This window comes from Mauremys reevesii, linkage group 3 (assembly GCF_016161935.1).
Source record: "Mauremys reevesii isolate NIE-2019 linkage group 3, ASM1616193v1, whole genome shotgun sequence".
Lineage (NCBI taxonomy): Eukaryota > Metazoa > Chordata > Testudines > Geoemydidae > Mauremys > Mauremys reevesii.
Window position 1 is genome coordinate 184,237,015 of NC_052625.1, and position 63,588 is coordinate 184,300,602.

At 42.2% G+C, this 63,588-nt stretch overlaps 1 long non-coding RNA gene across 2 annotated transcripts; it reads left to right on the plus strand.

Moving 5' to 3' along the window:
- Window positions 1-11,358: 11,358 nt before the first annotated feature.
- LOC120399996 lies at window positions 11,359-39,876 on the plus strand. Of its 2 annotated transcripts, none has more exons than XR_005595450.1 (3): window positions 11,359-11,641; window positions 11,969-12,020; window positions 39,640-39,876. It is a non-coding gene; the product is annotated as an uncharacterized LOC120399996 (long non-coding RNA). The 2 variants fall into 2 exon arrangements; XR_005595451.1 differs by lacking the exon at window positions 11,359-11,641 and adding an exon at window positions 11,700-11,870.
- The last annotated feature ends 23,712 nt before the right edge of the window (window positions 39,877-63,588 follow it).

A 63,588-nucleotide genomic window follows, 5' to 3' on the forward strand; every position in this document is an offset into this window, starting at 1 on the left:
GGGAGTCCCAGTGGTGCTCACCTGGGGCGGCTCCCGTCCCAGGAAGCATCCAGCAGGCTGGTCCCTCTGGCTCCTAGGGTTGCGGGACAGGTCAGGGCGGGTTGGGTCAGGTCGGGTCGTCGGGAGGCGGAGGGATCTCTGCCCACTCCCAGCGCCTGCAAGCCCCACCCCTGCAGCATGCACCGCTCCAGGAGCTGCCCCGGATGGGCAGACGGTCCCAACCGATGTAAGGAGATGTAAGGGGATATCGGGACATCTGGTCACCCTAACTCCAGTTCTTTAATTAGATCAGTACAGTACCAATAACAGATCACTCTGGTAAATGTGCCAATATTAACAAGGGGTAAGCAAGATGTTGATAATTGGAGAGGGTTCAGAGAAGACCCACAAGAATGATTAAAGGTTTAGAAAACATACTTTATAGTGACTCAAGGAACTCAATCTATGTAGCTTAACAAAGACAAGGTTAAGGAGTGACTTGATTACAGTCTATAAGTACCTACATGATGAACAAATATTTGATAATGGACTCATCTCTCTAGCAGAGAAAGGTATGACATGATCCAATAGCTGGAAGTTGAAGCTAGACAAGTTTAGATGGGAAATAAGGCATACATTTTTAACAGTGAGGGTAATTTACCTTTGGAAGAATTTACCAAGGGTTGAGGTGCATTCTCCATAACTGGCAATGTTTAAATCAAGACCGGATGTTTTTCTAAAAGATCTGCTCTAGGACTGATTTTGAGGACGTTCTATGGCCTGTGTTATACAGGAGTACATACTAGATGATCACAATGGTCCCTTATGGATGTGGACTCCATGAATATGAATCTGTGAATATGAGTAAATAACAGAGAAACACCTTGGAGATCAGATTAAGCTCAGACATTGAGATCTAAAATGGGCCAGATGGTATCCATCCAAGACATGGCTTTTTAGTTTTACCATGATGTCAACCTCAGGCCCACTTAGTGTAATCCCCCTTTTGGCGCTGGCTTAGTACCAGTATGATGTGCAAACAGAAGAGTGGTACCTCACAATCTTTGGACAGTTTCTGTTGCCTGGGCTCATTTTGCAATGCTGCTGGTAGGTGCCCGACTCATTGTGTGCTAAAAAATAAAGCTATTCGGCAGTGCATCCAGTGAGACCAGGGGTTAACCAAACTAAGGCAGTGACTACCTACTTGAATGCACAAATAATTCAAACTCAGACAACAAACAAATTAAAAACAGTAACTGAAAATGTTATGTAAGGATTTGATTAAAGAGAAATATACAATCAATAAAATGTTAGGTGATTACAGTTATTAGAAATATTAATAATGCTTTTTAATTATGAAAGGCTATGCTAGAAGGCATACTAGGTTATATGACCACATACTTCCCCAATGTTCCTAAACAAAAGTGTCTCCCCCCTAAGTTCTGTCTGTCCCCCACATCTCAGGTACCCAGGTGATGCATGTGGAGACATGCTGTATCACCTGGCTACCTGAGATGTTGGAGACAGACAGAACTGAGGGGGGAGATGTAAGGAGATGCTCTTAGAAACATACTTTGTTATACTGGGAATTGGCAGCGCAGGTCATAGAATCATAGAATATCAGGGTTGGAAGGGACCTCAGGAAGTCATCTTGTCCAACCCCGTGTCAAAGCAGGACCAATCCCCAACTAAATTATCCCAGCCTTTGTCAAGCCTGACCTTAAAAACCTCTAAGGAAGGAGATTCCACCACCTCCCTAGGTAACCCATTCCAGTGCTTCACCACCCTCCTAGTGAAAAAGCTTTTCCTAATATCCAACCTAAACCTCCCCCTCTGCAACTTGAGACCATTACTCCTTGTTGTCGTCTGCTACCACTGAGAACAGTCTAGATCCATCCTCTTTGGAACCTCCTTTCAGGTAGTTGAAAGCAGCTATCAAATCCCCCCTTATTCTTCTCTTCTGCAGACTAAACAATCCCAGTTCCCTCAGCCTCATAAGTCATGTGCTCCAACCTCCTAATAATTTTTGTTGCCCTCTCCTGGACTCTTTCCAATTTTTCCACCTCATTCTGTAGTGTGGGGACCAAAACTGGACACAGTGCTCCAGATGAGGCCTCACCAGTGCTGAATAGAGGGGAATGAGCATATCCCTCGATCTGCTGGCAATGCCTCTACTTATACAGCCCAAAATTCCATTAGCCTTCTTGGCAACAAGGGCACATTGTCAACTCATATCCAGCTTCTCATCCACTGTAACCCCTAGGTCCTTTTCTGCAGAACTGTTTCCTAGCCATTTGGTCCCTAGTCTATAGCAGTGCATGGGATTCTTCCGTCCTAAGTGCAGGTCTTGATGATCCAGGTAGATGAAAGCCCATTCACAGATGCAATATGACTTAATGGTGCAAGATTAAGCCCTAACTTCCTATCTAACTATAATACAGGGAACTCACTCTAGTTACTTCTCTGACTGAGCGGTTGGGAGACTGATGCAGGCAAGCAGGTGTCAGGGGGTAGGCGTGTTAGTCTGGATCTGTAAAAGCAGCAAAGAGTCCTGTGGCACCTTATAGACTAACAGACGTATTGGAGCATGAGGATGCATCCGACGAAGTGGGTATTCACCCACGAAAGCTCATGCGCCAATACGTCTGTTAGTCTATAAGGTGCCACAGGACTCTTTGCTGCTTTTGCAGGCAAGCAGGTCCTCCTGGGGATTGATGGAGAGAGACTAACTGCCTGATCCCTTCTGGAACAGTGCTGACAATCTTTAAAGTGTGGAAGCCACAGGCACAAGTGTAAGCAGATCAGATATCTGGCTCCAACATCCTTGATCTGGTGTTGGCAGCCCACACTGCAAGCAGGCTGCAGGTGGTGGCTGGAGAGACAACCTGTCTCCTCCTGTTGATGGCAGGCTGGGGGCAGGAGAAGCAGATTGTCCCCTCCTGAGGCTTTTCTGCAGGCTGAAGTTAGCCTGGAAGTGCTGTGCTGGCTGGCGGCTGTCTGTCTGTGCTTCGCTCTCAAGCTGGGCTCTGACACATGGAAGGAAAGCAGGGCTATTCATAGACTCCCTCATGCTTTCCCTGGCATCTGGAGCTCTTCACAGGGTCAGAAACTGCTTGCAGTATTCCTGACTGTCTTCTGCTCTCTAACTCGCTGCTAGGGACTGTTGTCTTCCCCCTCCCATTGGTTGAGGGAGTAGGGTTGCCAGGTGTGTGAGGGAGGGTAGCATCCCCCAGTGTCTTCTTCCCTCTTGCTGTTGGGGGAGTCAACAGGGAAGGACTATGTTGTGGATCCCACAAGAGCCTAAAAAGTATGTCTCTTCTCTTGGAGTAAAGCCCCCTTTACATGAGTAAACTCCAATTTAAGAAATACACTCAGCAGTTAGGATACTCCAACTAATACAGAATGCTGCAGCATGTTGCCTCAGCAACACAGGCTACTGTGAGCACATCATGCCTGTTCTCTGCTCCCTACAGTGGCTTCCCATTGAATTTTGAATCAAGTTCAAGGTCTCAGTGCCACCTAAATCTCTGGATGAAGAGCATGGTCTACAACTACGCTCCTCTGTCACACGGAACTCTCTAAAATAAGAGTAAAGCTCATCTGTGCTGTCAACAAACTTTCTCAGGACTGGTCCAAGACTGGAATGAACTCCCTCAAGAATAGTGGACCATCACAAACCTCACTACTTTCTGCTCCAAGTGCAAGATGCATGTCTTTGACCTACATTCTCTTACACACATACATAGCAACATGTATGCATGAAAAACAAACAAAAAAAACCACCCCAAGAAATTAAAAAATCTTACCAAAACAAGACATTCCACTACACTATATGCACTTCTCCACCCCCACCCCTTTTGTGCCCTCCAGTGAAAGAATTAGAAAACAAACACATGACAGATGTTAGTCACATTATTTAATACCCTACTTGAGGGAACTTGTATACTGTAGAGATGAAAGCAGTATGAGAACCTGTGAACAGAGTAGAATAGGTAGGCAGGAGTATAGGATTGTCCTGGCCTAATTTATCTTGTGGTTAAATAAAAGTGCTTTATCTTTATTTTTTTTTATCTTGGGATACCTCATATACAATTACCCTAAGGTAAAAAATACTACTTTTTTCAGCAGTGAAGAAAAGGCCCAAGAAACTTGGGCTCTCTTGGATCAAGTGAGGGAGTGAAATATTGAATCATAGGCCCATCCACAGGTAGAACTTTCCTCCAGTTCTCAACTATCCAAATATAGAAACTGTGAGCAAAAAGTGACCCAGATGAGTACATTTGTCACAGTGGCAATACTGAAAGTGTGGTGTCCTGTCCTTTCAAATGTTTGAGCATTTCCCCATCCCCAGTAAAAAGCCTTACTTGTGTGTTGTTTCAGGTTTGCTGCAAGCACAATATAGGTTCCCATGGAAGCTAGCTGTGCTTAAATGAGCTCCTCTGTGTCCACCTCCTTCTCTGCTGGGTCTATATATATTTGGCGGTGAAGGATTTCTATCCCACAAGTGGCCAGTGCTGCCTCTGCCTGAAGAAGAAGTAGAAAAAGTAAGCAAATACCATAAAGAGATGGGAGTTCACCTGGAGGCACAAGGTGACAGACTGCTGCTTTTGCTGCTGGGACAGTGGGAGCCAGCCAGCTAGAGAGGGGAAGTAGGCAAATAAAAACAGAACAAAGGAATAGGCTGGCGCCTGAAGCTACTGCAAACAAACTACCATAGAGGAGGTTCCTGCTGTTGCTGTCTAGCTGCTACAGAAACAAAGCAGTGAGTGGGGAGTAAGCAGCCATATTTGCTGAACACTTGCAAGCAGGCAGGCAGGCTTAGTCCACACTCAGAGTTTATAGCCAGCAGAGGGAGCCCAAGTAGAGCCAAAGGAAGAATTCCGCAGTCTGCGGTGTTGGCGCACAGCCAGAAGTGGCAGATCAAGTGCAGACAGCACTCTAACAAACAACAACAACAACAAAAGCAGTTCCCCTGTGGCAGAAAACACACCCAGGAGGCGTAAAGTCCAATAGGAGAGTGGACAAAATGGCAAATTTTGTGTGCACTGTTGGTGAATTCGATGACAATCACGAACTACACCTTGAATATTTGAAGCAATTTGTAACCTTCCAGACCTTGTCACAACTTCCTCTGGAAGAAATCTCCATGATTCTGAAGATGTATACTGGAGAAAAGTTGGCCCATGATTGAAAGAAAGTATACACTATTATCTGGAAGATCTTGAGAAGCTCAAGGTGAATTGGACTATGATCAAGACAATCACAAAAGCACTTTGAAATCTTCTCCTAAGGTTTTGAAAACAAGCTTGGATGCATGAGCAATGTGTCAATGAAGCTCACTGTTAAGTCTGACAGGCAGCCAAAATATTGCAAGGCCAGAGTTGTGCTTTATGCTTTAAAGTGTCTGGTAGAAGGTGATTTGGACGGTTTAGTGAACATCAGTTTAGTGTCACCAGATTCACACAGTGAGTTAGCTATACCCATCATACCAGTGGTCAAAAAGGATAGCTCAGTCCGAATTTGTGGAGATTTCAAAGGGACACTAAATCCAGTTTTAGTTGCAGACCAGTATCCACTACCTTGTGTTGAAGGTTTGTTTGCTACTTATAGTGGAGAATAGCATTTCAGTAAATTGGATTTGTTCAATGCATACCGGTAAATGGAGATTGATCCAACATCTCACAAATATCTCACAATCAACTCTCAAGAAGGCTTATGTTGTTACAACATATTGTATTTTGGTATCACATTGGCACCTGCTCTGATCCAGAAAGCCATGTATGCAGGCTGAACAGTGCTTTTTGGATTACATCCTTGTTACAGGAAAGGATCAAGAGGATCCTCTTCAAAATTCAGACCCCGTCTTGCAATGTTTGGAAGGCCCTGGACAGAGAGTACATCAAAACAAATGTGAGCTTTTCAAACCTTTAGTTGAATACCTTGGATATGGAATTGATGCCACAGTCTTAAGGAAATCATCAGAGAAAGAGAAGGCAAGTCTTGAAGTACCATTGCCAGAGAACATGTCGCAATTATGCTCATTTTTAGGACTGCTTAATTATTAGAGTAAATTTCTGTCTAATCTGGCATTGGAATCTTTACATGCACTCTTACAGGCAAAGAGTAAATGGAAATGGACTAAAGAGTGTGAGTGTGCATTTAAGGAAGCAAAGAAACTGTTGACATCAGCTGTTGACATCTTACGCACTTTGATACTTTGCTGCTGTTGCAATTGGCTTGCAATGCTTTACCATATAGAGTGAGTACACTTCTTTCCCACATTTTTCCTGATGGCATCAAGAAATCAATTGCTTTTGCATTGCAAACACTCACCACTCCTGAGAAGAACTATGCACAAATAGAGCAAGAAGCTCTCAGCATCGTCTTCGGAATTTGGAAGTTCTATACCTATCCGTATGGTAGACATTTTACCTTACTGATGGATCATTGCCTGTTAATTTCAATTTTGGGGCCAAAACCTGGAATTCCATCATTAGCTGCTGTCCGTATGCAACAATGGTCATTTCTATTTTTAGCTCATTTTTATACTATTCAATTCTATTAAGTGACTCAGCATGGAATGCTGAGGGGCTATCGCGCCTGCCATGCCCAAGTTCTCATCAACCTAAAAAAACTTCACACGAAGTGTTCTAGCTCAATGTGTTGGGTGGGTTGCCCATCACTAGCATAGACATCAACAAAGAAACAGTTAAGGATGATGTGCTTTCTCTTGTGATGGGAATGGTACTATAAGGTACAGTGCTGGATCAAAAGAATCCCCAATTTACACAACTTGTGTCACATCAACATGAATTTTCTGTGAATCATGGTAGCATCTTATGGGGAATGTGAGTGACCATTCTAAAATCGCTTCAATCTCAGGTTTTGGAAGCTTGTCACTATGGTCATTTTGACATTGTATGGATGAAGGCCAGAGCCCGGAGTCATGTCTGGTGGCCAGGGATTGACAAAGAGGAAGGCAAAGTGCTGTACTATACGTCAACAAATTCATCATGATCCTGACCCAGCTCACCTACACCTTTGGTCGTGGCCTCTGACCGGTTGCACACATATTCATGTGGGCTTTGCCAGATCTTTAAAAAGTTATCAGAGTTTGGTTGTAGTTGACACCCATTCAAAATGGCCAGAAGTTTTCAGAATGACTTCTACTACAGCTACAACAATCATTGGACATCTTCATACCTTGTTTAGTCAATTTGGCTTCCCATTATAGTTGGTGAGAGACAATAATTTTAATTGTCTTCTGAAGAATTTAAAGTTTCCTAGCCTCAAATAGAATTCAGAATATACGTTCTGCTCCATATCATCCTGATACAAATGTACCATCAGGATCCTTTGTGCAAACACATAAGTTTACCTTATGAGCTAACAAGTCTATTTTGAGTCATTAGCACAATTGGACAATTTCTTGCTTGTCTACAGGAGCACACCATATGTTACTACCCAGGAGTCACCTGAAACCCATTTCTTGAAGCAAACTTTGCATACCTATTGGGACTTGCTGCATCCTGTAGCCAAATCCCAAGCTATGCAAATTGATTAATAATATTCTTTTCAAGTAGGAGATTTACTGGGGACTTGTAATTATGCCTGTAGAGTGAAATGGGTATCTGGAAAACTTTAAAATGTGTTGGACTTGTTTCATTTGTGGTAAAACTATTCGATGGTATTTTATGGAAATAACATATGAACCATTTGCAGCCTCAACAAGTACCACAGTCCAGGGATGTACCAGTAAGACTTTCTGTTCTTTCAACTGAACTTTCTTCCATTGCAACTTCTAATTTTGATGACTTAGTGGAAGAAACTTTAGTAACAGAACCAACTAATTCCATACCAGATCCAGTTGATTCCTTACCACCAAATGTTCCTATTGTTCAGGACACAGATGCACCACCACCACGTTATCCCAAGAGAATGCAAAAACCAGTTGTGCACTTGAAATTATAAATTGTTTAGTTTGTGAGTTACTGTTCCAGGGCAAAATAATCCCTTGCAACTTTTAGTTAGGTTATATGGTGTTTTCTGTTAGCCATGTCAACGATAATGGGCATATATTTGAAAGTTTTTAAAAGTAGGATGGAGGAATGTGATGATAACCTGTCCCTTTAAATATTTGAACCTCCCCTTCCCCTCCAGTGAAAAGCCACATTTTTGTGTTGTTTTAGTTTTGTTGCAAGAATAATAAAGGTTTTCATGGCATCTAGCGGTGCTTAAATGAGTTCCTCTGTGTTTATCTTCTTCTCTGCTGTTACAAAAATGTAACTGAAAAAGAGAGGGACAAATTCTAATTTCACTTCCCCCAAGGTAAATGCGGAGTAACTTTACTGAAACCCACAGATTAACACCCTTGTAAAAACAAGTGTGATATGAGAATAATTTACCATAGTCTTGTAGGTAGGTGAGCTGTAACTCATACTGGTTTTATATTTCAGAGTAGTATTTGCTGGAATATAATTTTCTTATATATGATTTTTTTTAAAATTTGAAACTGTGTTTGCACATTATTATTTAGGAGGCTCTGGAACTAGTTCTCTAGTAGTCAAAACAAGGTTCATCTGTGACTGGGAGTTAAAGAGTCTGAAAAAAAAATTCTTTCTGCAAAATTGGCAGCTTGTCAGCTGTAAAGAATTATAGGCATTTTCAAGGATTTCTGCAGAAAAGGAACACACTAATAACATGATTAACAGATTTTTTTTCCCTTTAATTTGTTTAACACTCAGCACCTTTACTTACCTTTCACTTAATTTCATTAGTTCATTTATTTTTATAAAGATACCTTGGTATTTAAAAAAATGGCTAGTTTATAGCAAGACCTAGCTGGGAATATTTGCCTACACTGATATAAATGACTGATATAAAACAAAATAATGTTTGTTACCTATAGTATATGAGGCCCAAATTTTGCCCAGCTGAAAGTTATATTGTCCCTTCCCTCCACTGAGGGGGCGGGCCTTTGGTTTTGGGTGGGTTTAGGCCACCCTTTCCCAGGATTCAAATAGGCTTGAGGCCCATCTTGGCAAATTGCCAGGAGCCTGAGGCCTGTGGCCTGCATTTAATTTTCATCAAACAGAACAGCTTGCAAAATGGAACGTTACGTGCTGAGTGCTGTGAAGCCAAGTTTAGGGCTGCTTCCTGTTGCCAGAGCCACCTCCTTCATTTTCAATTGATTTGGGGGACTGCTCCACAAACAAGTTTGTCAGATTTATGATTGCCTCCAATTTCAGATAGTTAGCTACTGAGAGCCATACATTTTGTTTGGGTTTTTTGTACCAAGCTGAGGGCACAAATGGTTATAATGCATGCTAGAGCTTGTAGAATTTTTTTTTTAATTTTAACAAAAAAAATGCACACATTTTCCTCATTTTTTAATTAACTCTATTATTCAGAAGTGTTAGCCAGTGAGTTCTATCTTAGAACCAGGATTGAAATATTTTGCTTTGTCTAATGTGGTACTCACAGTATATGTCCTCATCATAGGGTGAACAGATGTCCCGATTTTATAGGGACAGTCCTGATATTTTGGGCTTTTTCTTATATAGGTACCTATTGCCCCTCACTCCCTGCTCCTATTTTTCACACTTGCTATCTGGTCACCTTACCTCATCACCATATTATATGAGCACTTATCAATATGATATGGAGATTTTTCAACTCAGAGCCATTTAAAATTCTGATTGTCTCTTTTATTAAACATTTTGAAAGAAAGATGAACAGTTTTCATTTTGTTTCAGATTTTTAAGGTTGTTTTTTAAACCCTTTTTCTGATTTTTTTTATACCTGTGAAACAAAAAGAGGAAAATAATGAAGAAAAGGATTAAAAAAACCCTCTTTCACTTTTTAACCTGTTTCCACTGGAAAAAGTGTGTGTTAATTTTTTTTTTAAAGTGAGGAGCAGTGTTACTTTTAAATGTGAGCTTGTGTATTTCCTTATTTTTTACATTTTTCCAGAGGAACAAAGGAAATGAATGGCAGAGTGTTTTCTCACTTTCATTAACCCCCTTTTTCCCCTTTTCCTCCTTTTTTAAAAAAAATGGGGAAAAAAATTAGAAATTTTTTCTTACTGTTTCAGTCCAAATGAAGAATTTCAAAAATTTTTGATTCCCCACCCAAAAAAAATTCATTCAGATTTTTCAAGAATATGGGGTTTAGTTGAATTTTTAAGTTTTTTTTTTTAATTTTAGAAAAATCAGTGCAATTTCATTTGCTTCTTCTGATGGTAGTTGCGGAACCCTCCCCTTCCCCCCCGCAAAGTTTCAGTCCACAGTATCATAATAATGTGCAATGAGATCAGGAAGGGCATTGATCTCCTTTCCCATATGAAACCATCCCAGACACCTCTTTGAGATCCCTATACACCTCTGTGCATCCCACTGAAGAAGTCAGTGCTGAGAAAGCACCTTTAAGGGATATCATTCCACGCATCTACTAGATGAAATCAGGGTAAAGGCCAAAATCCCTATTGATTTCAGAGGGTGCAGAATCAGATAATAAATGAAGGAAAAGTCAGATACCAGACAGAGCATGTCTTACATCGGTAATAGTTGAGAATTCCTTTGCAGTCTTCCTCACGTCCACTCCTACACAGACAAGTTTCATCAATTTTTTTTTGCTAAGGTTTGAAAATCTCTTGAATGAGCCATGGTCCAGTTTTGAATTACCTGGGACAATGTATATTTTTTTTCACTAAAACCATGTAAAACGTTGTTTTATATGATTTCCCTGTGGATTCAGCTTTAACCAGTATTTTTTTTATTGTTTGGGATCCATTTGCATGAGATACGCAGGAAGTGAGAATCTCATGCAAATGGAAACCAAAGAGGCTAACAAAAAGTGAAACTGCTAAAGTTAGCGCCAGACCCACAAAGGTATTTAGGTATCTACCTGCTTCTTTAGGCAATTAAGTTCACCAGTTAGACTCCACTGACCCACAAAACCTCTGCTCAGCAGCCTCATAAACCCACAGACACCAAAGCCTCTACCGATCAGCATTTGCAAAGCCACTGAAGCACTGATGCTGCCTTACAGCCAACAAACTACTCAGAACCCTAATTCAAGCCAAAGGCCCTGGAGGTCCTGAAGAGGGATTCTCAGATAGAACAGGGGAACACTGACTTTGTTAATGGGGCCTGATCATGTTGGCATGTTCCAAACATATTTAAGACCTGATACCTGTCACAATAGACAGCTGGGGGCAAGCACGTTGGGAATTTTCAATGTGTGTGTTCATCCAGGCAGTTAGGGTAGTTAACTGGGATGTTGGAAACCTGAGTTCAAATTCTTGCTCCAAAATAGTCAGAGGGGGGTTTTGATGTTGGATCACCTACATCCCATGTAACCATCAGGGATATAGGTAACCCAACCACCCTTGCTATTGGCCATTCTAGGGTTTTGATCTCTCTTGTTTTTCATTAGAAAGGTCTGGGTTTCAGCTAGTAGGGCATGGGATGTCTAAACAGCTAACCTGGCTTAGGCACCTAATGCCAGAATCCTGAATGGAAGGAGGCACTTAAAATCCAGATCAATGGGAGTTAGACCCCTAAATATCTTTAAGGATCTAGACTGAATTCCCTTTCCTCTGCACATCACTCCTGGCTAGCTTAGGGGACTGCTTGCTGGCTTCTGAGGATCCCTTATTTAGGTGAGTAACTCTCCCTATGCATTGTATGGGGAGCCTGAGTGCATAACGCAGGGCTCAGCATTCCCCTTAGCTGGTAGGGCACTTAGGGTATGCTACACAGCTCATCAGAGCAAGCTTCCCAGACCAGGCTGACAGACTTGGGTAAGTGGGGCTCACACCAGCATTCTAAAAATAGCGGCGCAGATAGCACTTTGAAGTTGAGGCATGGGCTCTGAAGCCGAGGGAGAAGGTAAGTTTCAGAGCCAGAGTTACAAGTTCAAAGTAAAAACAAAATCTTTGGGGTGATTTGGGCAGGGAATCTGAACTGAACCACTATATCTTTTTCAGGGTCATCTATGAAGGTTTTTAAGGATCAGAGATAAGCCTAAAGAGGTCACAGGTTGGTTGGTCTGTTTATCTATTATACCATCTGAATGTTCTTTGAGCCAAGCAGTGTAATTTTTTTTCATCTCTATTTTTCTGCTACTCTGTGAAAAAATTACTTCTTATTGTGTTTGTAATTATGATTTCAATACTTACTGAGTGATGGAAACAGCTGTACTGCTCCATAAAGGCAGTAGCCAAAATATTAAATTATATTTTATTGGGTTTTACTGCTATTATAAAGAGTGAGAAAGAATAAAAGCCTCACTAATTTACTAGCATTTGTTCTAAAAAGGACAATTTTTTAAACATTTAAAAAGAGATTTCTGAGTGGGAAACAAGTTCCTTGATTTTATGCATTCATTCCACTGTATGGTGATATTATTGCCTAGAGGCAAAGTGATATAACAGAGTTATTACCAAAGAAAACACATGCAGTGTATTATTAACATAGGCCTCGATTCAGCAAGGTACTTAAAGTATATGCCCACTATGTGAGTATCCCATTGATTTCAATGGGACTATTAAGGTGATTAAAGTTAGGCTGCTTCTTAAGTACCTTATTGATTTGTGGCCAGACTTAAAGGCATGTCAACAGTGACATAATCATAACTTGAGGATGTACATGTAATGAGATTTCAAAATGCTTTAGTGTGATTGTTGCACTGGTGAAGCTAAGGCATTTTGGGCTAGAGCCGCAAAGGGATTTAGGCACCTGAATCCAAAATTTAGATCTTAAATATCCCTGATCAGCTGCTTCCTAACTCTGCCCAAAATTCCACTGGTAAAGTTCCTACTAATATGCCTGTGAGCATGCGCACAGCCACCTCAGTCTAGGCACCCAAATACCTAAGTCCCAGTCAGATCTTCTAGCTAGATATTGGCCTGTGTGGCAGGGCACTGCTAGGAAAGCCCTTAATCAGCTCCTGCCGCCCCAGCCCCAATCAGGAGGAATGGATTGGGGCTGGGTAAATAGCCAGTGCTTGCCTGGGAACTGCCTGCACCTGCCAGCCTCATTAGCCGTAGCTAAAAGGCTGGGAGGAAGTGGAAGAAGGGGAGTGGAGCCTGCCTGTTGCTCTTCAGGCCTGTGTGAGGTTAAGCTGTGTAAATAGTGGGAAACTGGTGGTGGAAATGGACACAAAATAAAGAGCATGGGTGTTGCACCAGCTTGGGGTATCCCATAATCTTTAAGGAGTGGGGCCAAGGGGCCGAATCCAACAGGGTGTGGCATGCACCATTACAGCCTGCCTGTCTTGTATGCGGGGATAGTGTTCTTGGATGCTATGTACCAGTCGAGCCCCACGCAAAACAGTGCTGGAGAAGGTGCCCCCTTCTGACTTTTAGCCGTGTAGTTAGAGCACTCACCCAGAATGTAGGATCCCAAGGTTCAATCTCCCTCTGTCTGAAAGGAGCAGGGATTTGAATTTGTGTCAAACTTAATATTGCCCATACCACTGGTTGTATAAATAATTAAATATGGTTTGGGCTACAGACACTGACTCTATACCTAGTGGTTAGGACACTCCCCTACAATGTGGGAGACCCAAGTTCTAAGTCCCTGCACTCCAATGCATAGCTATTTATACATAGTAGAACAGCTTCAGGAGGAAGACTCAGAGAACCCTGGCCCAGAATACCACACAGCCCTGTGATTAGGACACTCTTCTAAGAGAGAGGAGAGCCCACTTCAAGTATGTGTTCCATGTCAGACAAAGGGGTGATTAAACCCAGGTCTTCTACACCTGAGTGAGTGTCTGAATCCCTAGGCTAAAGGTTACTAGGGAGAGGAAAACTCCTCCTCCATTTCTTATCAGAAAAGGCTAGATGCCTAACTCCAGGAGAGGATTCATAGCTGTGAATCCCAAACAGAGAGAGGGAGGCATCTCCCTCTGACCTGGACTGATTCACCTCACTCCCTTTGAGGGGTGGGACTTAGCTTAGGCTCCTCATTCAGCTTGCTGGCTTTTGTGGAGCCCAATTCTTAGGCACTTAACTCTCCCAGTGTATAGCGTAGGGAGCCTGGGCACCGAACTCAGGGCTGTGGGATCCATTAGGAATTAGGGGACCTAAACATTAGCCATTTCAACACAGACTCTAAGTCCCCTTTGTAGATCTAGCCCTTTGTTTATTTCTTTTGCTTCGTTATTGTATGTTGTTTACTCTTGTTGATTTATAATCTAATACGCAGTGAGCACCTGACTGTGATAAACAACATCCACCAGAGATAGGGTAAAACTTCCTCCTCCATCAAGTAACCAAGATCATCTGAATTCTGCTGACAAGGGTGGATGGATAAACAGGTGTGTGGTACAGAAGCACTAATGAGCCACTGCAACAGACACCTGATTCCCTAAGGGGTGGGTGATATAAACCAGCAGAGAAGGGACCGTAGGAAATAGAAGGCATGATTCAGAGTGGAGAGCTGAGTTTGGAGTGCCTTCATCTTGCTTTCTCTGGGACTAATTGGGTGTAGAAAAATGCTTGCTGTCCATTGATTGCCAAAGTAATCCTTGTGTTAATAATACTGATTATATTCAGATCACAAACCGTTTAGGACCTGATTCAAGGCTCATTGAAGGCAATGGAAAGACTTCCATGGGCTTTGGATCAGGCTAAGTTTGTGTACCGTAATAGCCATTGAGCACTTACAATTATCCATTCTTTACTGAGTTCTAATATCTGTAAGAGTGTCTTAAAGAAGTTAAAGCAGCAAAGAATCCTGTGGCACCTTATAGACTAAGGGCTTGGCTACACTTGCAAGTTGCAGCGCTGGTAGAGGCTTTCCAGCATTGCAATTAGTAACCGTCCACACCTGCAAGGTGCCACAGGATTCTTTGCTGCTTTTACAGATCCAGACTAACATGGCTACCCCTCTGATACTTAAAAAAGTTAGAAAATTAGAGTCTCCTGGAAGACGAAGATGTTACCACGTATCAGGATTAAGTTAAAAGATTAACCGAAATTTGCCTTGATTCCGATGAGCACATTTCTGTCTCTTGCTCTGTTTCTCAAGCCAATAAACCTCAGAGGATAATAATTAGAGCTGTGTACAGCTCTGCAATTTTAGTTCTGTTGGATTTGGCATATTTGGGGCTCTTCTGATTTCATTCCATGTTGGTTTGCACCTCCTGAATTTTTGCTTTGAATTATGGCTTTGATTGAAGCCAAAAAGTAACAGAAAGTAAAACTTAGTTAGGAGCACTAGATTTTGCCTGGTTTCAAATAAAAACAAATTACAACTGTTGAATTTTGCATGGTTTCCATACTAACGCAGAGAAACACCCCAAAGACTTAATGAATGAGCCCCCCTAAAACTTGGCCCAGACTTGCAAACCCTGGCAAACTTTTCTGGAAACTAGTCCCGTGTTCAGCTACCATGCTGAAGGGTATGGTATTCAAATCTAAATAAAATAATATGGGCTTCTAATGAAACCAAAAACCCACAGAGTTGCTCTTGGTTTTAGGTTGTGAAAGTTTCAAACATTTCTAAGACAAAAGGCTGCAGCTTTGAAACTAGATTTGGGTGCAAGCTGCAAAATGTAGATTCACATTTCAAACATCCTAAAGTTTGGAGGTAGTTAGATGTGGACTTTTGTCTCAGTTCATTAGAAAGCCCCATCATCATAGGAGCCATCACAAAGTTTGGATTTGGATTTGGGTTTGGATTTCAGCTCCTTACCTCGTGGTTAGCTTGAATTTAGCAGCTTAGGATAGGTCCATCTTTAGTAGAAATCTTCCTTAGCCAATCAGATTCTTTCACCCGTTTCATAACATGATGCTAAAGATACACAAAGAAATGATCAGATTGGTGAATAAGCAAAGAGGAAGCATGATAGAGGACAAGCTCATTAGAGTAGGATTTGGTTTTGTACAGTACTACAGTCAGCTTTTTATTTTCAAGACCGTCGAAAATCTCTCTTTGGAGAGTTACAAAATGTAGCCAAACAGTTTTTAATATAATATGACTTGTTTTTTAAATAGCTGAAAAATACAAGGTTAGCTATTGTGTGCTTTTTGAAAGAATTATGAACTGTGGTTTTCCTCATCTAAGTGAAAGGATGTCTTCCTCTATTTAGATTTCCCTGGCCTGTCCAACAAACAATGATTCATGAGTACCTTTTTTGAAATTCTCCTTCACATAAAGCCTTTTCTATTGCTCTGGGTCCAGGGAGTGAATTGACCACAGGCTTGTCCCTGCAGAAGTGGTTTCCCCATCACATAACTCTTCTATCAGAGGACAATGGCTTTTTTCATCCTGGTAAGAGTTTAACCAGAGAGGAAAATGTGTCCAAAAATGATAAAAACTTTTAAAAGGATCAAGAAATAACCATGCGAATAACAAAGATTACAGTTTAAGGAGAACAGTTGTGTGTATACTTTCCATCTTCCTGTTACGGGTCAGATCTTTGGTGTAATTCAGGTTATTTCTGTAGATGTCAACTGAGCTACACTGCTTCATGCCAGGAAAAAATCTTGCCCATGTGCTTTAAAAGTTATGTCTACTTTCTAATTAGATAAACTATGTATTAGAAATATTAATCTGCTATAAAAATGGACAAAACTGACTCATCCTATGATTTATCCCCTTTTCTACCTTGATAAATCTTGCATACTCGACATGGTTATGGGAAATTTACATATATATATCCACTTATGTCTATTTTGTATAATAATTTGGGTCCAAGTTAGGGCATTCTTGACCCCATTTTCCTGTTGAAGAGACTAGTACTGATGCTTTGTTCATACCATAAATAGCTGCCTCTTGTCCTACTCCATCAGGATTTTCCATCAAAGCCACCCATCTTAATAACTCACCAGAACTTTTACATTGCAGCAATGGAATATCTGTCTACCCTTTACAACAAGGATCTGGAGTCTACTACTATATAATAATGCAACTATTCTGAAACTCTGTCACCTCACTTTTGTGGACCCCTGAAGTGCTGAATAAAATGCTTATCAAAGACTGAAGACAAAAATATATATGGAACAAACAGTGACAATGCAAATTTTCTCAGCAATGCTCTATCAAAGTGCCTGAATCTTATCCTGGAGACAAAGCCCTGGCTGGGATGATTTAGTTGAGGATTGGTCCTGCTTTGAGCAAGGGGTTGGACTAGATGACCTCCTGAGGTCCCTTCCAACCATGATATTCTATGGTGCTGACTACGTCTAGAGAGGAGATGGTGGGTCTTCATTCATTCCATAACACTTCTTCAGAGACCATCTAAAAAAACCTCTCATTTACTACAATTTGTGGTGGTGATTTTTGGAGGTGAACTTTTGTCCAGTGGACTGAGGCCAGAAACAAAATGAATTCTAACGAAACTTTTCTGTACCTCAAAAATGGGTTCAGGTTTGTTGGGAGCATGTGAGAGAGGTTTGGATTTGTGCTTATTTTATCTCAACTAGTTTGCCCATTACAAGTCTCTTCCCATGCTGTATTGGAACAACTCTTGCTAACATTCGGGAATTGTGTGTACATCAAAATGGGAGTAGAGTCCTTATGACCAAATTTTGCCTTCAGATGAATCCACTAATCCACTTGAAAATAAAGAGATCTGAGGGCAAAAATTTGACATTTAATTTCTATTATTTCCATGTCTCTCTTCCCCAGCAATTTGAATATACTCCCAAAGAGAGTTCATCAGCATGAAATAATACCACCTGCTGTGCATGCTAATGTTTTTGCTCCATGTAATTTGTTTACTATCTGCTTGCTGTTTCTCCGTTAGAGTTTTTATGCAGTTTATCCAGCAAATTCCTAAATTCAGAAATTATTGTAACATTACAAAGCAACAGAAAACAAAATTTAAATAGTACAGGGTACAAGGCTGTTTTTTTTTAGATACACAGTCTATTGTAGTAAAATATGCATGTGTCAATTCATGGAAACCAATGCTAAGCCATGCAACATATTTACAAAATCTTTTTAGTAGGTCTGGTGCCCACTAGACCTCTACCCACGTATCAAAAACTACACCCACAAATGACACTAACTGGTACTCTCAGAAGAGGGGCTAAGGACTGAATAATGTTCTCACCCCTATAAAAGGGCAGCCATAAGTGCTCTGTGTAACTCTGTGCGAAGAAAAATGTATATCCCCTTTCTTCCCCATGTATACCTCCTTCTTTCAACTCACATAGCTATGGCCCCTGAAGTTACTCCATCAGTTCGGGGCAACTCCCACCTTCGCCTGTCTGTTAGGTGCCTTTGCATCTGAAGACCTCTCTGGGGGTACGTCTACACTACGGGATTATACCGATTTTACATAAACCGGTTTAGTAAAACAGATTGTATAAAATCGAGTGCACGCGGCCACACTAAGCACATTAATTCGGTGGTGTGCGTCCATGGTCCGAGGCCAGCATCGACTTCTGGAGCATTGCACTGTGGGTAGCTATTCCGTAGCTATCCCATAGTTCCCGCAGCCTCCCCCGCCCCTTGGAATTTCCGGGTTGAGATCCCAGTGCCTGAGGGGGCAAAAATCATTGTCACGGGTGGTTCTGGGTAAATGTTGTCACTCATTCCTTCCTCCAGGAAAGCAACGGCAGACAATCATTTTGCGCCCTTTTTCCCTGGATTGCCCTGGCAGACGCCATAGCAAGGCAACCATGGAGCCTGTTTTGCCTCTTGTCACTGTCACCGTATGTGTAATAGATGCCGCTGACAGAGATGATTCAGCAGCGCTACACAGCAGCATTCATTTGCTTTTGCATGATAGCAGAGATGGTTATCAGCTGTTCTGTACCATCTACCATACCCTTGTAAATTGGCTATGAGATGACGGTTACCAGTCCTTTTGTGCTGTATCCTCTGCTGCTATCATGGGTGCCCCTGGCTGAGATTGGCCGGGGGCGCAAAAGACAAGCAGAGACGGTTACCAGTCATATTACACCATCTGCTGCTATCATGGGTGCCCCTGGCTGAGATCGGCCGGGGGCGCAAAAGACAAAAATGGGAATGACTTCCTGAGTCAATCCCTCCTTTATGGTATCTAAAAATAGAATCAGTCCTGCCTAGAATATGGGGCAAGTGTACTAGAGAAGCAGTGTATCAGCGAGCACAGCCCCTCCATGTCAGATCCCGCCGAAATGATGAGCTGCATGCCATTCACAGGGGGTGCCCCTGCAACAACCCCACCTGTTGATTCCCTCCTCCCCCAGCCTTCCTGGGCTACCATTGCAGTGTCCCCCCATTTGTGTGATGAAGTAATAAAGAATGCAGGAATAAGAAACAGTGACTTGTTAGTGAGATAAAATGAGGGGAAGGCAGCCTCCAGCTGCTATGATAGTCCAGACAGGACATTAAGCAGTGTGGGGGAGAGGAGCCCAGCATCCCGCTGCTATGATAGTCCAGGCAGTACAGAATCTTTTCTTTACACAATAGCTCAGCCCCCTATTGCTACGATGAAGATGGTTACCAGCCGTTCTGTACCATCTACTGGGAATGACCAGGAGTTTTTTACCCAGGCGCCCCCGGCCGACCTCACCTGAGGCCAGCCAGGAGCACTCACGGGCTGATGATGAGGACAGGTACCAGTCCTATTGTGCAGCACCATCTGCCACAAGGCTGATGATGAGGACGGTTACCAGTCATATTGCACCATCTACCACCAGTGAGGGGGAAAGAGGATACTGCAATTGAGTGCCGCAGCATCGCGTGTACCAGCAGCATTCAGTAGACATAGGGTGACATTTAGAAGAGTCAAGAGACAATTTTTTTCCCTTTTACTTCTGGGGGTGGGTGGAGGCTGTAAATTGACGAGCTATGCCCTGAACCACCGCGGACAATGTGTTTGACCCTACAGGCATTTGGCGCTCAGCCAAGAATGCAAATGCTTTTCGGAGACTGCAGGAACTGTGGGATAGCTTGAGTCCTCAGTCCCCCCTCCCTCCATGAGCGTCCATTTGATTCTTTGGCTTTCCGTTACGCTTGTCACGCAGCAGTGCGCTGAGTCCCTGCTATGGCGTCTGTCTGGAGATTTTTTAAAAATGCTTTGGAATTTTGTCTTCTGTAACAGAGCTCTGATAGAACAGATTTGCCTGCCCATACAGCGATCACATCCATACGGTCCATGCTGGAGCTCTTTTTGGATTTTGATTTCAGACTGCATCACCACCCGGGCTGATCGGAGCTCCACGCTGGGCAAACAGGAAATGATTTTCAAAAGTTCGCGGGGCTTTTCCTGTCTACCTGGCCACTGCATCCGAGTTCAGATTGCTGTCCAGAGCGGTCAGTGATGCACTGTGGGATACCACCCGGAGGCCAATACTGTCAAATTGCGGCCACACTAACCCTAAACCGATATGGTAATACCGATATTAGCGCTACTCCTCTCGTTAGGGAGGAGTACAGAAACCGGTTTAAAGAGCCCTTTATATCGATATAAAGGGCCTCTTAGTGTGGACGGGTGTGGCGTTAAATCGGTTTAATGCTCCTAAAACCGGTTTAAACGCGTAGTGTAGACCAGGCCTACGTGAAGTAGAAATTCAAGAATGACAGAGGGCACTTAAGGAAATCAAAATCTGTTGGGGCCTACTCATGCTGGAACCAGACAGGACCATGGACTGGGGAACCAAGGGTGGAATGCTGACCTGTGTATATATAGAGTGGTGCTTTATGAGGTCCATGAGCCTAAAGCTGCGAGCTTCTACTCCAGAAGTGGTCTCTCTAGGACAAGCACATTGTCAGGGCAGTATGACAGAGTTGTACCTGAGCTGTACCTATCCTGTAGCTAAATAGAGGATTTCAGTCTATAAAACTAACAGTCTGGTGCCATTGACTAGTACTAAATTTAACAAAGGAAATACATGTTTTATGGGACTGATTCTTCTCTTGAACCAGTTTTATATTGAATTCAGTGGAGTTATTCCTCTTTTACACTGGTATAACTGAGAGGAAATTCAATTGCTATGTGTTTGGTAAAACAAATACAGACACATCATCAATAAAACACTATTATTGCTCAATAAAACACAGTTATTGTGAATCACTAGCAATGTCTCTCCATACACTGTTACTGCTTCTTGTTGCATGGTTTAAAATTCAGTTCTGAATGGCTATACAAAAGCTGTGTTTATGTACTACAGTACTGAAAATTAACCTTGCTGTCTACTCTAAGCTATTTATGAAATACTAGTAATCTTTACACCCAAGCACGCATGATCCACAGACAACAACCCTTATCTCTGGAAGAAAAATCTCATTTTCCTCAAGGATAAGGATAAGTCTAAGTCATCTGGTCTAGTTGGCACCAAACTTAAGAAGAGATACTGGAAAGATTATCAGCCTACAATTAGGGATTTTCAATTACCTAATTAAAAGCTAAATCCTCTCAGGCCCCGCCCGATGGTTCCCATTCAAACAAATAACTGTGAGTAGCCCACACTAATTGGAGGGTCCTATTGGCAAAGGCCATAATCAGAAGAGTGGCCTGGTTTCTTCTGATCACTCCTAATGAGGTACTGCCCAGTGTGAAGTGACTATGTCTATAGCTTCAGTGTCATGGTGACTAATAATACTGACACAATGGCCATTGTCTCATAATATTCCTCCTTGTAACTCTAAATAAGATGAAATTATTTTAGCTAAGTCTCTGACAGGTTACTTTTGCGATTACGTAGAATAGAAATCCATAGGTCATTGTAAGTTTACAGGGTTTAAATTCCAGCAGTAATGAGTGGATTACACCAAGCAAATCTAGGTCCAGGACTATAGCATAAGCCATCTGTTGTTTGTACTTTGAATCTGAATACGTAAAATGTAGGACAAATCAATCGTCTACCTAAAAATATTGTCTTTTCAGCTAAGGATGAATGCCTTTTCAGCAAAAAAGAGCTTCTTTTGGAAGAGCGGCTATTGATTTATATTGTCAAATGATTAATCCTATCAGAGAGAATCTTAATTAGAAACATGCTCATTTGCTATACATGTCCCAGGAGTACTGAACTGTATATAGTATTAGTTGGCATTTGGCCTGACTGTGTGTCAGCACTGTGTGGACAGTTTACAATATGCACTGTCATCACTTATACAAAAATGCAGCAATAGCGCCAGAAAGCTATTTAAACAGAAATAAATTGATTTCCAATGAAGTTTAAGATTTTTTTAAAACAATTTTGGTTGAACAGTATGCTCTTTAATAGAATTTGTATAATACAAACCTGCAAATAAAGGGCTAGATGGTTTGTTTCATAAAAATGTTATTAAAGTATATTGTGGAAATTCACAGAAGTGTGCAAAAATATTTTAAAAACCCCATCCTCACTATTGCTAGCGATACATTTTCATATAAAGTATTTAAACAAAGGGGTGGAACAATGAGCAATAATGTTGCACATGGGTGTGGGGGGAAATCCTGTTTTCAAACATAGAAGTCTAGTGTAACTATAAATAAGGTACTAGGTGTCCTTCTCCACTTCTCCACTGCATGCCTATTATTTTCAAATAATTCAGGAGAGATGTTAGTGCTGACAACTGAGCACTGATCAACCTCTGCTGATTTTAGTTTTAATATCCTCTCCTTTTTGTGCACTTATTTGCACTTTATAAATAGCTTCTAACAGATCCTTTTCCTTCTTGATTCAAACAATTGATGGCCTTAGTATTTAAAGAGCAAAGTAGTAGTCGGTTTAAAGACTTTTATTTTTTGGCGTGCTGAACGTGAGAAGTGTTGCCTTCAACTGAAGTTTTGGATGCTCAACACCTTTGATGCAGTGATTGTGAGAGGTTCTAGCATGGCCTCACTATTGTGGAAAACCCTTTACAAAGCAGCAACCCACACCACCAGTGTTCTTTAGCCCCGTTCTGAAGTGAAGGTAAGACTACAATTCATTCCTATTGCCATCCATTCCTTAGCTTGTCTGTTAGGCTTACTAGTGAAAATGGTGGCTCTAGGACGTAGATTTACAGGGAGTTTAGAGAAGGGCAATAAGAATGATTAGGGGCATGGGAAAGCCTTCCTATGAAGATAACTTGAAAAGATTGGGATTGTTTACCTTAGAAAGATGATGAGTATGAGGGACATAGAATCATAGAAATATAGGACTGGAAGGGACCTTGATAGATCATCTACCCCAGTCCCCTGCACTGAGGCAGAACTAAATATTATCTAGACAATCCCTGACAGTTTTTTTTCTCTAAATTGTTCTTAAAAAACCTCCAGTGATGGAGAGTCCATGACTTCCTTAGATAACTTGTTCTACCGCTTAACTACCCTTACAGTTAGAAAGTTTTTCCTAATATCTAACCTAAGTCTTCCTTGCTGAAATTTCTTCATCTCCTGTCCTCCATGGTTAAGGAGAAAAATGTATCCTCCTCCTCTTTATAACAATCCTTTACATACTTGAAGACTCTTATCATGTCCCCCCTCTGTCTTCTCTTCTCCAAACTAAACAAACCCAATTTTTTCAATTTTCCCTTGTAGGTCATATTTTCTAGATCTTTAATAATGTTTGTTGCTCTCCTCTGGATTTTCTCTAATTTTTCCACATCTTTCCCAAAGTGTGGTGCCCAGACCTGGACACAGTGCTCCAGTTGAGGCCTTATCAGTGCTGAGTAGAGGGGAAGGATTACTATTCGTGTCTTACTTATAACACGCCTGCTAATACATCCCAGAATGATGTTCATTTTTTTCCAGCAGTATTACATTGTTTACTCATATTTAGTTTGTGATCCACTATAACCCCTAGATCCTTTTCTGTAACACTCCTTCATAGGCAAGTCATTTCCCATTTTCTAATTGTGCAATTGTTTATTCCTTCCTAAGTGTAGTACTTTGCATTTGTCCTTATTAAATTTCATCATATTTATTTCAGACCATTTTTCCAGTTTGTTAATATCAATTAAAATTCTCAACCTGTTGTCCTCCAAAGTGCTTGCAATCCTAACTTGGCATCACCCGCAAACTTTATATGTATACTCTGTATACCATTATCCAAATAATTTATGAAGATATCAAATAGAACCAGACCCAGGACAGATCCCCTCAGGACCCCACTCAATATACCCTTTCAGCTTGACTGTGAATCACTGATAACTACTCTGAGTATGGTTTTCCAACCAGTTGTACACCCACGTTATAATAGGTTCTTCTAGGCTATATTTTCCTAGTTTGCTGATGACAAGGTCATGTGAGATAGTATCAAAAGCATACTAAAGTTGAGATATATCACATCTACTTCTTTCCCCCATCCACAAGACTTATTACCCTGTCAAAGAAGGATATTAAGTTGGTTTGACTTGATTTGTTCTTGACATATCCATATTGACTGTTACGCCTCACCTTATTATCTTCTATGTGTGTACAAAGTGATTATTTGTTCAATTATCTTTCAACGTATTGAAGGCAAGCTGACTGGTCTATAATTCCCTGGGCTATCCTTATTCCGTTTTTATATATATAGGTACTATATTTGCCCTTTTCAAGACCTCTGGGATCTTTCCCATCCTCCTTGTGTTATCAAAGGTAGTCACTAATGGCTCAGAAATCTCTTCAGCCAGTTCCTTAAGTATTCCCAGATCCTACACCGGTTACACTGATGTTCACTATGTTAGTCATTTGATCCCTGCTAACCTTTTTGGTGACAACTGAAACAAAAAAGGCATTTAACACTTTGGCCATTGCTGTGTTTTCTGTTGTCTTTCTCTCCACTTTGAATAATTGGCCTACCCTGACCGTGGCACAGGGGCCGGCTTCTAATTTTGCCTGGGGATGCTCAACCCCTACTCAGCATTCTGCGGAATGGCTGTTGAGAGAAGGGGAGGAGCAGATCCGTGGGGGCTGCCAGTGGATGGGAGTTGAGAGGAGGGGAGCTTGTCTGCCGGTGGGTGCTATATGGGTGCTCCATCTCTGAAGCACCCACGGAGTCGGCACCTATGGCCTTTGGTCTTTCTCTTGCTCCTAATGCGTTTGTAAAATGTTTTCTTGTTACCCTTTATGTCCCTAGTTAGTTTAACCTTGTGTACTTCGGCCTTCATAATTTGATCTAGTTTGCACTTTTTTTTATTACTCTCTTGTGAGTTTCAGATCATTGAAGATCTCCAGGTTAAGAAAGCATGGTCTCTTAGCATATTTCCTATCTTTCCTATGCCTTGGGATAGTTACACTTGTGCCTTAATATCTCTTTAAAAAACTGCCGGATCTCCTGATCTTTTTTCCCTTACATTGGTTTCCCATGGAATCTGACCTACCAATTCTCTGAGTGTGGTAATAAGGTAATAATTGGAGATATACCAATCTCCTAGAGCTGGAAGGGACCTTGAAAGGTCATTGAGTTCAGCCCCCTGCCTTCACCAGCAGGACCCATTTTTGCCCCAGATCCCTAAGTGGCCCCCTCAAAGATTGAACTCACAACCCTGGGTTTAGCAGGCCAGTGCTCAAACCACTGAGCTATCCCTCCCCCTGTGCTAGCAGCTGAAATCCATTATCTTTTTTCAGCTGTTTTCCCTCCTACCTTTCCTTAGAATCATGAACTCTATCATTTCATGGTCACTTTCACTCAAGCTGATAAAAATATGACAATTATATAGAATTAGACATAACCCTACATTACAAGAACATTATTAAGATTGCAGACTCCTCTGCCCATTCCCCACCAAGCTTGAGCACTTCTGCTCTGTGTTCTCCAACCTATTCCTTCCTCACTCTTGTCTCTTCCCCACCCTAGGTTCCTTGTCTTAATCCTATTCTCCTCTCATATCCAGTTCCAGTCTTCACTCCTTGGGCTTCTCATCCCAGTCTCGTATCCACCAGTCCCAGTCTTCCCCACACTCACTCTCAGTTTTCAGCCCAACTTCCCCACTCCTGCATCCTCATCTGATTGGTCCCTCATCTACACCCCCCACATTCTCCATCCCCACTAGTTCCTGTGTTCCCTCCGACAAGCTCTTGATCAGTCTCTTTGCCCAACCAATCCCAGTTCTCCCCCTATATCCAGGCTCCTCATCAGACCTGCATAGCCCAGAGCAATTAGAAACTGCAGTTGCAGAGAAAACACAGCTCAGCCTTGGACTGGAGCATGCTCAGTGCAGATACAGTCTTTGGGGAGTTAAGTTGTGAAAGTCTAGCAAGTCCTTACTGAGCATGAGCAAACTACAATTTTTTAAAGGTTTTTAGCTCGACCAAATTGGGATGTCTTTTCACAGGGAGGGGAAAAAAGCACATCCCTGACATAAAGGTCACCTGCTTACTAAATTTTAAGTCCTTGGTCCAAATCTTCAGAACATATTAGAACTTCTCAAACAAAAGATCACCAGAATTTTTTAACATGGTCAAATGTATTTTTTGTAGACATTCAAAAATATTAAAATGAAATTGACTGTGGAATTCATTTCCACAAGATAAGAGAGCAAGAATTTTGAAAGATGCTAAAAAGGATTGAATACTTATAAGAATAACAAAAATATCTAGAATTATAATAGTTAACTCCAACATATATTTTGGAAGAGATTTTAAACCTTATGCCTCAAAGGTTTAATGCAATCTCTACCTAAAAGGATTAGGAGGATGCCTAATCTGGGGCAAGGGGTGGGGATAAGAGGTGGCAGATTACTCCACATCTATCTAATGAAATTTCTTGACCCTTCCTCTGAACCATCTAGTACTAGCTATTGTCAGAGACAGGATACTGGACCAGATAGACCATGGGTCTGATCTTGTCTGGCAGGTCATGAGTTCCTAGAAACTGGACTGAGACCAGCCATCTGATACAAAAGGATTCCAGTAGAGCTGGTCAATTGTCTTTCTTTCTTTCCTTTTTGCTCAGAAAATTTTGTTCACAAAAAATGGCTTTTTTCAAAATGAATATTTTTATAGATTTTTTGGCTAAAGATAAAATTAGATAAATTGATAATATAAATTAAACTGTATTTTATATATTGATTCATCTAATACTTTTATTCTAAAATGAAATATTTCTTAAATACATATATGCCATTTTGTCTTTATTTAGGGGTGGGTTTTAAGGACCTCCAACTTTGGCTTAACTCTGCTGTCATTGAATTCCAATTTGTTACAATGCATAATGGAAAAAAAATTGAAACCTTGACAGTTATTGCAAAATGGAATTGTTTTCTCTATTCTGTATCTAGAGCTGGTTGTAAAAACATAAGATTTTTCACAAAAATAGTTTTGAAAGAAAGGAAAATATTTTTAATATTTTGGAAGAAACAAATTTTCTGAGCTAAAAAGAAAGAAAGACAGTTGACCAGCTCTACTGGAATCCTTTCGTATCAAGCCTAGAGATAAATATACCTTTTGAAATAGTCCATTATGAAAACTTCAGAAAGTGGTATTCCAAAAATTTTGGCAACGTGGGAAGAAGATACAATTCGAGTGTGTAACAGTATTTTTGTTGCACTCTTAGTAGTGATTTATAATTAAATTAAGTCTGTAACAGATGGAAGGAATGTAAGTCAGTTTGTGGCAGAAGGCAGACATTCTAGCTAATGAGAAATCACTAAAGCATTACACAATTGGCTAGTTGAGGTGGGGAAGAGAGTTGCTTCTGCTATATGTACTGTATTTCAATTAATACTGAGACTATTTTAGCAGTAGTATTTACAGTATCCTACATTATGTTTGAATCACTGTTATATATGAAATACGCACACAGAATTGTAGTACTTTCTCATCTCTTTCTCTAAGGGGACAGAGGGAATGATTTATAAAGAAAGTTTAAAAGGAAGTATCGTATGTATTCTTCGCTAAGTGATAACTAATGATGGAGCATCATAGCATCTACTAGGGCTGACTGAAAAATGGGACTTTTTTGCAGCCCTTCCCCCCCCCCCCGCATCTCATTTTTTGGCAGAATTTAAAATTGTGATGGAATTCTGATGAAAAATTTGGAAAATGTCAACCAGCTCTAAAACTGATTTGGGGAAAAAAAGGATATATTTTTCATGAACATTTTTTTAAATATATCCCTCTTCTTGTCCACATTTAAAATTTTGATTAACATTTTTATTTTTGAAAAAATGTTGGCCAGTTCTATAGCCACCAAGCACTTGGAACATGTAAACACCAAGGAAGAGAGGACTTATTTATGTAGGTGCCTGAAGATGAAACTAAGAGTAATGGGATAAAGTTAAGAAAGCGAACTTTGAGGCTGAATATCAAAAATGACTCTTTGACAATGAGATGTTTCATGATAAAGAACCAAGAAGATAAAATGTCAATTTAATGGAATCTCTTGAGCATAGTGAAACAATCCTATCTCCACAAATGGCCAGACTATACTTGGCACAAGTCTGGGGGCAGGGAGAAAAGGTGACATTAAGAGTGTGCTGTCCTCAGTCCCTGGCCAAGACATACCACTCTCAGTCCTGCTCTTTCTTATGTAGCTGCCTATGACTATAAAAGGCCATTATTGAAGTAATGAATCAGGCAGGGCTAGTAGTGTCCCATCCTTGTGCTTTTTTTCCCGGCACAAGAACTCCTGCTTCAGCACCATCCAACCCATACATCAGGAGGATTACACAGGTAGATTACATACATAGGTTAAACTGACGTTTAGTCTGCTTTGAGCTACCACATTGAATACTTGATAGGAGCTCTCAGGTTTTATTTTTGCCACATGCCTTTTTTTCCCTATATATTTAACAGGGTATAGATTAAAGAGTTATTCTTCCAGAATGTACCTCTTATGGAGGGGAGAGGTAGCTCAGCGGTTTGAGCATTGGTCTGCTAAATCCAAGGTTGAGTTCAATCCTTGAGGGGGCCATTTAGGGATCTGAGGCAAAAATCTGTTCTGGGGATTGGACCAGCTTTGAGCAGGGGGTTGGCCTAGATGACCTCCTGAGGTCCCTGCTATTCTATGATTTTCATGAAAGACAAGCAGGGGTTTCCCAGGTAAAAAGCCCAGGGGCTGAGGCAGGAGAAGGGAACAGTAGCATGTTAAGCAGGAAAGTTAAAGACAAAGACCCAAGATAGCTGCTTCATGATGATAGGGCAGGGGAGCCTTAGCTGAGATTTCTGGGTGCCAGAATTGCCTGGGTGCTATTTTGTCCACCTTTGTTCAAGTAAATGGGACACTGTACATTCTGTAAACATACCAATTACATTAGAAAATACCTTTATTCTGTGTCACTGTGTTCTCATTCAATGGGACCTGCGGCAAAGTTACCCCATATCCGCATTCAGCATACCATTCAGTAAAGAGCCAACAATATTGCTTTACAAATATAACATGCAATATCAAATGTATCCATCAGCTATGGGGATGTGGAATATGTCATTTTTCCATATGAGTTTTCTCTTGGCATAGAGCAATCTCTCAACTTGCCAATGTAAATTTAACTGCGGGGTACCAAAAAAAATTAGTCATAACTAGCAGAATTTTAAACTATTTAAGATTAACAAAGGTCTCCTATACCTACCTCTAATGCAACTTGAAATAACAGTTGATTTTATATTTGGAAGACAGATGGCAGACAAAGGGACCATTGCTTACCAATATCATTAAGAAAAATATATAAGTATTTGATTATAAACTTCAATGGAAAGTTGTTTAAAGTAGGAGTTGAGTGGAGGCAGAAGCCTACATGAATCATCTGGTGTGGCTGATTTCCCCCATTCCTTTTTGTTTAAGCAGCAGTACTGTGCCAGTGGGGTGGGGGATATATTAGAAATGTATTTAAATTCCAGAATAGAGAGGCTGCCATCAAAATCTCCACAACTGCTGACCTGTTATCCTCAACATTATCTGAAGGCTTATCTGCACACTGTTTTGGTATTGATTTAATTGTATTGGTTTCAAAACTCATATAATTAAATGGGTGCAAGCCACTGGTATGGGCACAGTTATAGCAACATACTGATGCATTTCAGCCACTGAGAGGAAGGATGTTCTTTGGCTAAGACTCTTGCTTGAGACTTGGAAGACCTATTTCAAGTCCCTGCTCTGCCACAGTCTTCATTTGTGACCTGGTGCTTAGTTTCTCTCTGCTTCCATTCCCTATCTGTAAAATGGGTATAATAGCACTGACCTATTATGCTTGGGTGCTGTAAGGACAACATACATGAAAAGACTTTTTTTTTCTTAATTTTTCAAGCAACTCTGCTGCTTTCAGGGTTACCATGATGTCATGTTTGAATCATGTGAGAAACATAGCCAGCAACCCCTATACGTTTCCTATGTGCTGTAGCACATAGAGGTTCTTGCAATATGCTGTGTACCTAATTTTGGGAACGTTCCTTTAAAGTTGCAGTTTATTTAGAATTGTTTGATTGAGCTATGCTGTCAGCAGTTGGTGGGGTTTTTTAATTCTCTGGTCTGAAAAGGTAAGCAATACAACATGGCGGATTTTAATGCAAGTCAGGATATGAAATCAGAAATGCATTCCGTATGTGGGGAATTCTAAGCTACATATCTATCCAATTCCATAATACTTATTTAAATGGAGTTGGGTTTATGCAAGTAATCCCACTGAAGTAACAGGCAATATTAGACTGAGCAAATACTACTCAAAATGAATAAGGATAGCCGAGCTGGACCCATGGACAGAAATAAAAAATAATAAAAAGAAAAAGAATTGCAAACTGTTTGATGTACATCTCAATCATCATGTACACTCAATCATCACCTAGTCATCCACGATCATCTTGTTACAATGCTTTAATTCCTTCTTCTTTAAATTAAATATCAGGTGAGGGACTGACAAAACTGTGCTGACTAGTTATTTCCTCCAACCTCCTCCCTCATTTACAATCTCTTCACCTCAGCTTCACTCCACATGGGTCCCTTTTACCTTCTTGTCCCTTGCCCTGTCCCCCTCACCTCCTGTCCCTTCAAGGTCTCCTCTCATGGCTCTTTTCTTTCCACTTTTAACTTATCCCTTCCTAACTAAATCTTACCCCCTTTCCTCCCAGCTCCCCGGCAAAAGTATTATGGAACTAACATGATGTTTGCTGCATTCACATTCTTCACTTTGCTGGTGTGTTAAATCCCTTTCCCCATCCTATGTCGATCTTGTCTATTTAGGGCTTGGCTACACTTGCGAGTTACAGCACAATAAAGGAGCCCCAGGTGCCCTATCTCATTCCCCGTCCACACTGACAAGGCACGTAGAGCGCTCTGTCTCCGCGGCTACAACGCTGCTGGTACTCCACCTCGGCGAGAGGAATAATGTTTGCTGCTTCTTGACTACAACACATGGGCGTCAGTGAGAACGAGGTGTTGGGTTACTGCGCACTGATCGACCTCCAGAAACATCCCATAATCCCCTTAAGTCAAGTGGCCACTCCTGTCATTGTTTTGAACTCCTGTGGGAATGTGGAAATGTCCGTTCAAAGCTCCATTTCTGACAGCCAGCATACAGTGTGGAATGCTGTGTGTGAAAGGGAGAGGCGGGGGCGTCTGCTACTGGCTGAACTTACAAGACAGCATGCTGACATGCTCTCATCCCCCAAAAACCCCACTCTCTCTCCCCCACACACATACACAACACACTCCCTGTCACACTCCACCCCATCCCACCATTTGAAAAGCACGTTGCAGTCACTTGCATGCTGGGATAGCTGCCCGTAATGCACCGCTTCCAATGCCACTGCAAGTGCCGCAAATGTGGCCACGCCAGTGCGCAAGCAGCTGTCAGTGTGGACAGACTGCAGCGCTTTCCCTACTGTGCTCTCCGGCGGCGGGTTTAACTCACAGCGCTCTACATCTGCAAGTGTAGCCATGCCCTTAGATTCTAAACTCTTAAGGCAGGGACCGTCTGCTACTCTGTTTGTACAGTGCCCATTCAAGACTGGTCCTTGGACACTACTGTATAAAAACACGATTAATAATAATACAAGCAAAAAAAATCTCTTGAGGGCATTTAGAAGTGTAGAGAAGAATTATCTGTTTCCTTCCCACCCATCCTTCATTCTGAACCACAATATTTTCCACTATAAAGTCAAAGACAATCATTCCAATTTTTCCAGGAGCCCAGGGGAAAAAAATGTCCCAATATGCTTAATAATGATGAAGGATATGTTTTTTATGGAAAAAGTTACAATCTGAAAGTCTTCACAATTTAGATTCATAATCTGATTTTTTTAATAGAAGTTATGCAACCAAGTATACAAAGTAAAAACTCTCAATTCTTCTTAAAACTGGTTTTAAACTATTTTTCATCCATATGATTTTTTTCAGTTTAGTCTTTTGTAATGTTTATGATGCAGACATTAAACTGAGAGAAGAGGATGTTCCATACCTCCCAATAAGACTGAGGATAGAAGGTGTCAATAAGGACCAAACAGATGTTTCAAAGCCTGTCACAAAAAATATTAACACATCCAGATGTTGAATATTTTATTCAGGGCTAACTTTTAGTATTCAGACTTTGAAAAAAGAGCTAGAGAAGTTACACATCAATGACTGTAGGGGTTTTTAGTATGGAAACTTATGATGATTTTAGTCCATGATCATCAATTAAGTTCTACCACATTTGTGTTAATTAGGTTTCATTTTCTTTAGATGAATATAAGGCTTTATCTAAATAATTGTGGGTTTGATATCCATTATCTAATTACATCTAGAGAGGATACACTGGATTTCCATTGGAGAGGAATTTTCTTTGTTTGGCTAGAACAAATGTTGAGTGTCTTCAATTCTCATCTTGGGCTAGATGCTCAGCTGGCATAAATGGACGCAGCTCCATTGAAGTTGGTGGAATTATGTCAGTCTACACCAGCTGAGCACCTTGTATTTATCTTAGGCATTGCCCTGCAAGGATATGGACCTTAGATCTTAGGATCAATGGGAATGTTCTATTTCACAATCCTGTTCACAAGATCTAAATCAAAATACTTATATTACTGGGACTTCCCAAAACATATGTGCAGTATGTACCTGTGAGTCTGCTGAAAATTTGCAATGAGGGCAAATTCCTTTCACTTTTATAAGCAGCAAGTCCATATATATATATGGTGAAGTCACTGAATATGATGTTAATAAAGTTTGGCATTACACTAACTAAATTCTTTTCCACTCTTCCTCCTAGACACCCCAGTGACATGCATTGCCAAGTTCTCATTTCGATAGTGATATTCTGCTTACCTCAACTCAACGTCCAATTTCTACTGTGTAAAATATGTTTTTCTTAATATTCTGACCTAAACTTTTATGTAGTGTTCTTGTGCATTTTTAAATATCTCCTGTCTTTCCACTCCAGAGGTGGCAGAGTTTTAGTGGTGGGCGAAGTGATTGTTTGTTGGTATCATTTGTGTATCATACCCCTGATCTCACAATCATTTTTGCCCAAGGGATGAGAGTCCCTTGAAGTCAATGGGGCTTCAAGGCAGATGCAAGGCACTCTAACCTCCCATGAAGATCTAGTAGCAAGGTCAGAGTCTAAGGGTATGTCTACACTACGAAATTATTCTGATTTTACAGAAGTCAGTTTTTGGGAACAGATTGTATAAAGTCGAGTGCATGCATCCACACTAAGCACATTAATTCGTCTGTGTGCGTCCATAGTACCGTGGCAAGCGTCAACATTCTGAGCAGTGCACTGTGGGTAGCTATCCCACAGTTCCCGCAGTCCCCGCTGCCCACTGGAATTCTGGGTTGAGCTCCCAATGCCTGAGGGGGCCAAAAATTTGTTGTGTGTGGTTATGAGTAAACGTCATCAGTCAACCCTCCCTCCATGAAAGCAACGGCAAACAAGCATTTCGCGCCCTTTTCCCTGGATTGCCCGAGCAGATGCCATAGCACATCAGAGAAGCTTTGAAAACCAGTTTCATGACTGGTCAGGCTATGGTGTGACAGTTCTATTTGTTTCTCCTTGATGAAAACCCGCCCCTTTGGTTGACTCATTCCCTGTAAGCCACCCACCCTCCTGCCTTAGATCACAGCTTGCTTGCAAAGGAAATAAAGTCACTATCGTTTAAAAACCATGTATTCTTTATTAATTGATTATAAAAATAGGGAGATAACTGACAAGATAGCCCGGGTGGGGTGTGAGAGGAGAGGAGGAGGGAAGAGAAGGCCACTTCAAAACTTGTTGAATGACAGCCTTCTGTCCACGGGGGTGGAGTGGTTGGGTGCCCGGAGCCTCCCCCTCCCCCGCATTCTTGGGCGTCTGGGTGAGGAGGCGGCTATAGGACTTGGGCAGGAGGGAGGGTGGTTAAACAGGGGCTGCAGCGGCAGTCTCTCCAGCTGATGTTCCTGAACCTCCACCAGACGTCAGCTCATGTCCGTTTGTTCCCGCACTAGCCCCAGCATTGCATCCTGCCTCCTCTGATCTTCCTGATGCCACCTCTCCTCGTATTCACTGGCCGCTTTCCTGTCCTGTGCTATTGTGACCCTCCACCCTTTCTGCTGAGTTCTTTCAGTGCGGGACGCCTGCATGAGCTCAGAGAACATTTCATCGCGTGTGTGTTTTTTTCACCACCTTATCTGAGATAGCCTTTGGGATGGAGGAGAGAGGCTTGAAATATTTGCAGCTTCAGGAGGAAAAAAAAGGGAGAGAAGTATTTAAAAAGATGCATTGTACAGAACAATGAGTATACTCTTTCACGGTGAACAACACTATTCACATTACATAGCACATGTGACTTTGGTACAAGGTCATTTTTTGCATCTTATTTTGAGTGCCTGCAGCTTTGATGTTGGAGATCAACCATATCAGGATAGCTCAGTGGTTTGAGCATTGGCCTGCTAAACCCTGGGTTGTAAATTCAATCCTTGAGGGGGCCATTAGGGGAGTGGGGATTGGTCCTGCTTTGAGCAGGGCGTTGGACTAAATGATCTCTTGAGGTCCCTTCCAACCCTAATAATCTGTGATATCAGGCAATAGAATTTGGCTTGCAGGCAGTCATGATAAGCCATAGTCTTTTGGCTTCTGCAACCTTCATAACAGCAGCACTCTCCTTTCCCATACCAAGCAAAGTCCATTGAGTTGTCCATTTAGGGCTGCAGTTTTTGTGTTAACGTGCAGCAGCAGAAACCAAACTAACCCCCCCACCTCCTTTTCTCTGGGACGATCACTTTACCCCTCCCCCCACCGCACCACATGGCTGGTATCGGGGAAGATCCCTACTAGCCAAATGCGAACAGCTCAGCGTCAATGCCCAGTCCCTCCCACCGCTTGGCTAACTGCAGGGAAGGATTTCTTTTCAGCCACAGGCAAACAGCCGGGTAGGAACGGCCACCTATGAATGTCCCCTTAATTAAATTCCCGTATTTCAACTAGGTTACCATGAACGATATCACTCTCCTGAGGATAACACAGAGAGATAAAGAATGGACGTTGCTTGAATGCCAGCAAACACCAAGACTATACACTGCCAGGCTTTGTCATGCAATGATACCAGATTACTTGCTACTAGCATGGCGTGGTAAAGTGTCCTACCATGGAGGATGGAATAAAGCTGCTCGCCCCAGAAACCTTCTGCAAAGGGTTTTGGAGTACCCCCAGGAGAGCTTCATGGAGATGTCCCTGGAGGATTTCCGCTCCATCCCCAGACACATTAACAGACTTTTCCAGTAGCTGTACTGGCCACTAATGCATCCCAAGTCCTCAGGGCAAATTAATCATTAAAAAATGCTTGTTTTTAAACCATGTTTTATATTTACAAAGGTACACTCAGCAGAGGTCCCTTCTACAGCTTCATGGACCGGGATACCGCCTTGGGAGGGTTGGGAGGGTATTTCAGTCAGGGTGAGAAAAAGATCCTGGCTGTCGGGGAGAACGGTGTGCTATGTCCTCTCCGCAAGCTCGTCGTCCTCCTCCTCCTCATCTTCCCCATCTGCAAAATCCTCAGGCATGGCAATTGAGAGTACCCCATCATCAGAGTCCACAGACAGGGTGGCATAGTGGTGGCGGCCCCCCCTAGAATTACCTGCAGCTCAGTGTAGAAGCGGCATGTCTGAGGCTCTGTCCCAGAGCATCCCTTTGATTCTCTGGTTTTCTGGTACGCTTGTCTCAGCTCCTTAAGTTTCACACAGCACCGTGTTGCGTCCCTGTTGTGGCCCCTGTCCATCATCGCCCTGGAGATTTTTTCAAATGTTTTGGCATTTTGTCTTTTGGAACGGAGTTCTGATAGCATGGAATCATCTCCCCATACAGCGATCAGATCCAGTACCTCCTGTTTGGTCAATGCTGGAGCTCTTTTTTGATTCTGGGACTGCATGGTTACCTGTGCTGATCAGCTCTCCACGGTTACCTGTGCTGATCAGCTCTCCACGCTGGGCAAACAGGAAATGAAATTAAAAAATTCACGGGGCTTTTCCTGTCTACCTGGCCAGCGCATCCAAGTTCAGATTGCTGTCCAAAGCGGTCACAATGGTGCACTGTGGGATAGCTCCCGGAGGCCAATACCATCGAATTGCATCCACACTAACCCTAATTTGAACCGGCAATGTCGATTTCAGTGCTGCTCCCCTCGTCAGGGAGGAGCACAGAAATCGATTTTAAGAGCCCTTTATGTCAACAAAAATGGCTTCATTGTGTGGACGGGTGAAGGGTTAATTCGATTTAGTGCCACTAAATTTGATCTAAACATGTAGTGTAGACCAGGCCTAAGGTAGTAAAGTGCTTTGAGATCCTCCAGAAAAAAAGACTGTATAAGTGTACAATACTGTCTCTGGATAACAATAATCTTCCTAAGAGAAACAAAATACAGCCAAAAGTATGTGTCTTTAAGCTTTCAGGTACAGCTGGCAGGAAAGAAACTCCGAGGTTTCTCCCAGCATGATAATTAGGATAAAGTTGCAGAGTAACGTGTGGCATTTCATGTAGACTTTGTATTTCTTCATGAAAAATTAAAGATTTGGGAGAGAGATATTAAAGAGAGATGTTTGGACATCTCTATTTTGTACTTCAAACGCTGTTTGTTCCTAAGTTCATGCTCGAGGTGGTTAATATAGCAACTTGTGGGACGTTGCAGATGAGGCTGGCATGTGGGGCAGTAAACATTAAAAATCATTTGCAGAGCCCGGCTCAATCATACTGCTTGCACGTATCTAATTGTAGAAGAAAAGAGAACGAAAGTCTTGTATTCAAAGCAGATGTTAATTGCAGAATTACAATACAGGCTTTTAAGGAAAATGTTGCAATAATTAAAGATCTAGCTTGAACTCAATGTATTGCTATAAAAATTAAGAAAGTTTATAGCTACGCAAGTGTTCTTTAAAATCAGACCCTGGGCCCAGTTTTCCAGTACTTTATGTTCTGCCCCAGTCAGTATTGTAGGTATTGTTCTAATGGTTGTAGTCTTCAGTCTGTGCTGAATAATAGCACTGTTCTATGGCACTTTGAAATATTAATCATAGTAATAAATGAGGCAGACATTTTAACCAGTCAAAACATTTCTATTGTGAAAGTTCTATACCTTGTAATTATACGTTGCTTTCTTATGAATTTTACCATAGTTGCTCTGTGTTTCACATTTAGCATGTTCTATTTTACTTTACACTACGTTTTCTCACGTATCCTGTTTTCTGTGGTGTTTCCTCCCCTGCCATGTAAAATTGCTTTCATTTCTTCTCAATGCCTAATACCTTTGAAAGGCTAGTTTACAACATCCGTAAAACACAGAGTGGTGCCTCCTGAGCACATCGTCCCTGTTTATGAGGTAGCAAATAATACTATTGTACATTGGCTGCTTTGAACTAACCCCGTAACGATGCAGCATAATATTAAATTCCGAAATTTGCACTGATGTTACATCAAGGGGTTTCAATTAGACTTACAGGAAGGAAATGGAAAGTTAAAAATGACTTCATGTAGTCTGAAAGGAAGTAAAGGCAAAACCTGTCTAATAGCATCACAAGAAGAAAAGCAAAAATTGGAGAATGGCATTAAGAATTTCACTGATCTGTGGGTCAATAGTAGCTGTGATCTTTAAAGATACTCAAACTCCACCAGTAAAGCTCAGCTGTGCAGAAGACAACTTCCTGGAACGAACACCAACAGAAATGAAAGAGTATCACAAACCTCACCACACCTTCCACTCCAAGTGCCAGGGACGTTGCTTTGATCATGCCTTCCCTAACAAAAACACACAGCAGTGTGTGTGTGTGTGTGGGGGGGGGTGTACACATATATATTTATTTTTTAATTCCAAAACAAAACATTCCCCTGCATACACTTCTCCCCCTGGGGAAAGGATTAGAGGACAAAGACATGATGGATGTTAGTTTCTTCCCTTAATGCACTATTGGAAGATGCCCTGATTCTGCTGTTTGTTTGAAAGGCCTAGTCACAAATGGTAAAATTAATCACAAATAAAGAAATCAATTGGGCCAGATTCCGTATTCACTTACTCCAGTTTTACACCAATGTAGCTGTTGATTTCAGTGGAGTTACTCCTGATTTACACAAGTGTAAGCAACAGGGGGATTGGGCCCTTGATATTTTAAAAAAGATACATCTATAAATACCACTAAGACATGTTTTTATGAATATTTCCTTAATTTTGTTGGGAATTGGGTTAAACCTCATTAAAATTGCTGTGCATACCAGCTGCTCTTCTTTCCAGATAAATGTAAAAAAAATAATTAAGCTCCTTTATAAAATAGTTAGCTGACACAATAGGAGCCACCACCCAAATCACAGGTCACATGCATGGCTGGAGTATGAGTTGACCATGCAGTCTGCAGGATTTGCCTGCAAATATAGGGGCTTTGTATTGTTTGATGAAGCTGTGAGTCTGTGAAACAGAAGGAATAAAAACACTACTGAAGCATACAGTGAAAGCATCAAGGGAAGCCCCAGGAGCATTTGCCCCTGAGAAAATGCTGAGCAAGAGAGCTTTTGCGTAGAGTACTGGCTGGAAAGAGTCCTGGAACTATGTGCAAAGAAACTGTCTCCTGCTGTTTGAATGCTTACTCTGTTCAGGGAAACAGGACTTCCAGGGCCGGTGCAACCCATTAGGCAACCTAGGCGGTTGCCTAGGATACTAGCATTTGGGGGGGCGGCATTTCAGGTCCTTCAGCAGTGACTGTAGCGGCCGGATCTTCAACCGCCCTGGTCGTCATCGGCATTTAGGCAGAGGGACCAGGGGCAGCGGGGCACGGGGAGGGCCGCCTGCAGCAAGTAAGGGGTGGCACGGCACACAGGGGAACCGCTCCCCACCCCAGCTCACCTCTGCTCCACCTCCTCCCCTGAGCACGCCACCCCGCTCTGCTTCTCTCCCTCCCAGGCTTGCAGCGCCAATCTGCTGTTTGGCGCCGCAAGCCTGGTAGGCTGGAGAAGTGGAGTGGCAACGGCGTGCTCGGGGAGGAGGCGGAGCAGAGGTGAGCTGGGGCGGGGAACTGCCGCACAGCTCCCCGGGCCGGGGGGAGCTGCCGCGTGGGGGGGCACCTCAGGGCGGAAGGGGGGGGGTGTGGAGAGCTGCCACAGGGATTAGGGAGGTGCAAGGTGGAAGTTTCGCCTACGGCGCGAAACATCCTTGCACCAGCCCTGAGGACTTGGTGCCTTCTTTGTAAATAAACAGTATTGTATCAAAGGAATATCTGACTCTATCATCAGTTTCTCAACAGCCTTCAGTGAGACCAAATATTGGCCAGTTGCTTGGATCAAAAGGGATAAGGGAAACAATATTATGCTGTTGACCAGTTGAAAGAGTTGCAGGGTGATTAAATGTTTTGGCAAAAATAATATGTTCAGCTCTAATGTTCATGTGCTCTTCCCCCTGTAGGAATGAGGAAGCAGAGGCCTCTGCCCTAGGGCTTTCAGAGTGTCCATGAAGCAGCTTTTCCTGAGAGATGACTCCTGCCCCTTCATCTGCTGTATAACCCCCCATAGGACAAGACTCAAAATCAAGTGCAATGGAATAATTACAGTATTTATGGTAGCTACAGTATTTATCTTATCAAAAATCAGACAGACGAATAAACTTGCTCAAGAGTCATAACTCAACACTGAGTTATTCAGATCCTAACCCTGCAAGGAAATATTTTGGAAAGAATGTTTGACATGAACAACCTTGTTCCATTAATAAAAATGTAGTGAGATATGAAGAATTGCAGATTACGTGAATGCTCTGACGAGGTGAGCAGATGTAACAAGCTCCCGTTTATGTAACTGGTTTGCATATGGTGAGACTCTCCTTAAAGAACAGGCATTAGCTAGTTAAAAAATTAAATATGCTGCACATAGGCATTTAAAGGCTCTAATGTTGCAAACAAAGACAAGCTATATGGGTCCAGTAATTAATATCCAGAGAACTATTACACTACCCCAGTAGTCCACAGAGCATTCAAATACAGTTAAGCATGGGAAACTGGGGCTCCCCATTTTGACGCAGGAGGCATTCAGATGTAGATTCACAAAGGTACTTTTGCATTGTGATGCTGAGCACCACAATGTCTCACTTTTAGCTGCCTAGCAAACCGCAGGAACAACACTGCTCTCCATAAAGCCTGAGCTAGTCACTGAGGCTCTCTGTACAATGGCTAGGAAGAGATAGGCACCTTAGACTGCGATTCACAAATCACAGTACATTAGCTAAAACCCTCTCCTACCCTGGTACTAATTCACAGCTAGGAAGTTAGGCGCTCAACGTGTTTTTTGCAAGAAAGCATTAGGGGGTAATGGGAGAGGGAAGAGGAGGACTTCCCTTATAATTTAAATAATAAATAAGTCTGAGGTTTAGGCATCTAAATCTAGGCCTTAGTTCTCACTAAGCCTGATTTTCTTATGAGCTCTGTCTACTAAAACACTCCCCTCATGGCACTGTTATTCAAGTTAAAGTTCCATCACCATTTCTGTGGTAGGTTCTTTATATTCACAGGATATTTACAACTTGACCAAAGTTCTCTACGGAGATGCAATCAGCCAAGCAGTGATTTCTTCATTCTGCATTTACGTGTTTTCAAAAATATTGGTTACTTCTAGAATTAAATAAGGTGGCTTTCTGGATCCAAGTTCTTTCTTGGTGCTCTCAAGGTGAAATCTCCACCAGACAGAGGATGTGTCCTATATTAGTCCCCTTTGGGGTCTGATCCTGCAAATTCTTGCTCATGGGAACAGGGTTCCACACATGGGTAGTCCCACTGAAGTCAACTACTCAGGAATGGGGCTACTCCTGCAAGTAAAGCCACCCAGTGTTTGCAAGATCAGGCCGTGGGTTTAAGTGGATTGGGCCATTTTGGTGTTTGAAACAAAAATGAAAATCAATGACTTATTCATTGTGAAAACTAGGCTGAGGACAATTATTTGTGCTCCCACATATGGTCAGAAACATGGACTCTAGAGCAACAGAAGCCAGACACAGCAAAATCTGCTGCTGACAGCCGCGTGATGCAGCAAATGAATATTCAGCAGCTTCAATCTCTATCACTCAAATGAGATGCAGGCAATATCCAGCTGACTGAATAGCACTTGGTATTTGTGCTAGTCAGCAACTTTAAGATTCAGTTTGCCTATCTCTAATTTTCATACTTCTCATTTGTCCTGGCTCAGCTAGAACAGACATGGAGGGACAGAACCATACAAAGGAAATGGTCTTTGTAATAAATAAATGTTTCTGCTGGTTCACTTCCAGCTGGAGATTTGGATCAGGTCTTATTTCCTCAGAAGCCATTTTCTCATCCCTAGTGGTGCTAACCTAATTTGCTAACCTTGGACTGATGGCAATTTTATGTGCCACTCTGCTTCCCTGAAATTCTTAATATGGGTGCATTCTGAAGGACTCCCATATTGCTTACAAAAGGACCTATTTGATGTCAATTCCATGGCATTTCACTGTGATTCTTGATTAAATAAAAAGCTAGAGGGTTTAGCATTCAAAGGAATCTTTTCTTTCAGAACAGGGCAGGAAAATCTAGAGTTGTATATGATCTCATCTCCCCCCCACCCCCAAATGGAAACCTAAGTTAAGTGTGAAGATATTATGTTCCATTATTTGTTGTGTACATGTGTGAAAAGCTTTTTTTTATGTGACATTCCTGAGAAAAATGTTTATTGGGTGGGATTAACCTTGCTTTCCCTAGATATAGGTCTATCTAGTACATAGGGGAAGGTGTATTTGTTGGATGGCATAGGAAGCAACTTGCACTGCCACTTCTTGAAATATGCCTATAGGTTATTCACAGGTAGATCTGAGTGACAATGCAGTTTCAGGTCAACTGAAACTGTTCACAAATTTGGGGTTGAATTTGATAAATACATTTCAATCAAAATAATGGGGGAAAGAAGTTTAAAAGTCTAAACATTTTGACTTTTGGTTTTGAAACATTTCATTTAGAATTTTAGCTCGATTTAACTTAAAAAAGGGTTTTAAAAAACAGCCATAGTGAAACAAAACATTTAAACCTGAAATGACTTTGTTTTGTTTTGTTTTATCAGCTCAGCCACCAAACTGAAAAATCAGTTTATCCTGACCAGCTCTATGCTCAGGTGAAACAGACTCCTCTGATGGCAGTGGTTGTGTGATTCTTAATCATGGCTCTACTTCTAAACATTGAGCCAGATCCTCAGCTGGTTTGAACTGGCATAGCCTCATGGACGTCTATCAAGTTGCGCCAATTCAAACTAGGTGAAATCTGGCCCAGAGTCTGAAAATCCCAACCAATGCAAAGTGACTTTCCTTCCTCTCTCTCTCCTATAGGTCTTTGTAGCATTATAAATACTAATCCCAGATATAGCCTATGCTGCTGACAGATGTCCTCAGTAATTATAGTGTTGTGTCGCCTACTTACTATGTTTAGCATGATACTGACATATGGTAATGCTGCTACAATACCAGGGCACAGAGCCAACATTGTCATTTCCGATTTACAAAGTAATACGTTTGGGAGCCAACATGAATTTGTATAGGACGGAACCTTATGATGAGGGCCTTCAGACAATGCTTATTAGTGGGAGGCATGATGTGTAAATGCAAAGATTAAGTGCTTTATTGTCATTAATCAATTAATTAATTAAAGGGGCAGGCCTGACAGCTGGATAATCAGGATTTGGAATTCTGGAGACTGAGTCAATTTCTTTGTCTTCTCAGGCTCACAAACTTGTTGTCACCTTTGATTCCACTTTTCCAAGGCCTTGCCAAACACTGCTGCTGCTTTCTCTACAATATTTATAAAATTAGTCCTTTCCTCATCATCCCCCCTGCCAAGAAGAACATCCTTGCTGTGATAATTTCCCATGTAGACTACTCCAGCCTCCCCTTTCCTGGATTTCCCTCTCCCCGTTCCCTGCACGGAATTCAAAATACAGCTGCAGAAATAATCTTCCTATCCTCTCCCCCCCTTCATGGGCTCCCCTTGTTCTTCCATATCCCATTCAGTTCTCCACTCCTCACTTTCAACATTCTCCATAACTCCTGCCCCATATCTCTTCCCATCCCACCCCTACAGCCCCTTCTGCTTGTTACAGTCCATTCAGGATTTCTGTATTACACTGCCTTCACCTACTTGGCTCACTCCAGACTTTGTACCTTCTTTTGTGCTGTTCCGTAAGCCTAGGACAGACTGACTGAAAATAATTGCAGATCCAAAAGAAGAGGCGCAGCTAAGGCAAGACTTACAAAAAATGACCCCATCCATTCAGATGTAGCTGTCCACTATCACGACCTTATAGCTCATTGCCCTAGGTATGAGACACTGCTAGGAAGCAGAGTGGGAAAGCCTCCTGGTTAACATTACACATGCCATTCCTGTCTTCAATCCCAGCTCTAAAAGATTTATGGCAAGTATGATGTGGACCTGATGTTTGATAGTGTCTGGAGATAGTAACGTGGAATCTTAAAATGGTTACAGATAAAGAGCAAGCAGCCCATACTGAATTAGATACACAGTTTAATTCAGGCCCTGTGTCATTCCAGGTGCTTTACTTGGTTTCATAAGTAGACATTAGCTCAAACACTAGGTTTTTGTGACACGTTGAAGTGATAGAGCAGAGAAACACTATCATCCAGTGAATTGCATTTGGAGCACCCGAATCCAAGCTCTGACGCTGACTGAGGGAATTACTGATGTCTGAGGGTTTGACTGTGGAGTAGCCACATGCTCTGAACAAGGACGTTACATAGTTGTTCTGCCCAAGAGTAGATCAGGGAGTGAATTGTGACTTAGGGTATGTCTACACTACAAGAGTAGTTCGATTCAACTTAAATCGAATTTGTGGAATCGACCTTACAAAGTCGAATTTGTGTATCCACACTAAGGACACTAATTCGACTTTGTGAGTCCACACTAACGGGGCAAGCGTCGACATTGGAAGCGGTGCACTGTGGGCAGCTATCCCACAGTTCCCGCAGTCCCCGCTGCCCATTGGAATTCTGGGTAGAGCCCCCAATGCCTGCTGGTGGAAAAAATGTGTCGAGGGTGGTTTTTGGGTAACTGTCATCATTCAACCGTCACTATCGCCCTCCCTCCCTGAAAGCGCCGGCGGGAAATCTGTTCGCGCACTTTTCTGGTCAGTGACAGCGCGGACGCCACAGCACTGCGAGCATGGAACCCGCTGCAATCATCGCTGCACTTATGGCCGTTGTCAACTCCTCGCACCTTATCGTCCACCTCTTCCACAGTCAGCTGCTGAGAAATCGGGCGAGGAGGCTCCAGCAGCACGGTGAGGACATGAAGTCTCAGAGTGGCACAGACCTCTCAGAAAGCACGGGATCCCGCGCCGTGGAGATAATGGTGGCAATGGGTCATGTTCATGCTGTGGAACAGCGATTCTGGGCCCGGGAAACAAGCATGGACTGGTGGGACCGCATAGTGCTGCAGGTCTGGGATGAATCACAGTGGCTGCGAAACTTCAGGATGCGTAAGGGCACTTTCCTTGAACTGTGTGACTTGCTGTCCCCTGCCCTGAAGCACTAGGACACCCGGATGCGAGCAGCCCTGACTGTGCAGAAGCGAGTGGCCATAGCCCTCTGGAAACTTGCAACGCCAGACAGCTACCGGTCAGTAGCGAACCACTTTGGCATGGGCAAATCTACCATGGGGGTTGCTGTGATGCAAGTAGCCCACGCAATCATTGACCTACTGCTCTCAAAGGTAGTGACCCTGGGAAACGTCCAGGTCGTCATAGATGGCTTCGCCGCGATGGGATTCCCAAACTGCGGTGGGGCTACAGATGGAACTCATATCCCTATCCTGGGACCGGCCCACCAGGCCAGCCAGTATATTAACAGAAAGGGCTACTTTTCAATGGTACTGCAAGCACTGGTGGACCATAGGGGACGCTTTACCAACATCAACGTCGGATGGCCGGGCAAGGTTCATGACGCGCGTGTTTTTAGGAACTCTGGTCTGTTTAGACGCCTGCAGGAAGGTAGTTTCTTCCCGGACCACAAAATAACTGTTGGGGATGTGGAGATGCCTACAGTGATCCTCAGGGACCCAGCCTACCCGCTAATGCCCTGGCTCATGAAGCCCTATACAGGCGCCCTGGACAGTGACAAAGAACTCTTCAACTACCAGCTGAGCAAGTGCAGAATGGTGGTGGAGTGTGCTTTCGGATGTCTCAAGGGGAGATGGAGGAGCTTACTGACTCGCTCGGATCTCAGCGAAACCAATATCCCCATTGTTATTGCAGCTTGCTGTGTGCTCCACAATCTCTGTGACAGCAAGGGGGAGGCCTTTATGGCGGGATGGGAGGTTGAGGCAAATCGCCTGGCTGCTGATTACGCTCAGCCAGACACCCGTGCGATTAGAAGAGCCCAGCGGGAAGCACTGTGCATCTGGGAGGCTTTGAAAGCTAGGTTCCTCAGCGAGCAGCGTGACCTGTGACTATTCAGTTTCTTTACAGAGAAGCTGAACCTGCCCCTGTTTCTTTACCCAGTTACTGTTGACTATCCTCTGCAGTTACATACCCCGGTCACCCCGTTTCCCCCCTTCCTACACACGTGTAAAAATAAAATACATGTTCCATTGTTACTTAACAATGGTTTCTTTATTAATTACTTTGCGTTAAAGGGTTGAAACTGGGACGCAGACTGTGCTGGGTAGGGTGTGTAGTGATGTAAAGACCGCCTCTAAACTCGAGGAATGACAGGCTCCTGCTCCCAGGGCGATCCGCAGTACCGGACCGGTTGTTTCAACGGAGCCTGCCATCCCTCCTTTTTGGGACTCTGTGTGCGGGGGCTATGTGACCTTGTTGCGGGGGAGGACAGTTACAGATTCCCCTGCTGCGTGGCTCTGTGGTCTAGGAAAAGGACCGCTGCATAAGATCTGTAACCGCCCTCCCCCGCTACAAAGTCACGTACCCCCCCACCCACACAGAACATGGAAACCACCTCCCATACCGACCAGGGTGCCTACTGACTGCACTGTGTGTGTGACCTGCTGCTGATCCTGCCCCCGTGTCTGTACCCTGGTAAAGGTGACTGTCCTATGCAATTACCAACCCCCTTCCCCACCCCCCCTTCAAACACAGTCTTCTGTACAAAAACATGATGGAAACAGTAATTAACAGCATAGTATTTTTAATAATCAACTGGACAGTTAGGGGATGAAACTGGGATTGAGGCTTGGGTGAGTCAGGAAAGGAAGGACTTCTCAAAATTTAGGGAATGAGAACTTTTGGGTAATTGAGCACTCTGCTGGGGTGGAGTGACAGTTTTCATGGCCCCTGGCGCCCCTCCTTTTTGTTATTTTGGGTGAGGGGGGTATGGGACTTTGTGGCAGGGGAGGGCGGTTGCAGATACACTGCAGGGGGGCTCTGTCCTCCTGCCTGCGGTCCTGCAGAACATCCACAAGGCTCCGGAGCGTCCGTTTGCCGCTTTGATTTTTTGGTAGCCTTGTCTCAGGTCCTTGATTTTCACGCGGCACTGCGTTGTATCCCGGCTCTATCCTCTGTCTCTCATGGCTTTGGAGACCTTATCATTGGTCTTTGCATTCCATTTTTTGGAGCATAGCTCCGAAAGCACAGACTCATCGCCCCACACAGCGATCAGATCCAAGACTTCCCGGTCAGTCCATGCTGGGGCCCTCTTTCTACTCTGAGATTGCATGGACTCCTCTGCTGGAGAGCTCTGCATCGTTGCCAGTGCTGCTGAGCTCGCCACGATGTCCAAACAGGAAATGAGATTCAAACTGGCCAGACAGGAAAAGGAATTCAAATTTTCCCGTGGCTTTTCCTGTGTGGCTGGTCAGAACATCCAAGCTCGGACTGCTATCCAGAGCGTCAACAGAGTGGTGCACTGTGGGATAGCTCCCGGAGCTACTAAGGTCGATTTCTGTCCACACATAGCCTAATTCGACATAGCCATGTCGAATTTAGCGCTACTCCCCTCGTCGGGGAGGAGTACAGAATTTGAACTAAAGAGCCCTCTAGGTCGAACTAATTAGCTTCCTGGTGTGGACGGGTGCACGGTTAAGTCGAATTAACGCTGCTAAATTTGACATAAACTCCTAGTGTAGACCGGGCCTAAGAGTTACATTTTGATCCCTGTTTCTCCCCTTGTTCAAAGGGGAATGTAAACTATGCAGATCTCTGGGATCCATAGGATACTGTGGGCATTGATACAAGGGACCCAGGCCAGGCCTTTATATTAGACCCAGGACTTCCCTGCACTTCTTTAACAATGGGGCTCCAGTAGATTACCCCTGCTAGCTGCTACCCTTGCAATTCCCACCTTAAGGTGCAATGACAATTCTAAAAGAAGTTAATATGACTCAAGCGCTATTATCTTCTGCTAATTTATTCCCCTGGTTTGAGGAGGACAGAAAATCCAGAGGAGCCCAGCTGGCTTCCCTGTACTGCCCCTTCCCATCATGACACTCTGGATCTTCAGCATTTAGCACTGGGATAAAGTATAACATACTGATTTAAGAAGACCAGGGGGCAAATTCTCTGATGCCATAACTCCATTGACTTCAATGTCAGCAGAGAATTTGGCCCCAAGTTTGCTAAGATGGCTTAGTGTGATCTAGTAGTTATACTTCCCACTGCAGAGTTATCATCATGTGAAGAGATCATTTTGAAGCACGCTGATCCTTTGAGCTCTCTGGATTTTATATTTCTAGGACTTAGTACGTGGGTTAGTTACCATGCAACTATAATTTCTGTTTGTTTTGGAAATGTGGGGTTTCTTTTCTCAGTGCCTAGATTGTGTAAAATTGCCAAATACAATAAAAAGAATTTAAATCAATAAACAAAAGATTATCCCCGGCACATGATTGTCCTTTGTGTGCTTGAAATTAATGATTTCTTTCTCTGTGCCTGTTACTTTTTGGTAGGGTGCAAGTTTAAAAAAGGAAGCAGTTTCAGACAAAACAAGATATGCACCCCACTCTATTACATAAAATATACACATGCATTTTAAAAAGAAACCTTAGAAAATAAAGGACAACACAGGTGAGCATAACATGCCAAATCTCACCTACCTTCACCTCCTTTCCCTGAGATGACTCTGAATTTGTGGGGCCAGCTTCCTATTAGTCCATCATCTTATAAATGTCTTCTTCCAGAAACTCGTACATTCAGAAATGGTGCATTAGTATTGTCCAAAAAGTGTATTAATTGCTGAGTTGTTGCCTCTCAAGTTAGCATACCTCACTGCAAGGTAGTGCTCCCTGTATTGTTGATACCCAAGATACATCCAGTCTGTGAGTAAGACAGATAACATATCTTCTCCACCCACACCCAGACTCCCATGTTTGACACTCTATCCATTAAGACGCAGATCTGCAAAAGCATTTAGATGCCTAATGCCCATTGACTTTAATGGAAGTTAGTGTCTAAATATCCTTGAAGATCTGGGCATCAGAGTTCAGTTTTCAAACTTGGTTGTCTTTGTCTAACTATGTGTCAGGCGCCTAAATAAGTGTCCTGCTGTTCAGACATTGCTGAGAAGCTTCAGTGAACCTTGACATCAGTGTAACATGGGGTTGCCTAGCACTTCAGAAAATCTAGGAGCCAGATTCTTGGCCTGTGTAAATCAGCATAACTATTGATGTCAATGGAGCTGTGCTGATTAATGCCTGCTGAGAATCTGGCCCCAAATATTCAAATGTTTACCTACATATCTGCTTTAGCTACCTAAGCTACCTAACTCTGTTTGCAGTTTGGACCCTAAATGAGTTTTGTGCTCATCTCCATAGGTGAAACACATCCACTAGGAAGATTTCATATGTTATCAAGTCTGATTTTCATTTAATCAACAAGTAGCTTGGCAACTGCCTTGCCTTGTATTAACTGTGAGATCTGAAGTGGGCACTTCAGCGCACCTCTTGAAATTATAATGGAAAACAAATTCTAGATGAGAACAGCAGAATAGCTTGCTTTGTGCTCCCACAGCAAAGAACAACGAAGAGCAAAGAAGAGCTGGAGATTAATGTATTGAAAGAGAGAGTGGCTGAAGGCAATAAAGAAAATGTAAAACTATAAACATTGCACATCCTTCCATCAAAATACTTTGGATGGCAAAGCTATTCAAGGCAGCAATTTGAATTTGTAAACTTACAGCCTTTTAATGATCTCATCTGATTCTAACCACTGCCTGAAATTTGATTAGGTGCCCCTTAACATTCCTTTCTATGGCTGGCCTGCAAACAAATGTTCTTGTTCTCTACAAGGACAGTCATGAATGAATTTTTGTATAAGGGCTTTTGTCACTGCAGGTGTTCAAGTAGCCCTGTTTTGCTCAGGTGTTTACATAATATGCATTTTTAATAGCTTTCTGCTCCAAATTCCGCTCTTAGACATCAGTGATGAAGTTCCTGTGTGCAGTGTTGGAATGGGCCCTTGGCGTAGATTCACAGCCCCATGGCGGAATGGTCTGCATGGCTAGGGCTGGGATCGAAACCCCAGCTCGCCAACGTTTGTGCTACTGCGAGTGCATGCTGCTCCTTTTGGGGAATGGCAGCAAGGTGAGTCCCTCTGAACATCCCCCCCACCCCACCTTCCCACTTCTCCTTGCCATCGCATGGTGCACAAACAGGATCATACACATGGCTGGTACCCCCTTTCCCCCCATCAGTACAGTTACAAACAATAAGGGCTGGATTTTGCTCAGTGTTCTGTATATAGGTATTGCCACCAAAACATGGCCATGTATGGGATGGAAGCACAAGCAGTGTTAACAGCACCCTGTAGCTTAAGAGGACAGGAAGTGAAAAACATCACTATCTCCACTTGAAACTTCAAGGGGAAAATATGTGGGTAGAATTTAAAACCTGCAGGCAATCAACACAGTCCCAAAAGTAGCTGAGGAGGGCAGGTTCCACTGAGTCAGTGAATCACTGCTATTGAGCTCTCAGCAGAATTTGAAGCTGCCATTGGCAGAAGCACTGAAACTGGAAATATACTGCCTGGCCTATGTCAGAGGTGAATCCCCTGCAGCAACCTCCAGAGACTGAAGAGACTGAGATAAGTGACATTTGCTCCTCCCTGTACCAGCAGAGGTGAATCTGGTCCATACATTTCAGAAAGATGCATTAGTGATTCTAAACCTGTCTCCTTTCCGGCTGGCATTTCTAAATTTCAGGAGTGGGAGTGTGTTTTATTTTATTTATCTAGGACTCAGTTGTGACTCAGACAATGAGCCCACAGAGGGCAAGAAGGGTGAAGGAAGAAATTCTCTGCACCTTTATGTCAACTACCTGACTTTGGCTATGTAGGAATTACCAAGACTTTGTGCCTACTCAGTAGAGCTGATGGTAGGAATTTTGCAAATAAATGTTTTTCCATGGGGAAATGCATTTTTTGTAAAAGCAACACTTTTTGCAGGAAATAACTTGATTCAATGAATTTCCCATTTTGGAAATAAAAAAAGCGTTGAAATTGTTGAAATGTCCTGTGTCAACATTTTCAAAACAGAAAGTTCATTTTTTTGTTCAAGGCCCTTTTTGTTCAAAAATGTGTTAATTTAAAATAAAACATGTAAACACAATAAAAATCAAAATGCCAAAATCAAAAGAGAACATTTAAAACTAAAATGTTTCAACTGACCTCCCCCACACAACTGAACTTTTTATTGGATTTTCAATTCACCACAATTTGAGATTTTGACTTTTCATCCCAATTCAGGATGGAAAAACTATTTTGAAATCTATTTTTTCCCCAGGGCAGAATTGTTTCATGCCAAGTTCTCCTGCTCCCTTTCCCCCCCCCTAGAGCTGGTGAGTGCAGAAATAAGTGGGTTTTGGCTTTACCCTTCTTAACCACTGGCTAGAGTAGCTGAGTTAGTGTGGGAGAAGGGAATAATTGTACTACTGCCATATATCAGCAGTAAATTATTACTTCACCTCTTCCCCCAGACATGAGGAAGGAAGAAGTGGGGAGGAATTATACCTCAGAAGTTTATCTGTCCCAGTGTTGTTTGTACAGTGCACAGGGCAATGAGGTTCTTAAGCACTATCTCATTATTTCTACCTCAGCAGATAATAACTTACTGTTGAGGTGGTGCAGTGCGCAAGGGGTCACAAGGCAGCCCTTAGTGAATGACCACATTGGTCACTGAAGTATTTTATTTATCCACAGAGCAGGTATATGTTAGTCGGGAGCAGTGTAAACTTTTCTACACTGTCCCAGCAATACATTTTCCCCCTAACCTAGATGGATAATTTTGAGGTAAGAAGGTATTTCAGTCTCCATGCCCATTTAGGCCCTGATTCGAGTTCCTTTGGAGTGGATGGAAAAGCTCTCATCAACTACCTTGGGCTTTGGAGTATATCCTAAAGTCTTGGTATCTCTGTTGAGACTGCCATCAAAAGCTTCCAGTTGTTCTGTTTTTTTATAATATGAACAGATGTCTGCTGAGTATTGGACTGCAAACACCAAATTCATCTAGCATAGACCACCAGACAATCAACAAATAGAATTAATAACATCCATTTACTATCCTGGGCTGGATTCAAATTGGCAACCGAGAAGTGAAAGGTTTTCCCATTTTTCCTCCAGGGTCACCAATCCGCCTCCCTTTCACCACATGTTCGTTTTAAAAATAATTACTTTCTAAGTTCATAACTATTAAATTTCTGCCTTTCTGCCCCACCCACTTACTAGATTTATATACAGTATCTTTCTATTTCATTTATGACATTCAGCACAAAACAATTCTTCTTTATTGCCCTTCCTTTTCCACACACTTGGTTGATGGGACATTTACTTTGGGCTCGATAATTGGGCAAGCAGCTCCCAGCTCTGGAGCCAATCTGTTTGTCAGCCAGATGGAGTAGTTACAAGAATATTGAAATATGCACCATCCCCTAGGAGGCTGACAGCCTGCTTTCAGAATTGGCTCATTTTCAACTCGTGCTTTGCTGGCCTGTGGCCTTCTACTTGAAGTCCATTCCTTCATCTTCTAAGCTGGCAATTACCTCCTGATTTTATGGTGATAATATCTGAGTAAAGTAGCTGTTCTAATCTTACACTAAATATATAAGTGTTCTAAGAACTGATTTGACTATAATGCTTACATTTATCCCCATGAAACCTTCAGTGAATCAACAATGTGACTTTCATGCAAGATTATATACAAAAGTTTATTTTAAACCAGTGTTAAGAGCTGGAGGAAAATCCATAAATGCAAGAAAACTTATTTGAAGTTTCTCACTTGACTTCTGACTCTTGCCATTTTACCTAGGCACTGTGGTAGAGAGAGCGCATAAGTTAACAGACCTCTCTAATGGGTAAGTATAAGTGTGTTACTTAAAAGGTTACTTTAATCTCAACACTTCCAGCTTTGCAATGATTTCAGTAAAATTCTTAGGGTATGTCTATGCTTAAAATGCTGCAGCAGCACGTCTGTAGTGCTTCAGTGTAGCGCAGGGTAGCCAACAGGCAGACTGTGGGTCAAAGCCGGACCACCAGATGCTTTTGAGCGGACCCCAAAATCTTTTTATTTACTTATTAGCATCATTGTTGGTGGTGGGTGGTTTGTTTTTTTATCTCTGGAGTCTGGACCTTGGCTATACCTTGACCAAGAAATTTGGACTTTGCCAAAAAAAAATTGACTACTTCTGATGTGGACACTCACTACAGTGACAGCAGGGGTTCTCCCATCGCTGTAGTTAATCTACCTTCCTGAGAGGCGGTAGCTAGGTCAACAGAAGAATTCTTCCTATCTACACCAGAGGCTAGATCTGCATAGCTACACCACTTAGGGGAGTGGATTTTTCACACCCTGAGAGACATAACTCTGCTGATAGTTTTCAGTGTAGACCAGCTGTAACTATAACAGAGCAACCTTCCTAGCATGGATGCAGTTATATCAATATAAATGCCACCCACCCTCAACAAAGAGTGGGGGAACTTGATGGGACCAGCAATGGAAGGGGGACAGTTTCAGTGACACTTACCAAGGGACAGTAGGTAACTTCTCTGACATCCATTGGCAAACCGGGGGACCAGGGTGCTGATTGGTGAGCATTCCTCAGCTCACAAGGTTTAGTCCAGTGCTGGGGCCATGTGGACCTTCTTTTGGCTCTGTTCCAGCAGCCCACCCTACCCAAGCTAGGAATGGAAACCTGGCCTAATGGATGATGCAGGACTAGCCAATCACCTGTTTAGGGACCCAGGGGCCAGGAAGGAATTTTTTCTCCATGAGCCAATTGGCAGAAATCCAGAGGGTTTTTTGTCTTCCTCACAACACTTTCAAACCACAGTGAGTTGAGTAGAAATTCGCTTAGTACCTAACTGAGGTACTGGGGTGGAGCTGTTTATTCGTCGCAGAGAGAATGAATGAACAGTACCCAGATGTCAAAGGCCTGGGATTTTGTTCCTTGGCCTTCGGCTCATGTGATCTTGTGGCCTTCGCAGGCCAAGGACAGACCTTGAGGCCCTAGGTGGTCGAAGTCCCCACCCTGCTGCAACCTCTGACGCTCTTGCGGCAGGGAAGGTGCTAGGACTCATAAAGAGCTGAGTCTGGGGCGGGGGGGGGAATAGGCTGAGTTGAGCCTATCCCGAATCATGGGTCATGTGGAAAGGATCCTGGTAACCCTGGCACCAGTTATGGATTATATGGTTAGGAGTCCTGTAATCCCCACACTACAACCAATTAAATGCCTGGGATAGGAGAGTATGGATGATGGACAGGCAGACCCTTTCCTGTGTTAAAATTCAACAAAAGTTGCAGCCAGCCACTTAATTCCATGTATGTATCTGTCCTTATTTTGCCACTGGTTGCACAGCAAAGATTCTTATACCAGTATATCTTGTTTCTATACAAGAAAGGGAATAAGCTATACTGGTATAAGGCACCTTAATATTGCTATAGCTACATCCACAGTAGGGGTTTTACTAGTATAACTCTTTCCATTAAAAAAGTCCCCTAATAGAAATTGTTATACTGATACAAAAGTTGTTTAGAGTACAGGCCTTAGGAGTTGCTCAGTAGGGTAACCAGTGTAAATGAGAGCAGACTGTCACACTGTGTACTAGAGTTGGCTGAAGAATAGGAAAATTATTTCATGAAAACAACTTCCATCTTTGGAAATGTTTCAATGTAAACTGTTTGAAAGGGACTCATTTTTTTGTGTGAGTGAAGGGGGCAATTTTTTTGCAAATTTATTTTCTGATTTCATTTCAGATTTTTTCATTGAAAATATTATTGAAATTTTTTTGATGAAAATGTTGAAAAAAGATAAACTTTTTTTTTCTTTTTAAATAACATGCATTTCAAACACTTAAGAATGGACACAGCTTTTAATTTTTTTTCACTAAAATTAGTTTTCATTTTTTGATCAGGTTAGCCCCTACCATGAGGCTGTAACTATTTGCTACAATCCAGTCCTTTGTGTTCAGTAGTCTTTGCTTTTCCCCCCTCAGTTACTGAGTGAGGGGTGTGTTCTAATGGGCTGAGCATAGTAGCGAGAACCAGGAACTCCCCAAGAGTTCATTCCTAAATGAGATTAGAATAGTTGGGGGAAGGGAGACCATCTCATTTTGCAGCAATTAACTGTAGAGGATTTTTAATGCACTTCTTCTTCCAAGAAGAATCTTACTCTGTGTTCCACTGAGACAAATAAAAGTTTACTCGTTCTTTATTTAAATCTCCCTCATTAATATTGTCTTAATGTGACTACCCTATCTAATCGTGAGTCTAACCCTGTCTCCACCTCTTGTCTTGGACAAATCACTGAGGCTATGTCTACACTAGCAATTTTGTAGGTAAAACTTTTGTCAGCCAGGGGTGTGGAAAAAACACACCCCTGACTGACATAAGTTTCACGGACAGAAGCACCGGTGTGCACGGTGCTATATCGGCAGGAGACGCTCTCCTACCAGCCTAGCTTCCGCCGCTCATTGGGGGTGGTTTAATTATGCCAACAGGAGAGCTCTGAAGCAATACAGCTGTGCCACTGTAAGGTTTGTAGTGTAGACTGAGCCTTAGACTTTCTTCTTCAGCTTCCCACTCCATAAAATGTAGATAACCATATTTATGGTTAAACTAATGATTACTTAGACTGTCACATTGGTTATAGACATTGGATGCCACATTAGACTGCCACATTGGTTATGGATATTGGATGAGATCTTCAGCTAGTAGAAATGGACACAACTAGAGCTGCGTGGAGAACAGAAATTCCCTTTCACAAAGGATTTTTAGATTTTGAAATTTGGCTTTGTTCCTATTTGGAACAAAACCTGAAAATTTCAAAATGCTCATGAAGGAAAATTCCAAAATGGCTTTTCATTTCAGATTAACTGAAATGTTTTTTTTGGATTTTGATTATAACATAATATATATAAAATTAAGACATTTCACTACAAAATGTTGTTTCAAAACAAAAAATTGAAACACATTGTTCCGAAAATGTCAAAACTGAATATTTTGACATTGTCAGAACATTTTTTTTCTTGGTGAAATGGCTATGATTTCACAAATCATTTCAATTTTGATTTCACAAATCATTTCAATTCTTTCTCATATGGAAAATGGTCCAATCAAACTTATTTCAACCAGCTCTTGATGTAATCTATTGCCTTGCATAGATTTGTACCCATTTACATCAGCTGAGAATCATTATTGTAACTATTTCAACTAGTAACATTGGTACTTATATTTTTAGTTACTTCTTCATACACATAAATTCAGGTGTCCTGTAAAGAAGGCAACAAGAAAGATCCTTCTATATGTGAAGAGTTCATGTTTGGGCCCCAATTTACGTATATAAAGAGAACCTATTGTCACAGTTCAGGGCTAACTGCACCCTTAACCCCTTCCCCAATCTATCTGAGTGCGCCCTTTGAAGTCTGAGGCTTCTTACCTTTACCTGTCCTGCTGGGGTGGAATCCCAAAATTCTCCCACTCTCAGATTGGCTGCCAGAATATAGCACTCTGTGTACCAGCTGTGATTACTCAGCAGGCCTGACTGGTTTTGATCACCTGCAAGACTTCCTTTCAGGAGCTGGGACCAGTAGGTGAGCACAGTGACTGAAAACAGCCTTCTTAAACAAAGTATTGTTTAATCTTAACTGTGGTAGCACAGTTTAACAAGAGAAACACATTAAAATAACAAAACATCTACATGCATATCTGTCTTACTAAAGGTCTCTCCATCTTCTCAGATAGCCTAGCCTCTGGGATCTGGCTAACTCACCTTAGCTCAAAGTCCCTGTTTCCCTCCCTTCAGGAAGTATCTATCTTTACGTCCCCCTTTCAATTTCTCCCATTTTTGCGGGGGGAAGGGGGAGGATGTAGTCCTGGGGAAGCCTGGTATATCACCGTTAATAGTCCTAGGTGTTTGCCAAGGAGCTTGTTCTCTAGGCTATTGTCAAAATTCCAGACTGATTTACTTTGTGCAATGCTGGTGACGTCAGTGTGGTCACACAGATTATAAATCAGTACAGAAGTTGCCACATAACATGTTATACAGGCAACTATTTAGAGATTTTACCAGGGCAACAATGTCTGAAATGTTGTAATTCTTAATGACAATACATGTGGCTTTAAGATATCTAGAGGGGATAAAATGGAGTCTTAGACGCATTTTAACTGGAAACATGTACCAAATCTGTACCAACAATTTCTTGTATTTTAACCTTGAATATCAGAAATTGGAAAGTGTAATTTTATAGCCAGCAATAATTCACAATAGAAAGTGATTCCTTGGCTAGCCAAACTTGCAGTAGTATGCCCTTTCTGAGACTGTAATTATAAAGTATGTAATACATACAGTATATCAATTAAAAAGCTATGGAAAGTGCTGCTCCATTTAAGGAGCAATGGAAACATCTATAATTCTTCTGAAATGTCCTGGAATTTGTCATTTTAACTGAAGCCCTTTACACTATTGTATTTTGAGTCTGAATAAAATTAGCATCTCTGGTATTTCATTTTCTCTTCTCTTGATCTTTATTTTACAATCAGACAGAAAAATATTGTATAGAGACCACTCAAGCTTTTTTAAACCAGGAGGCCTGTTTCCCTAATATGGGATGTTAAGCCCAATCTACTAGTCTTTTTCTTCGTGAGCCTCCTTTTGCTTCACATATTTCTCTTTACTTTCCGGTCTGTGCCATATTGTTTCCCCTTTGAGTAGGGGATCATAAGGATGGCACTGTCTCCTCTCAGGCTGAATCTAATGCTGTGTAGCTCATCATTCAAAGCAGCAAACTAATGAGTTGCCAACAATTCTCTGTTCTGAAAAGCAGCATGGTGACATTTACATTGTGCCTTTCATCTAAATAATGTGCAAACTATTAGACAGTCACCACTATTAAAGAGTCCTGTGGCACCTTATAGACTAACAGACGTATTGGAGCATGAGCTTTTGTGGGTGAATACCCACTTCGTCGGATGCATGTGAGTATTCACCCACGAAAGCTCATGCTCCAATACGTTTGTTAGTCTATAAGGTGCCACAGGACTCTTTGCTGCTTTTACAGATCCAGACTAACACAGCTATCCCTGTGATACTTGACACTATTAAAGAATATCCTTCCAAAGGTGTGTGCCATCTAACAGCACACCAGGCTGACTCAGATGGATGAATGGTACCTACTCAGGGCTTCACAACTCTGGGAGAGACCTTGTTTCAGAACTAACTGACTTTCTGAGCCTCTGTACATATTCAATCACCAGTTCCCCCTCTGCCTTAGTGCCACCCTTTCAGTAGTCTATGATGAGATCCAGGGGTTTCTCACCTTTCTCCCATGCAGGAGATCAAATGGGGCAAATCCTGTGGATTCTTGGGGAACTCCATATGAGCAAATAACAAATCAGATAACATTTCATCCCAGTTACTTGTCCTCTTGTTTGCATACATTTCCAGCATAGATTTCTGTGCCTCATTGAACCTTTTAGTTAAACCATTTGTCCCTGGGTGATATGGGGCAGCCTTCAGGTATTCTACCCCACACATCGTCCATAATTCACTGAAAGTTGGGACATGAAATTTGACCCATGATCTGATAAAATCTCCTTAGGAAAACCGTCTTGATTAAAAATAATGAATAGAGCTTTTTCCACTGTGTCAGCCTCTATATTGGACAGAACAATTGCCTCTGTATATCTAGCAGCATAGTCCACTACTACCAAAATAAAATTATTTCCCTTATGGATAGCCAGGACATAGGGCCAACAATATCCATAGCCACCTTAAAAAAATACCTCTTTGATCACAGGTAGTAGGTGAAGCAGAGCTTTTGGGGGCCCTATAGGCTTCTTCCATTTCTGACATAAGTCACGAGAGTTGCAGTATTTCTTCATCTCATTTGGAATATTTGGCCAGTAAAAATTCCTTTTTAATCTCTCATATGTCCTCTCTGACCCCAAGTGACCTCCTGAAGGACAATCGTGGACTAACAACATTAATTCCCCATGATGCTTAGCAGGCACAATCAATTGCTGGTAAGGCTTCTCAGGACTTCTATTCTTCCCCACAGGACTATCCTTGCACATTCCTCCTTTAACTTCAAAAAACTTTCCCCTGTCTTTCTTTGAAGGTGATTTCTCTTATGCTCTCTGGGAAGGTGTCTGCTCTCCCTTCTGCTGCAAAGTTGTGGCATTGTCCAGCACTAAGAGTTGCCTTAGGGAGTGGGAGCTGGTTCCTCATTCCTGGAGACAAACTTCCTTGCTCTGCTGAGCCAGAGCTGGAGATGTCCTTGCGCCACTCAGCTGTATCACTGTTCTCACAGTCCCATTCTGAAACCAAACAGCTATATTCATTTTTATCATGAGTCACTATATTAACAGCTTTGGACATAGTCAGTATATCATTACCAATTAACACCTCTGCTGGAATGCTATCCCCTACCCAAACCTTTATATGGAGCTCTTAGATTTTACCACACCAGCTAGACTTTCGCTAAAGGCACAGTGATTTCTAATTTCCTCAGTGCCTGGCATTTTATATTTTCCCCAGAGAGCATGTAAGTTTCCCTAACCATGCCTTCTCTGACAGAGAAATCTGGGGGCTGATATCTCTCCAGCTTTAGCATACCTTGCATTCATCTTGGTAATTTTAATAAACTCTTTATCAACCTTCAATGGTTCAGATCTTACAAAATTCACTAGGGTCCCTTAAGGCATCTCTGTGGGTTCTGTGTTTAAGATGGAGGCATTAATCTGATCTGGACAGAGTGTGACCTTGTATTCTCCTTGTTTAGGGCAATCTTGTTTTTCATGTGTTTGGTGGAGCCACATGAGAACCATTTTCCTGGACTGTCCTCCAGTGATAGAGGTCTGTGAGTATGATTACCAGGAGGGACCAGTTGTGGGGTGGTGGTTGCCTATAAACTGCACTGCCCTCGCTTTTCCCAGGGATATACCAGGGGCCTATTTTTACTCTAGGTTTTTGCCCTTCCCTTTGGGGCTTACTCTCCCTGAACAGCCTTGCCTGTACATACAAGTCAGTTGATTCAGCAGGAGCTTCTACTGACCCTGAACATTTATCCCACACAGCCGTGCGCCACTTGCCATGGGTGTCTCCTCCCTTACTCTTAATCCACTTTTTCAAATAATCCATCATTTTCTGCACAAATTCCTTGTGACTTAAATTATCAACCTTTCTAAGGTTCTTGAACCTGGGTCAATAAGTTTCTGGTGTAATCTGAAACCGTTTTAACGGAGACATTTTAAAAACATATTTCCTTGCATCATTTACAGGCATATTAATTATCTGTAATGCTTCACCTGTCAGTTTAGAGAAAAGTACCACCATTTTTTGGCTCTCAGGAATGTTTTGAATATTGCAGATTCTTTCAAAGGTGGTCAAATATTGCTCAATACAATCCATTTCCTTGATACTGGGGTACAATTTGTCCCAACTGGGTGGCTTTTGGGAATCCTTGGTTACTGCTTGAGGAGTTTGTATCTTCGTCTTCAGGATCTGGAGTTGCTATTCCCTCTTCTCACACTACAGCACTTTGAGCTGAAAGGTTCGCTGTTGTGCTGCTTCTTGCGGATGCTTTTCTGCCTCCCTCTCCGCTCAACTTCCCACTTCTGCTGCCCACATTCTTTGCTTTCTCTGACTCCAAACTAGCCAGTTCCAACTTTGAGGATCTTTTGCTGATGCTCATTTTTATACTTTCTTTTGCCTTATTTTGTTCACCCAAAATAAATCAATAGAAAATAACAAAACTGTTACCTTGTTTGTCTGTTTCTGACCTTCTCTAATAGAAGGTGAATCTATTATAATCTAATTGATCAGTGCTTGAAGTGTAAACGTCAGCCAACCAGCAAACAAGATTTAGCTATCCCAGCAAACAGGGGGAAGGGATAGCTCAGTGGTTTGAGCATTGGCCTACTAAATCCAGAGTTGTGAGATCAGTCCTTGAGGGGTCCATTGAGGGGTCTTGGGCAAAAATCTGCCTAGGGATTGGCCCTGCTTTAAGCAGTGGGCTGGATTAGAGGATTTCCTGTGGTCCTTTCCAACCCTGATATTCTATGATTAAACTGTGTGTAAACCCTGTTCCAAATATGCCACTGTGGAGCCTAGGATTATGGGGCAGCTTGTTACCCCTCTTCCTTAGAAAAAGAGAGATGTGGTGGAGTTAAAATGGGGTAACAGGAAGCTGTTAGCTATCCCAGACAAACTTCTCAGGCATCCGCAAGCCCTTACTGTGCCTTGTAGGTAACAGTACACCCAAGTGCCTGAGCCCCTTTGAAGAGCATGCTGTTGTGGTATCCAGCCTCTGTTACTGAACACAAAGTAATTTCCAAATCCACTGCCTCCAAAGACAAGAATTCACACATATGATAAAACAAAGATAAGCTTATTACCAAACAAAGAGATTCACATGATACTGAGTAAGGATAATAGAGTAGAAACAGGTAGGGTTACAAATATAACAAAAGTATAAAACCCTGATAAGAAACTAAGCTTACATTAGTGGGCTAAAATCTTTGTCTAGCATAAGTTTCTCACCTAAAGCAACTTCTCAACATCACCAGCCCCCAGGTCCAGGGTCCAACATTTATTAATACAAGTAGCACTTTTTGCGCCTCCCATGATGGTTAACCACAGTGTCTTTTTTCACCATTTCATATAGTCCAGTAACCTTTGAAAAGTGTTCTTGCTTGCTTGTTCCCTAGAGTACTAGAGCCATGTCCCTTTTCTCAGTCTCTTGTTAATTTTGTTTTTCCTGTTGGCTTGTGATGCAAATGTTAATCCCATTGTTTTTGGTTTATCCTGCTCCCTTTACATCCAAGACCCAGAAGGGCAGGCAAATCAACCTTCCTTTGTGTGGAATGTTGTTTACCAACCTTTCCCAGTTACATGCTTTGAATATATTTTTAGTACATACCTACAACTTCTTGAATAACACCTCTACATGCACCTCACAACGATTATGATGACCAGTAAGATATAAGCTCTTACCTGATACCTTACATGACACTGTTTATATATAAATAGTATGACAGAAATGTGAAAGGTGTCGTGAGTTTGTCAGGCTGATAGGAGTTGCCATCACATGTCAGTGAATCCTTTGCCAGTTGGAACTACAAGGGCTGATAGGATCATACATACTCAGTCACATTTTCTTGATGCACCTTCAGTTTTCCTTAGAGATTTCTCATCCGAATATTAACCAGCTTTATTCCTGCTGAATGTGTGAAGACTGATAATATACAAGTAGAGGTTCATAGGCAGAGCTTAAGGAGACAAGGGACCATTATATCATCTAGTCAAGGGTTTGGCAGCCTTTCAGAAGTGGTGTGCCTTGTCTTCATTTATTCACTCTAATTTAAGGTTTTGCATGCCAGTAATACATTTTAATGTTTTAGAAGATCTCTTTCTATAAGTCTATAATATATAACTAAACTATTGTTGTATGTAAAGTAAATAAGGTTTTTTAAATGTTTAAGAAGCTTCATTTAAAATTAAATTAAAATGCAGAGCCTCTCAGAGCAGTGGCCAGGACCCGGGCAGTTTGAGTGCCACTGAAAATTAGCTCGCGTGCCGCCTTCGGAACATGTTCCATAGGTTGCCTACCCCTGATCTAGTCTGATCTCCTGTATCACACAGACCATTCAATTTGACCAATTTAGCCCCGTATTGAACCCAATAACTTATGTTTCACTGATGCATATCTTCCAGAAAGGGATCCAGTCTTAATCTGAAGACATCAAGAAAAAAGATGGCGAATCCACCACTTCCCTTGGTAGTTTTTTCCAGTGGTTAGTCACCCTCACTGTTAAAAATTTGTACCGAATTTAGAATTTGAATTTGTCCTCAGTATCGATCCATAGGTTCTTGTTATGTCTTTCTCCACTAAAGAGCCCCATAGTACCCAGTATTTTCTCCCCAAGAAGGTATTTATACATTGTAATCAAATCACGTCTCAATCTTCTTTTTGATAAGCTAAACAGATTTAGCTTTTTAAGTTTCTCACTGGAAGGCATTTTTCTCCAGACCTCTAATCCACTTTGTGGCTCTTTTCTGAATCCTCTCCAATGTTTTAACATCTTTTTTTAAAATGTGGGCATGAGACCTGTACACAATATGCCAGTGTCAGTCTCACTAATGCCATAAACAGAAGATCACTACTCCTACTCACTATTCCCCTGTGTAGACTCCCAAGCATCACTTTAGCCCTTTTTGCTATCGCATTGCACTGGGTGCTTGTCCATTATGACCCCTACTTTATTTTTAGTGATACTATCTGCTTTGAGGGTACAATTCTCTATTCTATAGGTATGATTGGCTTTCCTTGTTCCTAAATGGGTATGACTTTGAATTTGGCTGTATTAAAATGCATTGTGTTTGAACAGGCCCAGCTTATCAAGTGATGCAGATTGCTCTGTATGACTGCCCTTTCCTCATGATTAACCACTCAAGAGCCCTGGGCCTCACTTCCATTTTGTCTTATGTTCATAAAACTCATGCTTCTGGGTTTCAGATTGCTACCAGCAGAGATCAAGAAGGAAATTTTTCTATCCAGTGTATTCTGGGAAGGTGCTTTTTTTTTTTTTTTAAATCTCCTTCCACTGAAGCATCAGGGATGGCAACAGCTGGAGATGGGACATTGGGCAGGTTGGGCCTAAGACTCTAAGGTGGTTCTGAGCATTCAGTTTCTCGGGTGTTTGGTTGGTTGGCTCTTGCTCACATGTTCAGGGTTTAACTCATCACCCTATGTGGGGTCAGAAAGGAATTTTCCCCCAGGTCATATTGGCAGTGACTTTGGAGATTTTTTGCCTTCCTCTGCAGCATGTGGGTGTTGGTCACTTGCTAGGATTATCTGGGTATACATCACTTAATCATTTCTGCCATTGCGAGGTCTTTGACTACTGTTGTTCCTCAGGCCC